The sequence below is a fragment of the Myotis yumanensis genome, unplaced genomic scaffold, assembly GCF_028538775.1.
Source record: "Myotis yumanensis isolate MYYU_CA2020_CCGP unplaced genomic scaffold, mMyoYum1.0.hap1 SCAF_12, whole genome shotgun sequence".
Classification (NCBI taxonomy): domain Eukaryota; kingdom Metazoa; phylum Chordata; class Mammalia; order Chiroptera; family Vespertilionidae; genus Myotis; species Myotis yumanensis.
In genome coordinates this window covers 10,324,804-10,396,892 of record NW_027223763.1, presented here as the reverse complement: position 1 = coordinate 10,396,892, position 72,089 = coordinate 10,324,804, and the positions used below count along the sequence as shown (strand labels likewise).

At 43.4% G+C, this 72,089-nt stretch overlaps 1 protein-coding gene across 1 annotated transcript; it reads left to right on the top strand.

Annotated features, from left to right (window-relative positions):
• The first annotated feature begins 19,856 nt into the window (after positions 1-19,856).
• On the top strand, positions 19,857-47,865 carry TNFSF8 (TNF superfamily member 8). The gene is made up of 4 exons (XM_070430778.1): positions 19,857-20,306; positions 30,898-30,940; positions 41,040-41,111; positions 44,089-47,865. The coding sequence occupies exons 1-4, from the start codon at positions 20,112-20,114 to the stop codon at positions 44,481-44,483; spliced, it is 705 nt and encodes a 234-aa protein (XP_070286879.1). The 5' UTR covers positions 19,857-20,111; the 3' UTR covers positions 44,484-47,865.
• Positions 47,866-72,089: the final 24,224 nt, after the last annotated feature.

Here is a 72,089-nt window from a genome sequence, read left to right as displayed (position 1 = left end):
AAACTCATCTCTAAGCAGCAAGGGGACTTCCCAATGTCCTTGCTGGCTTTAAAAGTGACTGCCTTATTATGTTGTAATAACTGTGTATGGTGTCAAGGGGGTACTGGACTTATCCAAGGGATTATATAAATATCTAACTACTATGCTGTATGCCTGAAAGTAATATAACAGTGAATGTCAACTGTAATTGGGAGAGAAAAGGAACCTGCCTTTCTCAAGTAAACTCTGGCTCCAACCCTGACTACGCTATCTCCTTAGCCCCACACCCTGGAATTTTGGATGCAGGATTCCCTCCGATCTCTTCTCACCTCTCCTTAACCAAATCCAAAGTCTTGATCTTCTCCATCACTTGACTGACTTACTAAATGCCCTGCTCTTCATTCTCTCATCATTCTGTTCCAGATGTCCTAAAACAGACTTGGATCTTTTATTACTATTGTTCTTTCTTTCTTGATGAAGGAAGTAATGCACTTACATTCAGATACAAGTTTCTTTTCTCATTGGTACCCAGATCAGCTACTTTGAACAGCACTGCCTAAAACAGTTCTCTTTCCCTGAATGCCTTTCTATCAAAGATCAATCTATCCTTTAAAGCCCCTCTCAAATGCTACCTCCAGGAAGTCTTCCCTATTCATCTTCACTGAAAATAATCTGTAGTCCGTACTCCCTCTCATACTACTTACATCATGTCTTGTATTAGCATTCTCTATACTCATATCCTAACTTTTCCAGTAGGCTACTTGATAAAAGGGCATGCCTTACAGGCCTCCCTCTTCCCCATACTCTGTTCAGGTCTGGGCATACAGGAAATGTCAGTTAATAACAAGAAAGTAAGTAAATAAATAAAATTTGATCATGACACTCTCCTATCTAAGCTCTTTCAATAGCTTCCATTCCATTCAGATTAAACCCAAACTTTCTAAAGCCAACTGTTCACTTCTCCAGTGTCATCTGGAGAAGCGGGCACCACCTCCCCTTTGTCCTACATATATGCCTCTCCTCTATATGCCCTTTGAGCATATAGAACTCTTTCTGGCCTTGGGGCCTTCACACATATTCTTCTCTTTCTGAAACCCACTTCCTCCCATTAATTTCCTGGTCCACAATTTGACATTTAAGGTTTCACCTTAAAAGCCACATCCTCAAAAAAAATACCCTCTTGGATATATATCAGTAAGGGCCCTGGCAGGAAACAGGTAGCACACACCAAGTGGGGTAAATGCTAAGAAAGGGCTATGGACCAAGGTGTGGACAGAGTTTACAAACACCAACAAGAAATCATGAGCCCTAGCCGGTTTGGTTCAGTGGATAGAGCGTCAGCCTGGGTTCAATTCCAATCAAGGGCACACACCTTGGTTACAAGCTCCTCCCTGGCCTGGGCCCTGACTGGGGCACCAATTGATGTGTCTCTTTCACATCGATGTTTCTCTCTCTGTCTTTCCCTCTCTCTTCCACTCTCAATGGAAAAATATCCTCGGGTGAGGATTAACGAGAGAGAGAGAGAGAGAGAGAGAGAGAGAGAAGAAGGAGGAGGAGGAGGAGGAGGAGGAGAGAAAAGAAAAGAAAAGAAAAGAAAAGAAAAGAAAAGAAAAGAAAAGGAAAGGAAAGGAAAGGAAAGGAAAGGAAAGGAAAGGAAAGGAAAGGAAAGGAAAGAAAAGAAAAGAAAGAGGGAGGGAGGGAGGGAGGGAGGGAAGGAAGGGAGGGAGGGAGGGAGGGAGGGAGGGAGGAAGGGAGGAAGGAAGGGAGGAAGGAAGGAAGGAAGTCATAAGTTCAGTGTCATAGGGCTAGCAACAGCGAGCAGACATTACCTTGCTCAGGCCTGAAGCAGGAGGGGAGGGAATGTGTACAAGAACCTGGAGAGGGTAGGTGTAAGAATAAGGCTACCTTAAAATACTGGTGGCCTTCAGTAGAAGGTCGCAGTTAAGCAGGGAAGCCTAGTAGAGAAGGGACTAGGGAAGTAAATACCCCAGCCCCATTCTCTCACTGTCCCAACCAATGACCAATCCCCAGTTGGGAGCAGAGGGGCTCTTTAAGGCAGTCCGTGCAGGCCAGCCTCCTGGGAAGGGTGGAGGTGGGAGGAAGGTTGACGGGGTGGTCAGCAGCTACCCAGCACATCACCATTCTCAAGTAAACCCTCCTGTTCTTCTGCCTCATAGCAAACCATGCTTTTTCATCTAAGTAATCAATCAAATTTTCACTTCTGACCCTTTTTTTACTTAATGTCTATAAGCACTTTCAGACGGTAAACCCCATGGCCGTGAAGACATGAGCCTGGCTTGATGTGCTGGCTCACTACAGCATTCCCAGAATCTAGTTTATAGGAGGTGCTGAATAAATCCTGCCAACGAATGGGATAACACAGGCATCAGTCAGAGACACAGCCACATGTAATAATTATACACATACATAGATCAGTTTTATTTTTTTTTAAATATTTTATTGATTTTTTACAGAGAGGAAGGGAGACAGATAGAGAGCTAGAAACATCGATGAGAGAGAAACATCGATCAGCTGCCTCCTGCACACTCCCCGCTGGAGATGTGCCCGCAACCCAGGTACATGCCCTTGACCGGAATCGAACCCGGGACCCCTCGGTTCCCAGGCCGACGCTCCATCCACTGAGCCAAACCGGTTTTGGCCATAGATCAGTTTTAAAGGGAGAAACCTCATCTACAGAATTAAGGAATGCCAGGACATTTCATATCAAAGTCAGTTCAATGAAAACAAAATGCTGCCTACCGTAGAAAATCACACACTAACTTCAAAAAGAGCTGGTCATTTTCTAGTAAAAGAAAGAGTCCTTCCTATTACCTACTATGGAAACACTGTGAGCCAGACTAGAGAAGCTATCACTGTGCTGCACAAAATTGTTATCTTCCCCAGTCCACAATGCAGACTTAAATAAGGTCGAGTGGAAGTATTCCCCTTGAACTCTGTTCTCCACAGACCTCGGAAGCTCCCAAACTCAACTTCACAGCTTCAAAACAAGGAAAGCGCTAGCAAATCCCCAATTCCCTCCTTCTGGTCTTGAGATTTTATGCATCTTCCAAAAGATTAGATTTCTCTGAGCTCTTGTGATAACAACATAATGAAGAATCCAGACACAAAGCTTTTCGATCGAATTCTCCAGAAGGTCATAAGCCTGTGTATTTTATAGACAGCTAAATTTGACAACCAACCACAAACTTCTACATTTGCAACTCTCAGTCCCTCAACACATTCACACTTGGACGGGAAGGAGGAAGTCTTTTTCCTTAGCGTTACTACAAGAAATCATTTCAAATATTTCATCATTCTCTTAGTTCTTCAAATGCATCGAGTGCTATGTTCTTTCCAACAACAGGACCATATTATAGATATTCATCCCCTTTTCCCCCAACTAGTTGTATAAAGATGGGATAAGTAATATCTACACCACAGAGTTAGTGTGAGGAATAATGGAGATAGTAAGATAATTGGAATAGTACAGGGAAGGTACATGAAAGAGCACCCGGCACACAGTGAGACCTCAGTAAGTGCTGTCATCACCATCATTAATGGCTACTTTACTTTCAAATTATCCTTCCAACCGCCAATCCTATAGAACCTGCTCCAGGAAGATTTAATGTCCCCCAAATAAGAATGGGGGCATTCATGTAATTGAGTGCCTTTCCTTCATGGCACTAATTATAATCCAAAATTATGTGCGACTCAAATCATCATAAAAGTAATGTAGATGTCCCTGACTATGAGAGGATTTGTGCAGCTAGCAAGTGTGTTATTGGTCACCATTGTATCTCCAATTTCTGGGGAAATGTTTCACACTTAGTGCTCAAAATACACGCAAACAAGAAGATGAGCACACAACCTCTCCCCCTCTGGCTATGGCACAATAATCACCACCAATTTCCATAAATGTCCTTCATGCTCACTATGTCAAGAGCTCTGAAGGTAGATATTTTAGGAAGCTAATGCATCAAGAAGTCCCATGACTACACACTCCAGTTGCCAGAGTCACAAGTGGGCCAGAATCCAAGTATCCATATTTCTAATCAGACAGTATCCTGAGTATAGGCAGAAAATGGTAGGAGGTCTGTGTTATGGACTAAATGTTTGCATCCTTCCAAAATATGTATGTTGTAACCCTAACACCCTACATGTTGATATGTGTGGGAGAGAAGGATATTGAAGCACTGAGCCCAGTTTCCAGGTAGATATGGGACAGAATCAAGGACTATCATCCATGGCGATCTTGTGTGCTCAGAGCAAAAATCAAATTGCTTAGTATGAGTAAAGGTTTAACAACATGCCTTCATCTTCTCTATGGGAAAACAACTATTGGTCCACCTTTAACACTGCTCATGCGAAAATGACCTTTGATTGATAAACAGTCTCTAGACTGAGCAGACTTGGAATGAACAATGAAAACCTGGTTGAATGGCATAGATTTAGGCTTCTCCCAGGGTGAGACCTGGAAGCTGTGAAACCGGTATTAGTTCCAATGGAGCTTAAGGCTTTTAAACCAGAGTGGCCCCCTATACCCAAGAGCGGAGTCTCACTGCAAAGTCAACACGTGTGTTTCTCAGGGGAGGACAATCACCCTTGGACTGCCATGAAGACCCTCGCTGAAGAGACACACCTGATACTGCCCTCTGGACCTGCAGTGCTTCCTCTGTGTCATTCTTCTAGGTGAAGTGGCCCACAGTGGTCATGTCGGCTTGATTATCAATCCTTGCTATTCAAAGTATGGCCTTTGGAGGGACTGCATTAATGGAACTTGCTAGAAATGTGGTCAGCCCCACCCCAGATCTACTGAATTAGAATCAACATTTTAGCAAGTTCCCCAGGCAACTACAATGCATAATGAAAGTTTCTGAGGCAGTGGTTATAGATGAACCCAGGACCAGGACTGGTAGTCACATAGTATGGGCAGAACAGTGGACACTAGCCCATTGCTGCCACTCTTAGGATGATCTGACTCATTCCCAAGACGGATCCACATTCATGTGTATTGTTTCTTGTTATTCTTAGCTTTTACTTGTATGTCTTTAATCACATCATTATCGATGCTCTCCAGAGGACTGGTTAGTGTTATTATAACTACTATTAATCAATTAGCCCTGAATCCCATGCAGCAGGCCAACAACTTCCTCGGTGTTTTAAACGCATTAACTGCTAGGCTTTATTTCTTCTCCCCCAAAATGCTTATGAAGCTCCATTCCATCAAAGGAAGAGAAAGCGGGAAGAAAGGCAAAGACATGTGGCCTCAAAGCTGGGGTTGCCCTGACCCAGGAAGTCCAGCCTGGAACCTCCCAGGGGTATCCACCAGGAAACCAAAGCCAGGACTTCCCAGGAGGAGTGCCTGCCAGGAGCACCTTGCCAAGCTGGGCCTGGGTTCCAGTCTTTTTATTACAGTATATTATTATAAGGACAGGGGAATCGTCTCCAAAGTTCTGCCAGACCTCATTCTCTCTCAGTTCCCATACAAGGTTTTCAGCCTGGCCAGTTCTTCGTCAGCTCCGTTAACATTTTCTCACATGAAGGACAGAGGGACTACCCCAGAGAGCTACATTCAGAGCAAGAAGAAAAGGACACACAGGGCTGGGTCAACCACTCCGTGGGCTAGTTTCAGAGGAAGAAATTGAATTTTATTTCTTATACATTCCACATTCCCTGAAAGAGGTAGTGAAAGGTAGTACAAGGTTTTCAGACAAAGAAGTAATAGATTTTCCCATAGCCTGTAGGAAACTACATATATTTCTAAAAGAAAATAAGAGTATAACATATATTCATTCTACTGTAATCACAAGATATTAGTTGTAAATATTATGGACCATTTCTAGTATTTCTTTATTAAAAGCGATATATGTTCATTATAAATAATATGGGACAAAAATATGTAACAAAATTAAGAGACGTATACTTGGTAAAATTGCAGGTGAGTGAGCAGAAGGGAATAAGGACCAAGAAGGAAACAAGGACAAATGAGAGAGAAAAGAGGGAAAGAGCTTAAAAGAGGGAAAGAAAAGGAGGAATGGACATTTTGGTGATTTGACTAGTAATAATGGGGAATTTCATTGCCTAGATATGTACCTAATAGTTTTATTTAGCTAAATTGGTATCTAACACTTGAAGTCAACAAAAGACTCAAGTCCTTACAACAAATGTAAAACAAGTACCCACTGTGTACCAAGAGATAAGGTGTTTTAAGCACATCATCAATCTTTTACCCATGCTAGAAGTGAAAACAAATTTGTCATATTACCACCGAAAGCAACTGAGATCTGGGTAACTAAGTTGACCCCCTCCCAAAGGTTAGAAATACCTCTCTTACTGTGAGTGCTCAGTAAATGTCTGTTCTGAGTAGAAGGAAGGGGAGAGACTGTGAAATCAGGTGTCTCCAGGTCACTCCTCTGAACACTTCTCCAAACATCCATTCCCATCTATACAACAGTTTCCCTTGAGCCACGATTTTGCTCTCCACACTTTCAATTCCCCATGATCAAATGTGGTTCAAAAATTAAATCACATTTCCCCAACCATGGACATCATGTGTTCCTGACATCCAGCCATGGACATCGTCATGACTTGATAATCCAGGATCACCCAGAGTAGATGATCCTCCTCCTGACAAGACATATGGTCAGAAGGCCAGTAGTAGCCTACTGCTACATCACAATGCCTACATCATTCACCTCACCTCATCATGCGGGCATTGTATTACCTCACATCATCACAAGAAGAGTGAGTACAGAACACTTGATATTTTGAGAGAGACCACATTCGCAGAACTTTTATTACAGTATACTATTATAATTGTTCTATTTTATTATTAGTTATGATTGTTCATCTTTTACTGTGCCTAACTGATAAACTTTATGGTAGGTATGAATGTGTAGGGGGAAAAAACAGAATTTGTAGGGTCTGGTACTATCCACAGTTTTAGGCATCCACTGGGGATCATGGAATGTATCCCTGTGAATAAGGGGTGGGGGGACTACTGTAGCTTCACTGAGGAAAAATTTCCCAGAGAGATGCTTTACTAAGCATATTTTTTTCATTTCTTAGCACCTTCTGTATTTCCCCCTTCTTGATTGTCCCCTCTGCAGACAGGTGCTCACATTTAGGCATTTTCTGTCTGCTAATCTCCCCTTTCTTTGCAAGAGAAATCTTTGATGCTAAGAAAGCAGAGTTAGGTTGGGACTTTTTCATTCTCTTTCCCAGTAAAAAATAATAACCACGCAAAATGAAGGGGTGCATTCTTGTGGTTCACATATTTCCTCCTCTACTTGTACTTTCACAACTGAAAATGTCTGGCACTGCACAGCAAAAGCACCTATTCAATTTGAAATCCTTTATTCAAGGGATAAAGTTTTACTACAAAACCAAGACCCATAGAACTTCAAATTTCACAGAAATTGTTTGGGGGGGGGGCAGAGTTAGCCCACTTTAAAGAGAAAAGAAAAGGTCACTTCCTGGTTTTGCTAAAATCAGTAAATAACATTTTAGGACATCTTTTATGTCAACATCTGCTCTCAATACAGTCAATAAATCTAACATAACCAGAGAAATGAGCCACTTGACATTCATTCATTCTCTCTCACTCTCTCTCTCTCTCTCTCTCTCTCTCATATAATATTTGCGCATCTAATTCTTTGCTCATCAATTATATTTCAGGCACCATTCTAAGAAGACACCAATTGCCTTAGTCATCTGTGGGCCACAGTTACTGTCTGCTTCTACTTCAAGATATATGTGCCCATATACTTAGAGGCAAGGACTGGAGTAGGGAGAGAAGGGAATTTGGAGGTTGGAAGGCAGCCAGAGGAAAGGGGTTGGGGAGAGGATCAGGCCTGGGATCTCTTTTCTGGGACAGGCTCATGTTTAGACCTCATTTATGAAAATGAATTTTGTTAAGTCTTTAAACAAATGGTGTTTCCCCCAATATATGTATTTCATTAGTTTTATTATGTAAGTGTACAGTTTAATCATTTATTGGGAGCCTGCTGGGTGTGGATACCTGCTAGCCATTTACTCAAGGGACACGCTGTGTGCTCAAGGTGCCTGCAGTATATAGCTGGAGAGACAGGGCCCAGATAGCCACCTAGAATGCAGGTGATATAGTTGCATAGTGGTTGCAGCAACTTGCTCTACAGACAGGCTCCATCAATGCATAATAGTAAGATCTCAGAAAAGCTATTTGGCAACTCCAAGCCTCAGTTTCCTTACCTGCCAGGTGGGAATCATAACACTCACGGGTAACTGTAAAAAGCAAGTGTAAATATGAACATAATGTGGGTGACACACAATATGAGCTCACTAAATGTAGGTGATGGTTGTGATCATAAAATAATTACTATTACGCTCATCATGATTGACTGGAGATAGAAGTATGAATGGAACCCTACAGAGAAAAAAAAAGGACATATTTCTTACTGAACATTCGGGGTGGAAGCTCAGAGAAGAGACAATATTTGAACAGCAACTTAAAAAAAAGTGTTGATTTATCAGAGCAAGAGCTGTAAGGAAGGGCATTTGATGTGGTGAGGGTGCTGTCTGCACAAAACAAAACAGAGTCAGTGAGGGGATTCGCAGGGAAGCGCACCCAAATAAACAGTGCACCTGGAGTGGAGGTGGGTGTTGAGCGGAATGAGAGGCTGAAAAAGAAGCTTAGGAGAAGACCAGGGCAGACTCACAAAGAAACGTGACTGGGTTCCACAGGCAAGGGGAGGTCCTGGAAGGTTTTAAAGTGGAAAGAAGTGAAAATACCTAGTGGTGTCCAGGGGGATTTATTTTTATTTTTTTACTAGAGGCCCGGTGCACAAAAATTTGTGCACTCAGGGGTGGGGGGGCGTCCCTCAGCCTGGCCTGTGCCCTCTCGCAGTCTGGGACCCCTCGAGAGATAATGACCTGCTGGCTTAGGCCTGCTCCCGGGTTGGCAGAGGGCAGGCCCAATCCCTAGGTGCAGCCCCTGGTCAGGCTCAGAGCAGGGCCGATTGGGGAGTTGGGGCGCCGCCCCCTGTCATGCACAGAGCAGGGCAGATCGGGAGGTTGCGATGCCACCCCTAGTCACACTCAGGGTAGGGCCGATTGGGGGGTTGGGGCACCACTCCCTGTCACACTCAAGGCAGGGTCAATAGGGAGGTTGCGGCGCCACCCCCCGTCACGCACAGAGCAGGGCCGATCAGGGGGTTGGGGAGCTCCCCCCTGTCACTCACAGAGTAGGGCCAATAGGGGAGTTGGGGCACTGTCCCCTGTCACACACAGAGCAGGACGGATCAGGGGGTTGGGGCACTGCCCTCTATCACCCACAGAGCAGGGCCGATCAGGGGGTTGGGGTGCCGCCACTGTCACACTCAGGGCAGGGCTGATGGGGAGGTTATGGCTCTACCCCTTCACACACAGAGCAGGGCCCCTGGGGGGGGGGGGGGTTGGGGCGCCGCACCCTGTCACACACAGAGCCACAGGGCGATCAGGGGGTTGGGGAGATCCCCCCATCAGGCACAGAGCAGGGCTGATCAGGGGGAGGGGGTTGGGGCACCTTCCCCTGTCACGAACAGAGCAGGGCGGATAGGAAGGTTGTGGCCCCGTCCTCTGTCACACACAGAGCTGCAGGGCGATCAGGGGGTTTGGGCGCTGTCCCCTGTCACGCTGATCCCGGTGCCAGGAGGCCTCGCGGCTCCGCTGAACCCAGTGCTGGGAGGCATATTACTCTTTTACTATATAGGATAGAGGCCTGGTGCACGGGTGGGGGCCGGCTGGTTTCCCCTGAAGGGTGTCCTGAATCAGGGTTGGGGTCCCCACTGGGGTGCCTGGCCAGCCTGGATGAGGGGATGATGGCTGTTTGCAACTGGTCACACCCCCTTCAGGGTGGGGGTCCCCACAGGGGTGCCTGGCCAGTCTGGGTGAGGGGCTGAGGGCCATTTTCAGGCTGGCGGGTGACTGAAGCTCCCAACCTGTTCTTTTTTTCTTTTTTTTAAATTCTGGGCCAGCTTTAGCTCTGAGGCTTGGCTCCAGCTCTGAGGCCTCGGCTGCTGAAAGCAGGTTTCTGGCCTTTGTTTACCTTCTGTATTTGAAACAATGTTGTGGTCTTGCTGGCTGAAGCCCGGCTGACTAAAGCAGGTTTCTGGGGTTTTGTTCAGCTTCTATATTTGTAACATAGTTGCTTAGAGTTGCAGCTGAGAGGCCAGTAAGGCAGGCGGGGAACCTGGCTTCCTCCGTCACTGGAGCAACCAAGCCTCCCTGTTCGCGTCAAGCTGCCTGGCTGCCAGCCGCCATCTTGGTTGGCAGTTAATTTGCATATCTCACTGATTAGCCAATGGTAAGGGTAGTGGAGGTACGGCTAATTACCATGTTTCTCTATTATTAGATAGCATTATCTCAAGTTTTACATATGTCTCCTTTTTCTCCAATTGACCTCCCCCACCCCGGGGGGGATTTTTACTCATTAACCTGGTATAGAGGTCAAATATTTCACCTTGAGAATGACAGATCAGCTTGAGTTTTCCCACTGTGCACATATGACGCCCTGAATTCTGTTATTGATATCATGATGTAATTACCTATTTAATTGCCCATCTCACCCAATTATAAGCTTTACAAAGGCAGGAATGTATCTGTTGCATCCATTGTTATACTGACAGTGACCAGTGCGCAGTAAGGTCTCAAATGCCCGATGGACATTGTAGCATAAAACACATCACCCTGTCTCCCCACTTAACTATATTTTTACTGATAGGAAAGGACCTCACTTTAGCTTTGCAGAAAGTAAAGACTCATCTCTCTTCTTTGAAAGTCAGTGGAGTTCTTCAAAACCATCTAATTTATGAATTTTCTAGTTCTTCAATTCTACTGGAAGCCCAGAGAAGTCAAGGAAGTGATGGTCTATTTTAGTTCTTGAATCTTTCACTTTACTAGTATTTGTTTATCATTAGTTCTGGATCACTGGAAATTATAAAACTACCTTTCTTTGGACATACTTCAGTATTTCCAATCTTTAAGGTTAGCTCTTATGCCAATTCATTTCAGGGGCATGCTTTAAATTCATCGATTACAATCATCTGCCATTTCAGAAAAGGTGTATTTCAAAGCACCTATACAGCAATCAAAGGGTCCATTTCTCCTTTTGAACTCATATGCTTCTTACGATCAAAGAGAGTTATGCAACCCAATGTGTTTTCTTCTTTGCCTTGGTTACCAGGAAGCTCAGAGGTATACATGTTGTGCTCAGCTGCTGAGACTGTCATCAACCAGGGTTTCTTAATCCATTCACTCTCTCCACTTTCTCTCTACCTTTATATCCTGGCTCCTACCTTTGTCTCTGTCTTATGGCTTCAGTTCTTATAAATTTGTGTATTTACGTAAACATTTTTTGAGTCGGCAGTAATAACATATATAAGTATGTGTATATGTATTATATAATTGATGTGTGTATATATATATATATATATATATATATATATATACATATATTCATAGATATGTATATATGTATTATGTATTATTTATAAGCACACACATATATCCAAAACTGAAAATATATCATGTCTATTTTCCAGATGGCTTCTTCCACATCTCTCTCCCAGCCCCTATGTCCTCTATTTTTGTCATGCACCAATCAGGACATCTGACTCCTCTACAACTGGTGAATTCCAAAAACGAATATTCTCCCAGGAAGGCATGAGCTAGCAATGTAAATGTAAGATTTTGTAGAGGAGTCAGGAAACACATTTCTCTTCTATTCTCCAAATCCCTTCTTTGTTATCCTGCCTTGAGTTTATTTTAATACCCTAAACCAGGGGTCAGCAAAGTTGTTCTGTAAAGGGCTAACTAGTAATATTTTAGACCTTGTGGGCCACGAGGACTCTGTTGCAGCTATTCAGCGCTGCCGTTGTAGTGCAAACTCAGCCATAGGTGATGAGTAAGTGAAGGGACAAGACTGCATTACTATACATTTTTATTTATAAAAGAGTGCCAGGCTAGATCTGGCCAGTGACCAGTTTTGTGACCTGCTCTAAACCTTCCCTCACTGTGTCTGTCCTCGCTGCATCTTCTCTGTGAGTATCACTCTGGCCAACTCCAATGTCCAATCTATTCAAGGTAACCCCAGCGAACCAGAGGGCTCTCAGCTCCTGGGACAGAACCCTCCCTCCTCAGTAATCAGTGTCATTGCATATTTTATTGCTTGAAAATACCCTGGGGAAGTTTATCCTTCTCTAACATATACCAACAGTTTTAGATATATCTTCCTACCACAGACAATGATCACCATAAGAGAACTTCCAGTGCATATTACAAATATATCTCCATCTGCATAAGCAACAGTATTTTCACAGCCATATTTGAGGTTGGAAAGAAGGTTCAATCAAGGGGCAGAGAAATGAGTCTTCATGTTAACATTCCCCAGATGCATGACCCTAGACAATAACCTCTCAATGCATCAGTTTTCTCATCTACAGGACGGAAGTAGGCATTCACCTACCCAAAGGCTACAGTTTGGACCAGAAAATCCCTTGGAAGCTCATCCTAGAATAGACTGGTCATTTCCTTAAACTAGTCATTTCTGAAGGGTTTCAGGAATCACAACTCCCTGAGGTGCTTGTTAAAATACAAATTGCTGGACCCCAGCCTGAGTTTTGATTCTTGGGTGGAGCCCAAGAATTTTCAGTGCCCCAAGTTTTTGCTACTGCTGGTTCAGGGACCACACTTTGGGAACCACTGGTCTACATGCTAGTGCTCTCATAGTCCTTCTATGGGGAAGCACTAGTGGTGGTGGTGGTGGTGATGGGGTGTTCTAGAACTCGTTCCTCTTTTTGAAAATGGGAATAAGCAATTAGTTCTTTTTGCCCACTGAATCTCAGAAGCTGCAGCCTCACCTCACCACTAATTATAGGCTAAAAAGAGGCTGGTGGTCACTCTTGAGGGGCCAGGTGAGCCATCTAGAGAAGGACAGGAAAATGGGGGACAGCTAAGAAAAGGCAAATATGCCATCATGCAATTCCTTTGTATAAGCCAACCTTCCAGAACTTTCTCTTTCCATAAACACAAAATCAACACAGCATTGACTGAGGGTGGCTCATACCTAGGCCCAGTGCCAAGTCATGCAGGATGGGATGCAAGGAATCAGAAGAACACTGAGAAAGTGCAGGCTTCCCCCAGGGATCTCATCTTATGGGGAAGGCAAAATTCATATGTGTTCACACATTTGATAGGCGTACGTCAAGGCAATTAGTAGATCATTAGATGCCATGTTAGGTGGCATGGAGACAGAGTTCTGGAGAGAGGATGTTGGTGGACTTGAGAGATCTGGACAGGCCTTCCTGGAGGAGGGGAGGCAGGCTGGCAGGGCCTGGAGGGACGGGAAGGGTGCAGGGAAAGGTGAGGAGAACATGGGGAGAAAACTGGGTGCTACTGGAACATTAGCAGGGAAGGGTTGAGAATGAGCACAGGGACTTCTAAGCTTATCTCTACCCTCCCCATGTGAACTCCCACAAGTCATTTCCACTTATTTGTCTCAGTTTTCCGATTTGAGCAATGAGTGTTTTGAGCTAAATCACAAGTTTTCAAATGCTGTTCCATCTTGGACAGACCCCAGGCCATTAGAAGGTAAAACAAGCAGCTGGGCTCAGCCCTTCCCCGTGTCCCATCCACCTCTCCAGAGAACCTCTGCTTTCCTACAGTTTCACGCCCTGCACTTTCACCTCCAGAAAGGACCTGAGAACCACACAACAAGACAGTTTGCCAAGACTCTCTCCATTGGTATGTTGGGTGGCCGAACAGAAAGAAGAAAGCAGCCTGTAAGCACATGGATGTGGCCGGGCTAGCTTCTGGAACAGCGTGGCACAGCGAGAAGTTTAACGCACATGGGCAGTGGTCAGGAAACCGCTGAAGTCTGTGAGTGGAGGAGTGCCCAGGCAGAGAAGTGAAATCAGGCCCAGCAGCTGCCAGAGAAGCAAACTGACCTGGAAATCTCAACTGCGCAGAAGGTTCTGAGTAAACACAAAGCTTGATTTTCCCCCTTGTCAGCCTTCCCTCCCAGGACATTGTACTGTATGCAAAACGGGTGACTGTGAGACAAACATTTTTTTCCACTGCCCTTCTCAGCCCCGCGGGCCTTCAGGAAGACCTGCATTTCAAGCAAAGCTTTTTTATTTTCAACACCCACAGCTTCCATTTAACAATCAGAAGTTTTCCACTTTCATCAAAGAAACTGAAGAGAGAGGCCGAGGTAGCAACTTTTCTCAGCAGCTCTGGGCAGATGACTGAGCCCCTGCTACCCACTCACTGCCCATACCCATCACAGGACACAGCCTTCTCCTCACATCGGCCAGGCATACACAGAAAAAGAACAACAGCACTAGCTTGCTTCATTCCCACCCCAGTTACCAGACCAAATGAGTGTGTGTGCCGACTTCTTCCTAAACCAAGCTCAGAAGTTAGCTGAACCTATTGTGGGAATCATTTCACCATTTTTAAAAATCATGCTATACACCTTCACAGTGATGTATGTCAATTATTTTTCAAAAAAATAGGATGGGGATAAAATCCCAACTTGGGATCGGGGGACTTCAGCTTTCTTGAGTATAAAATAGGTACACAGCCTACCATTCTATTCAGCCCAAGAAAACAAGTTATTTCTTGATGGCTCTTCCATATCCAGAATCTATGCCAGGGGTCCTCAAACTATGGCCCACAGGCCATATGCAAATATAAATATTGTATTTGTTCCCGTTTTGTTTTTTTACTTCAAAATAAGATATGTGCAGTGTGCATAAGAATTTGTTCATAGTTTTTTTTAAACTATAGTCCAGCCCTCCAATGGTCTGAGGGACAGTGAACTGGCCCCTGTTTAAAAAGTTTGAGGACCCCTGATCTATGCTGTTATAGATTCACTGGGAAGGAACAACCAGGTCAGTTCCTAGAGCAGGGTGGGCAACCCCTGGCATGTGTGCCAAACATGGCACGCCAGTAACTTTCGCTGGCACGTGAAACCCTCTCTTATAATCTTCCATTTACAATTTTTGTGAACATTTGAATGACTTAAATGTTAAATTATAAGAAACTGGCAAGACACTTGATGTTGTATTTGGTTACATAAAGGCTTTTGAAAAGAAACTGGAAGTCTTTAAGAGGGATGTGGATGGTGAGAGATTTAGATATTTCCCAAACCTCAAGAGGCACATCAAAGACCTCCCAAAAGATGACAAAACAGACTGTCAAAGCCTTCAAAAGCTGTTTTTAAAAATCATCGAGTCAACTATTGAGCAGTTCTTCTCAAGATTTGCGAAATTCAGAGAACTGAAAGAGACAGCAAAATTCATGAGGTTTCCAGACAGCATGAAACTAGAGGAACTAAACTTACAAATGTTTTCATGGTTAGACATGGCTGACTTTGAAATGCAGTTGACTGAATTTCAGAGTAGCTCAATTTGGAAGCAGAAATTTATTGACCTTAGAATTGACTTGGAAAACATTGAAAAAAAGCGATTAGAGACAGGAGTACCAGAGGGAAGTGTCAAAAATGAAAAGTCCTATTGAGGACTTGGAATGCCATTCCAGAAAATTTTTTCTGTTTAAAAAACTTTGCAACAGCGTTACTCTCCATGTTTTCATCCTCATACGCTTGTGAATCTTTGTTCTCAGTGATGAATTTTGTTAAGTCTCATAATAGGAGTAGCCTGACGGATGATAGTAGCTCGTGCATCTCTCTGAAGGTCACAAAATATAGACCTGATATAAAATCTCTGTCATCAGTGATGCAGCAGCAAAAGTCCCACAGATAATATCAAACGGAGTCATAAAGTTTTCTGTCGGACTATTAGTGTACATGTATACATTAAAAAATAAATGGGGAGAAACCAAGATGGCGGCATAGGTAAACACTGGAAATTGCTGCCTCCGACAACAACTTCAAAAATACAACGAAAAGACAAAACGGACATCATCCAGAACTACAGGAAGGCTGGCTGAGTGGAAATTCTACAACTAGAAGGAAAGAGAAAAGCACACTGAGACTCAGAGGAGCTGCGGAAGTAAAGTGCAGAGGTACGGAGGCTTGAGCGTGCACGGAAAGGGGCTGGCACCTGAGGACGCGGTTGTCTTTTTGAATCAGGAGGGAACTGCAAGCTCCCGACTGCTCTGAACTCCAGTTCTGGGAAGTCTCTGGGGACCCAGGACTCATACGGGGAGAAACTGGACTGTCTGGCAGCGGGCAGGACTCGGAACTGGAGGGAAGCTTTCCCTCAGAGGTGCTTGTAACAATTACCGGGACACTGAGACGCTAGGCCCCTTAGGGCAGGGCTGAGGATCAGCCATAGCTGCTTGCTCTGCCCTGTTGATTCCCTGAGACCCCGCCCCACCCAGGCTGCAGCAGAGGCTTTTGCATATGAATGCCCTGGCCCTTTGCAATCTGAAAATTACCTAACAAATTGCAGCTGGACCAGACAGACCCAGAACTTCCAAGAGAAGGCCCAAGGCCCCACAGCAGCTTGCATTGCTTCACAGCTGGGCCTCATCTGGGCACCTCCAAACCCCCCAAAAATGAAGGGGAATCTGCAGATCTCTTCGTAGCTCCTGCTGGGTAGCCTCAGGCAGAGGCTAAATTGGCACCTCCTTAGATCCAAGAGTCAGTGTACCAAGTGGTGAGAGTGGGGCCATCCAGATTACAACTCCTCAGATCCATAAGGAACACACTCAGTGGGCAGATTCAGTGAGCACCAAAACCCCACTGAAGCAAGTCTTGCCCCAGAAGGGTGTCTCCAGCACAGAAGTTCTCCCACTGCAGACACAGCTGATTCTCACTGCCAATTGGCCTGGAGGTCAATTCATCCCAGTGATACCTACAACAATCAAGGCTTAACTACAAGACTGTGCACAAAGCCCACAAGGGGGTGTACCAAGAGTGTCCACCTCAGGTAACTGGGGAGGCTGAGCCACTGGGCCCTATAGGACACCTAGCACACAAAGCCACTCTACCAACACAGGGAAGCATTAAAAATGTGGAGACAAAGAAACAGGTCACAAATGACAGAACCAGAGGAAAGCAGGCTACTGGATATAGAGTTCAAAACCACGGTTATAAGGTTTTTCAAGAATTTTCTGGAAACTGCCGATAAATTTAGTGAGACCCTGGAGGATATGAAAAAAGACCAACTAGAAATTAAGCATACACTGACTGAAATAAAGAATAATATACAGAGATCCAACAGCAGACAAGAGGATCCCAAGAATCAAGTCAAAGATTTGAAGTACGAAGAAGTGAAAAACACCCAACCGGAAAAGCAAAAAGAAAAAAGAATCCAAAAATATGAAGATAGTGTAAGGATACTCTGGGACAACTTCAAGCGTACCAACATCAGAATTATAGGGGTGCCAGAAGTAGAGAGAGGGCAAGATATTGAAAACCTATTTGAAGAAATAATGACAGAAAACTTCCCCTACCTGGTGAAAGAAACAGACTTACAAGTCCAGGAAGCGCAGAGAACCCCAAACAAAAGGGATCCAAAGAAGACCACACCAAGACACATCATAATTAAAATGCCAAGAGCAAAAGACAAAGAGAGAATCTTAAAAGCAGCAAGAGAAAGAAACTCAGTTACCTACAAGGGAGTACCCATACGACTGTCAGCTGATTTCTCAACAGAAACTATGCAGGCCAGAAGAGAGTGGCAAGAAATATTCAAAGTGATGAATAGCAAGAACCTACAACCAAGATTATTTTATCCAGCAAAGCTATCATTCAGAATTGAAGGTCAGATAAAGAGCTTCACAGATAAGAAAAAGCTAAAGGAGTTCATCACTACCAAACCAGCATTATATGAAATGCTGAAAGGTATTCTTTAAGAAGAGGAAGAAGAAAAAGGTAAAGATAAAAATTATGAACAGTAAATACATATCTACCAACAAGTGAATCTAAAAATCAAGTGAATAAAAAATCTGATGAACAGAGTAAACTGGTGAATATAATAGAACCTGGGGCATGGAAAGGGAGTGGACTGACAATTCTTGGCGGGGAAAGGGGTGTGGGGGTGCAGGAAGAGACTGGACAAAAATCGAACACCTATGGATGAGGACAGTGGGAGGGGTGAGGACAGTGGGAGGGGTAAGGGCAGAGGGTGGGGTGGGAACTGGGTGGAGGAGAGCTATGGGGGGAAAAAAAGAGGAACACCTGCAATAAGCTGAACAATAAAGATTTAATTTAAAAAAATAAAAAATAAATGTATTTTTTCATCATCATATACTGTGTTTTTGTCGCTCGAATGAATTTTATTATTTCTTCAAGGTTCTTCACATACGTACACCTTAAGAGATATCAAGTAGGCATAACATGTTCTCAAAAAATTAGGGTTGGTACGCAGAAGAATTTTGAGTCAGAGATTTTGCTGGTTTTGGCACGCACTCACAAAAAGGTTGTCCACCCCCGTCCTAGAGTCTGACTAACTGGGTGATGCTCAGCAGCCTGGGATCCCCACAGAGGCCACAGTGGTAATAATTCAAGCTTGGCTCGGGCCACATTTCCTTGGGCAGATCTGGGATTTCTGCTGGCGCTCGGAGACACACTGCAGCCAAACAGAGAGCAGAAAGGGGAGGGGTGCTGCAAAGAACTGGGTACTTCCAGAGGAAGTTTTCAAAGAGCTATATCCAGAGGCACGGGCTCAGCAGTGGCTCACATTTTCAATGGTGTTTTGACATGGAGAGCATTAGTAAGCAGCTCTGTCCCCCAGAGAATCTACTCACTGAACCCATCTAAATTCCAGACTGGGCCCAGGGGACCACTTCAGATGCTTAACCGGAATGGTACCACACCACAGCCAAGTCTATTCCCACTCACAAAGCACTGTTACACCACCATCCCATTTGATCTTCACAGTGGCTGTCAAAGGGAGGGCCATAAGGATCTGTACAAGGACCCAAGGCCAGTAACGAGCATGGCTGAGGCCCAACCTCAGGCTTCCAGCCTTCAAGTGCAGAGATGGTTGAATGGTTTAGCATGGGCTTGGGGGCTAGCCAGGTATGGCTATGCACCCCTTAGCTCATTGATCAACATTAGCAACTTTGCTTGAAACAGTTTTCATTCTCTCTGACTCTCAATTTTCCCATCTGGAAAAAAGAAGTATCACCTGCCTCAGACTGTGGAGGTGAGGGTGGAGTGAGGCCATGCATAAAGCTCCTAGCACTGTGCCTCAGACAATAAAAATTCAAGTGTAATAGTCACATACACACATACCACACACAGTACACAACACATACATATGCACACAACATGCACCACACTCGCATGCAGCACAGGCACATACCCCCACATTTGGCACAAGACCACTTCCTCACTCTCTCCTTCACGGCCCATCCCTTCCTCTTTTTGTGCGTTTTATGACAAGCCCAAGTTTGTCTGCAACTTCAACAGATCCCAATACACTCGGCAGAAAGTTTTATTCCAAAGATCAGTGTTTTCAGATTTCCTGCTCACAGTCCCTTTGCACCTGCCCCACATTTCATACTGCCACAAGTTTGTCTTTCTTTGGATCAATGGACTCTTCCTTCCTGGATATCCAGTAGCATCTCCAGTTTTCAGCAGGAGGGATATTGTCCAGCTGAACCCAAGGAATCCAGCCCCCCCGCCCCCCCGCCAACCCCCGGCAAGGCCCCCGAGAGAGGCATTTCTGACAGGTCTTCTGACCCGCAGGCCTCCCTGAAGAGTGTGTGCAGCTTCTCAAGCAGGAAGGCACTTTGCGGCTGAGTCTAAACGAAACAGAAGTGACTATGCGCGCAGACACACACACACACACACACACACACACACACACACACACACACACACACACACACCACCCCAGAATAGGGAAACCGTCATTTTCCTACTCGCCCTCTGACATCAGCCACCTCCTGAGTCGCTGCAGTGTGTCTGCGCTCAACCTAATCCCTGGCAATGAAAAATGAGCCTCTCCCCCACTCGTGCTGCTGCCTTGCGCCTCACGCCCCCAGAGAAGAGTTTCTTTGTGAGGCAGCTGGTGAAGGTTTTTTTCCAAGTCACATGATCCAGGATGCAGGGGAGAATCCTTCTTGGAACCGAGATGGGCCCAGAACCAGAGCAGATGAGGAGCGATAAGGTGTGATGTGGGGAAGACTATATAAGAATGGGCCCCGGGCTGCAGCGAGCACTCCACCGAGTGGCCCCTTCTCAAGACACAGCCATGCACGAGCCAGCAGGCTCCGTCGCCAGACACTGGGGGACCACGAGCCGCAGTTACTTCTGCTTCACCACGGCCACGCTGGCTGTGTGTCTCGTCTTTGCTGTGGCGACCATCATGGTGCTGGTGGTTCAGAAGTCGGTAAGTGGACTTCTCCTCTTCGCCTTTCCTTTCTGATTTACGTTCAGTTTTCCCCAGAGAGAGCCTTGGGAATGAGCTAATAAATTAGCGGCGAGGTTTAAAAATAAAAAGTGCATAGATCATGTGGAGAAAGGGAGTAGAGAAACGGGAACTTAACTCTCTGAAATATTTTGGCTTTTGGAAAGAAAGGTTTTTTGAGCTATCATCTCAAAACTTTCCAGACTCCCTGAGCCAACAGAGGGAGGAGAGCTCTCAGCTCTAAGAAATGAAGGGTTAAATCATGTAGAGCCAGGGACTCTGAGCAAGGAAGGAGGCAATAAGGAAACCAGGTAACATTATTTGCATAACTTCTTCTCACGTTTTCAAAGTCTTCAGACCAGATTCCCAGGGTCTATATTCTCAGATCAAATATTCCTGAGATTCCTGTGACCTCGTCCATTGCCAAGGGCTTTTTTTTTTTTTAACAAGAAGCTAAGTGTCCAAGGCCAAGGTCTGAAAGGGAAGGGGGCAAAAGGGAAGACCAGGGCCGCTTAGAGCTTTGAGCATTTCAGCATTAAAACCCACAAGACAAATTGAAAGTCCCTCACAAGTCAGTGCTTTGAAGAGCTCACGGTCACAAGAAACAGAGCCCAGAGATGGATCATAGAAATGTTTTTAACGCCTGTTCCCTCCGAGACTGCTCAGAATGCTAAAGCTACAAGCCATGACAGGTGCACATGGTAGAGTCACACCTCTCAGGAGGCTTTGTTTGAAGTAAAGTGTGAGTTTTGGTGCAAAAATAGAAGCGATGAAGGAAGAAGCCTTCTCATATTTTAAGAAATTGGTGTTTACAGAGAATCCACCCGTAGGTGTTATAAAGAGCAGTGTCTGGATGTGCATGTTGTTGAATTTTGGAGTAAAGGTTTTGTTAATTTTGATAGCTTAAAAACTGTACCCTCTCCCCACCCTGCCAGAGTGAGAATATTTCTGTTTGTTCCTTCATAGTTCCCACTTGTGGTGACATTACAGCCCTGCAGAATGGGCCCTGGTTTCCCTCCCACTCCCTTAGGCTGAAGGCTCTGTAACTCGTGGATTACTAAAAAGAATCGGGCTTTAAAAGGCTTTGGTATCTTTTCTCAAGTGTTATCAAGCTTTGAAATTTAAATGATGCTGTGAGTCTCATATTTCCATAAAAGTGAAAGAAAACAGAATTGCTCTATTTGATTTCGTTGGTAGAGTTTATGAAACTCATCATTTAATGGCCTTATCTACATCTACTAAAACTAATACTCTGAAAACATTCTAGGGCACTCTTTTTTTGGTAGAGGCTGCATAATTTTCTGTAGTTCTAATTTGATGTAAACCACAGGTGTATCACTTTATAGCAATGGCCAAAGAAAAGAAATTGAAGTGGCCTTTAAGGTATTTAAAGTTTGCATCTAGAACAAGAGAGGGAGAGAGAGAAAGAGAGAGAAGAGAAGAGAAGAGAAGAGAAGAGAAGAGAAGAGAAGAGAAGAGAAGAGAAGAGAAGAGAAGAGAAGAGGAAAGAAGAGAAGAGAAGATTGCAGTGGGATGGTGATGGTGACATATAAAGCCAGAGAACTCCAGAATGGTTCTTATTAAATCCCAGTTTTAGTTGAATTGATTCTTTTCATAAAGGAACTGGCATGGATCTTTCTGCCTCATTTTTGTAAACATGTAAAATGAGGAACAGAAAGGGGACAGAGCTTGAACTAAGTCATCTTGAGAAAGTGGTAGAGTCAGCTGCTTGCTTGTTTAATGAGAAAACATTCCCTTTTCCAATACAGACAGCAATAGAAGCACTAAGAAACTTTGTTCTCAGTCTTCTCTGAGGAGCTTTATTATCTTGTGCATCCATTTCTTTGACTTAGCCCTCATGTTTGGATGTGAAAAGATTCATTTCACAATCTGACTGTGTGGTTTGGTATGCTATGATTTCTTAGCCTGAGAAGTACCAGTTACTCACTTAAAAGCAGTGCTAAGTATTAAGTGTTTTACACATTATTGTTTCTAATAACTTGTTTAGATATTAACTGTTATAAGAGATGAGAAGGGTTATTTCCATGAGCTCAAGCATTCAGGGAAGGCTTCTTTAGGAAGAGAGAATTCAGGCGGACTTTAGGGTAGGTGTAACTTAGACAAATAAAGAGACTCTAACAGGACTTCTGCTTTTTAAAAAAATCAGTGAGAGATACCCAAGGAACTTAAACTCACATCCCAATTATTGAAAACGAAATAGGTTCATGGCCACATAGCACTCTGTGAGGATGGATGGGGGCAGGGGTAGAGAACCATGAGAAAGGTTTTACTGGCATAAGAAGTGACAGTTGTACATAAAAAGGCACATGTACAGACAAAATTAAAGTAAGTCATAATCTATTTTAAGTGATGGAAAGGAGGCACCTAGGGCTACCATAAGACCCCAAGTTAAGGAGACAGAACAGGAAAGTTTAACAAAAACTCCACTGGAGATTGAAGATTTGGGTTGGCTTGAGAGATGTGTATAACATCAAACAGGTGAAGAAGGGGGATCAAAAAAGAGGGCCCTCCTGGTCAATAGAACAACATGAGCAAAGGGATGGAGAAGAGAAGATGTAAGTCATGTAGGAAAATCAACAAAGATTGCCTTGAGGTTTGTCCTGAAGATCAAATAACTCCAAGGTCAAACTCCTTGGGTGAGACAAAGAAGGCACTTGGGTTTCAATCACAAATTTTTATTGAGCATCTACTGTGTGCAGACACTGTTCTGAGAAATGGGGATATATACAGCCTTGACGAAGCCAACAGAAGTCCTGCTTTCATGTTGCTTATGGAACAGTAGTCGAATAATACCTCTGTGTCTGTGTGGTTGTACTTTGTTTTATTTACATTTAAACCAGTATACTTATTATAAAATATTATATTTAAATTACTTGAGAGAAATAAACAGGAAACAAGGAAAAAGGGAGAAAAAAGTAACAGTCTCTTACACCCTTCCCACCCAACTACCAATTCCCCTTTCCTGAGATAACCACCATTAACAGATACTTCCTTGTCCTTCCCGAAATCTGTGTATCTACAAATATATAGTACACACATATAATTATAGTAAACTCATAAATTTGCATCTTAATTTATTGACTGGCAGTATAGCTTGAGGAGTCATCCATGCCAATACATGGAAATCCACGTATTGTATTGAATAACTGCATTATAATTCGTCTGTGTCTAGAATTGTGCTCGCTGTGCATGTCTACAAGTATATCTGTGGGATAAATTCCTAGCTGTGGGACTAGAATGTGTATTTCTCACTTCAGTAAATATTGTCAATCAGCTTCCAAAGAGATTGTACCAGGATACTCTTGAGGAAGTAATAGTACTACCAACAAAGAGACATCTCTTCCCCTCAAGACAAAAAAAGAAAGGTAATTTATTATTGAGTGAGCACAACATAGTACACACAGGTATGTCAGGATGAAATTCCACACAGTTTATACAGCAAAGCAAAAACAGTAAAATTTCTCTTGTCTCCTCCAGAGACAAAGGGTTAGTTAGAGAAGGAGGCAGGCTGCATGCCAGGCTGACTCTAGAAAGGACCATCTCTGTTGCAAACCTGAGGCTGGGCTTATCCAGCCCCTTGAGAGATCCATTTACATTCAACAAGGTTAGAGCAAAGCAAGAGGCTCAGGATCACTACGTTTGAAAGGAGGCCCTTTGTAGAAAGAAAAGAAAGCAGCTGCCTCCCTTCTCTTTATAAGCAAAGAAAATTCCTTTTTAAAACAGTGTATCCTTGCCAAGAGTGGAGCAGTGCCTGTTTAAGGGTAGTGAGTGGGGCGGTGGTCTGGTTTTTCTAGTTTACTTCTAAGTTTAAATAAAATAAAGAGGTGTGTTGAAACGCCCTGTGATGCTTCCCTCTACCCAAGTTACTCTCTTCTCAGGGTCAAGCCCTATGCTTGATCCAATGGGCCGTGATGGGAGGACCGAGTGGACAGGGCAGGACTTCTGTTTTCTGGGAATTCTCTAGCTTGGGACAGAATGGCACAGAATGCCATAGACCACAGGAAAAGGAGACAGTTTCTGCTTAGGAACATCTTTGCAGTGAGGGTGGGGTTTACAGAAGAGCTGGAACACAAGCTGAGTCTCCTTCAAGGTTAGAAGGATCATGTCTTATGCCCAGAGTTTTATTTTGAAAATGTTCAACCTTCAGTAAACTAGAATAGTAAAGATTCATATAACCTATATACAAAGTTGCAAACAGTGTGACCTTTTGCCTACATGGATTTCAGCCCATCTCCTACTTACTGCAAAGACATTTTCATAGCCGAGAGAGTTAATGTTAATTCAGTAATATCACCTAATAATGATATGCAGCCCATACTTTAATTTCCCCACTTGTCCAAAGACATCTTCTACAGGCACTGTGCCCTGTTTGGTTTGGAGATCCAGAATCCACTCTCAGGTTGCACACTGCATTTGGTTATTCCTATTAATCTAGAATGTTGCTATTTCAAGGGTGGTCCTGGAAGCTGATTAGAAATACAGAATCCCAGGCCCCATTCTAGACCTACTGGATTGAAATTTTCGTTTTAACAAGGTCCCCAGGGATCTTTGCACATTCAAGCCTGAGAAGCAATGATCCAACCATCTTCTCTGCCCTTTGTTCTTTGTTTCCATGACACTGACTTTTTCGGAGGGTCCAAGCTAGTTTTGTTGTAGAATAACTCACCTTTTGGATTTGTCTTAGTGTTTACTTGTCATTATATGAGAGGAAACATTTTGGCAGTTACAGTACACAGGTAATGTTTTATATACTTCTTATTGTAGTACGGCTAGAGACATATGTCAGGTTGTCCCATGAGTGGCAATGATGGTTAGTCACTTGATTAAGTTGGTCACCATTGTCTATCTCTTCTGTAAAACTCTTTCTTTCTTTCTTAGTAATGAGTAATCTATGGGGTGATGCTCTGGGGGTAGAAGGTTAATGATTGCCTGATTCTATCACTACTTCCACATTTATTAGCCGGCATTCTCCGATGGAGAAGAGCTCTCCATTGGAAAGATGGGGCAGGTGGAGTTGGGAGAGAGCATTCCAGGTGAGGGAAAGAGTGAGCAGAGGTGCATTCCAGAGGAAGGCAAGCCCAGGTGTGAGGAGAGTAATGGAGAGCCAGAACTGTGGTCAGTTAGGCTGCACAGGGGAGCAGCAGGAAGTAGACCCAGGTGGCAAGAAGCATTGATGGAGGAAAGGGAGAGGATAGGATTCCATCCCCATTGGCAGTCCAGGAAGTTGTTTTCCTCAACCCACACTCAGCCTCCTATAGCCATTCCCCATTCCTTGGAAAAGGAAGACCTCAGTTGTCCTAGCTGCCTGCTGAGTGATGGCTTTAAGCCCTGGTTCTTCAAAGTATGGTCGGTCCATGGCTTAGCAGACCGGCATCACTGAAAGCCCATTAGGAATGCATAGCTTAAAGACTCATCTCAGACCTACTGAACCAGAACCAGCATTTGAACAAGACCCCACTGGGAGAATCATTGCTTGGAGACACTCCATTCCAATTCCCACTTTCTTTCTTTCTTTTTTTTTTAATATATTTTATTGATTTTTTACAGAGAGGAAGGGAGAGGGATAGAGAATTAGAAACATTGATGAGAGAGAAACATCCATCAGCTGCCTCCTGCACACCACCTACTGGGGATGTGCCCGCAACCAAGGTACATGCCCTTGACTGGAATCGAACCTGGGACCCTTCAGTCCACAGGCCGACACTCTATCCACTAAGCCAAACCGGTTAGGGCCCAATTCCCACTTTCACTAACCATATCAAGACAAAGACTGCTAATACAAATCTTCTTTCTCCTGGGGATTTTCTATGACCTCCATCCACTTTCTCATAATGTCCCAGGAGAATTTTTTCTGCCTCAGCTTAAATCCTGCCCTACCCTAAGAAAGGCACTGTGGTATGCCATCCAACTCAACACACCTGAGTTTGAATCCTCTCCCCGCTATTTACTATCTGTGGGGCCTTCTGTAATCATTAAGTCACTTCTCTAAGTCTTGTTTAGTCACTAACTCTTGGAGTAAAGGCCAAATAAAATAAGGCATTTAACCTCAGAGGATTAAGTGCTTAGTCATGTTAACTTGAAAATAAGAGGCATTTCTGGCAAAGATCTCTATGACCCACCTTACAAGACAGCGTGAGGCCAGCAAAGAAGGGGATATGGAATCCCCTTTGGCCATTTTCAATCAAAGAGAGCATCTTCTGTCAAAAGCAAATTTGGGAGCCGATTCCCCTGCACAGCATTAGGATCAAGAGAGTAGCCAAAATAGGTACAATTTTCAAGCATTCACTAACACTTTATATATAACATTTTATCATGCCTGCAACAACTCAGTGGAGGGAAGGATAATTAGCCCTGTAATCACAGTGATTAAAGGAAATGAGGAAACAGAGTCCTCGGTAGGCAAGATGATTGGGATTGGGTCATTTCACCTGGATGAGCAGGTTAAATGTGACAGTTCCTCCCTCCATGCACAGAAATATTAGAGGCACCCATCAGACACCCAGAGTCTAAGCCGAAAGAGGTACACTGAAGGAAGTGTAGCTGGTTGGTAACCATGGAGATGAAGTTTCCTGAGCTACTCAGTGAAGCTGAGAATGACAACCTGAGGGTCCATTGGCTTGTGCCTGTGTCTAGCCTACATACTTTTCCCCTCAAAGCCAAATCACTGAGCAAGATGGTTCACATTTCCCCAGCCAGGATCCAGATCCCCAGGCAAGACATGGGAGAAAATTCTAGGATGAGAGGCACCTGCCAAAGAGAAACTAATGGACAGCCCTTAGCATAGTACCCAGGGCACATACAGTCCTCAGCAAATTTTAAAAGCCATCATCCCTTTGTACCTTGCGCTTCTATCTCCAAATGGGAGGGGAGAGGAGGGAAGAATGAGCTTTCCTATTATTGGCCTCTGAGGATAGCCACTTTTCTGGGGAAGTGGAAAGAGCACCAGAGAACTTTGGTTCAGATCTGCCACTAGCTGACTCACAAGTGCCTCAGTTTCCTCTTCTGTAAAAATAGTTTGATGGACTGAGAGATGTCTAGGCTCCCCTCTGGCTCTGATTCTCTGATCTTGCCTACCATGGGCAGCCAGGAGAAGTAGGAGACTTTGTCCCAAGAGCTCTTCAAAACAGGAATAGCCACACTCCTGTCTTGGATGCCCTGGGAATCCAAGGTTTAAGCCACAGGACTCTTTCTTGTACAAAGATGCTTTGTTTCTGACCTCTCCTGTCTGAAGTTAGGAAACCAGAAAGCCCTCAAGTGACAGACAGAGTCCTCCTCTGATCTCCTATGAATGAGGTCCTCCTCCTAAATATTGCCTCTTACAATCGTACTATCTAAAGTGTGTTCTGTGGGCCAGCAGCAGCATCACCTGGGAGCTTGTCAGAAATGGACTCCCAGGCTCTGCCCAAACCTGCCAAGTCAGAATTTGCATTTTAACAAATGCCTAGGAGGTACAGCAGTCCCCTCCCCACCCTACCCTTAACTGTGGTTTCAGCTGTCCGTGGTCAACTTTGATCTCAAAATATTAAATGGAAAATTCCAGAAATCAACACTTCTGAGTGGTGTGATAAAATCTCAACACATCCCACTCCACTCGCCTCCGTCCAGTCCAGAGGATGTGAATCATCCCTTTGTCCAGTGTCCCCATGTTGTGTGTACTCCCTACCCACTAGTCTTGCGTGGCCATCTGAGTGGTCAGGCCCACTGTTGCCCTATCATATTGCTGTGTTTGTGCTCACACCACCCTCATTTACGTCACAATGGCTCCAAAGCCATCGGTAGTAGTAGTGATGCAGGCAATTTGGATATCATTTAAGTGAAAAGCTATGTATATACAGAAAAACCACAGCATCTACAGGTTTCAGTATTTTCCATGGTTTCAGGCATCCATGGAGAGTCTTAGGGTGTATCCCCTTTGGTTAAGAGGGAACTAGTACACAATCTCGAAATATTCAGACTTTTACTTTTTGGCTTTTGCTGCAACCTGAAATTCTTATTATATGTTTATTTGTGTATTTTAAATGACTACTTTAATAGCTAAGCCATAAAACCCACAGGATGTTTTCCAGCACTAACTTAGTGCCTGGCCTACACCAGGTGCTCATTGAATATGTGCCAAATGTATGATTCTCTGGTAGTTCCCACCTGCCCGTGGCCCTGGGACAGCTCTACGTTTTTGTTTTTGTTTTTCCTGCGGTGGCATTCTCTCATGGTACCTGCATACTTTCCTGGGCAGCCAACCAGGTCAATGATCTTAGTACCGCACCCAAACATAGATGATTTTCTTTGTACATTTGAACATTACACTAATCAATGGTCATGCTCAACAGTAAATGAGGTGCTGATTAAATTTTGAAATGCTGTTTATTGTCTCACAGAGGCAACGCAGGGGGGAATTTTATGATGTCAGGATTTCCTATGAATTGCAAGTATAACTGAGAAACCACAATGAACAGCATTGTTATTTAAGTTAAGAGCTTTCAACTAAAACAATAAAATCATAGACAATTAGAGCAAAGAGGGAAGGACCTTCCAAGTCAAGTTCACTTTCTTTCCCCTGAAAAGCTGACGCCCAAAAGTTTAGACTGACTTCCACCATCTCCAGATTGGTGCTATGCTAGGGCTTTGCCTTCAGGAGACTTCTAAACTCATTACAACCCACTTGGGCTGGAGAAGAGAACCATTTACCAGGAAGGCAAAGGACAGAGCCCCTGAGGAAATCCTATATAATAAAAGCCTAATATGCAAATTGACCAAACGGCAGAACGACCGGTCGCTATGACACGCACTGATCACCAGGGAGCAGACGCTCAATGCAGGAGCTGGCCCCTGGTGATCAGTGCACTCCCACAGGGGGAGCTCTGCTCAGCCAGAAGCCGGGCTCACAGCTGATGAGCACAGCAGCAGTGGCAGGAGCCTCTCCCGCCTCTGCAGCAGCACTAAGGAGCAGCAAGCCGTGCAGTTAGGAGCAGCGAGAAGGCGGGCAGTAAAAAGCAAGGGGTCCAGAACTACGAGAGGAATGTCCACCTGCTGGCTTAGTGGGCCTAAGCCAGCAGGTGGACATCCCCCAAGGGGTCCTGGACTGCAAGAGGGCACAGGCTGGGCTGAAGGACACCCCACCCCAGCCCAAGTGCATGAATTTCATGCAGCGGGCCTCTAGTGATAGAATAAAAGGGAACTCCAGATGGTCCTAGGTCAGCCGTGGGCAAACTATGGCCCGCAGGCCAGATCTGGCCCATTTGAAATGAATAAAACTAAAAAAAAAAAAAAAAAGACTGTACCCTTTTATGTAATGATGTTTACTTTGAATTTATATTAGTTCACACAAACACTCCATCCATGCTTTTGTTCCGGCCCTCTGGTCCAGTTTAAGAACCCATCGTGGCCCTCGAGTCAAAAAGTTTGCCCACCCCTGTCCTAGGTGTTTGTACTAAACACTAGGAAAAGAAGATATGGGCAACTGCTAACTTCTTGCTCTGATAGATTGGGAAGGTGTTTTTATCTGTGCATTAAAGGTCTCTAGGTCTTTATTAATATTGTAATCCAATGAACCATAGGAGATTCCCAACCTGGACAGGTCAAAAGATGAGTAAGACATTTCATTCCTCCTTGCCAGGACACCTGAAGGGTGTCTCCATGGCTGAGGTGGGAAGTAGGGGGAGGGAGACTAGGGGAAGTTAGTCTCTGTAGAATGAGTTGGGGTGAAGAACTGTGCCCAACTGCTCTATTGCCTACTTGCTCAGTGCACCTCCAAAAGACCTCCCTTTCATCCACTGCAACCCCCCAGCCCAGGAGGTCCCTCCAGAAGACAATCTCTTTCTATCAAACTCTTATCTGTGTCAAGATTGATGTATATATTCATGTTTATTATAGAATAAAAAATATGAAATATACAGTGAATATATAAATATATAAGATACCTACATTTATTTATGTTATATGTCTATAAATATTTGGATAATCTATCCAATTTTAAGCTGGTAATAAATCCAGAGCACAGGGACTCAATTTAATTATTTCATTATCCTCATGATGTTTGGCACATAAACATTCAATTAATTCAGAATTTCCAACCACAGGAGGGATATAAATGTACCTTCCCAGGTATGTTTACAACCTATTTTTACTGTTTGATGAAACAAAGATGGAAAAAACCCATATGTATTTATATTTGATTGTTCTTATGTTGACTGAAGGGAGGGGGGAAATAACACATGTGGAGGTGAAAAAAAAAGCACTAGACTGGGGGCTGAGCTGCCATAAACTTTTCATTTTCTCTCTCTCAACCCTGGCTCCTTGCCTGTGAAATGTGGATAGTTAACTGAGTTGCTTTTCTGATAGGCATGTTGTCAAGCAAATGCATGAGCATTTGCTCATCATAACTAAGTCAGTGAATTTATCTTTTAAAATTTAAGAGTCAGATGGAAGGTGAATTCTAAATTGCACAGTACTTTGAGGACAACCAAAATGGAAAATAAAAAGATGAGTTGTTTCAATTGAATATCTTCCTCACACCATTTTCTTTTTTTCTCTTTCTTTCTTTCTTCTCTTCTAGGACTCCATTCCAACTCCCCCAGGAAAATTCCCCCTTAAAGGAGGTAAGACCTTGGGGTTAGGAGTAAATGTGTAGTGAATCATCCACATGACATCATAGTTGTTCAACAGCGAGAGACATCATGGCAGCGCCCAACAGAAAAGAGGGTGGAGGCAGAGGTGGGCTGCTTACGGCAGAGCTGCTGCAAATTGATACACCAGAGCAGGCTGTGATCCACAAGCTCATCCCCACAAGTCTCCCACCACCCCTCACCTCTCCCACTGATGAAAATTCTACCTCTGGCATAGGCTGTCGCATAGACATGGACAGGAACACAAAGCAGTGTTGTGTTAAGAGCCTGAAATCTGGAGTCAGGCAAATGTGGGTTTGAGTCTTGGCTCTACATTCCACGTAGGAGCCTCAGTTCCTTATTTATGAAATGGGAATAATACTACTACCTTATGAAGGTATTCAAGAAGCCAATCAGATCTCATCCATACATTGCTTGGCATGGTGACAAATACATAGTAATCATTAAATAACTGGTAGCAGCCAAAATGCATAATGCAGTTGAGGACTTGGGAAAACAGACCTTCTTCTCCACCCCACCCCTCCACACTTCCTATCATTGAAGTCACTAAAATGCATTTGTCTCTACTCCAGAGGGCTGGTAAGCAGAGTTAGGGTCACAACAAAGGTGAAAACATTGAGATCATCTGAATAATCTTTCCATCGCACAAAGGAGGAGAAGTGTTGTGTCCAAGGACATATGGAGCCAACCCTAGAATCCAGATGTCCTCATCTCTAATCCAGTGGTCTTATCACCCAAGAACATTAACCCATCTCAGTTCTGTAATCTTTAGAATCTAGGTAACAAGCACAGCTGGATAACCAGACAGCTCAGAGAGAAAAAAAAGGAAAAGAGAAAGGATGGGTTATCATAGGCACCCAGGTAGACACACCAGAGCATCCTTAGGACCAAAGGAGGACACAGTGTCTGGACACAGCCTCTCACACCAACAACATCACAGCACGGCCCCTGGAGAGAGCTCCCATCATAGGCTGCCAAGCACAGGGGCTTTAACTAGTGGTTCTGCCCCTATGATAGTTTTCACCAGTCCAGAGTGGAATCAGAAAAAGGAAGACAAGGTCACCCATTTTCTCAGAGCCAATTATTTGTAAGTAAGGGGCACTCCTTTGCTCTGAGAGTATATACTTTTCTAAAATGTTAAAATGGTCTTTCTTTTATAAGATGAAGCTGATTTGGATGGAAGTTAAGTTGGTTTGCTTTTTGTCCAACTTATATTTTTGTTTTAATGGTCACAATAGGCAAAATCAAAAGCTGCCCGCTCTGTATAGGTCACTGAATTTTCACTTGGGGTAATTTCATTGATCCATGAAATCCAAAATGTGGGCGCCATGGACTAGATCACAGTCAGATCTCTTCTTATCTTGGCCATCACTGTGAATTATCAGAAGAGAAACTAATCCAGTCTCAGTTTACAATTTAATGTTTCTGCAACACTAGCATAAAAATACTAATAAAAATCCCCAGTAGGGCTATGCAAGTTTTGGAAAGGGCCTTCCAGTACCTCCCTTGGGTAGATCTTACCTCCCTCCTGGAAGTGAGCAACATGAGGATTTAGTGATCCCATTTTGCAGGTGAGAAGCTGAGGCCCATGCAATCAAGGCGACTTGTCTAAGGTCGTCCAAGGAGCTGCTGGTCGTCCAGGTTCCTCTCCATTTCCCTGCATGACATGCTTCAGCCATAAGCGCCCATCACCCACTGTGTGTGGTCCCTAGCTTGCTCCTGCTTTTAATGCAAGCCTACTCTCCCCTTCACGGGGCAGACTGCAGGCCTGCTGGGAAGGAGAGGTAGAAAGTATAGTCCCGGGGAGCAAGACCTGGTCTCCAGAACCAACCTTCACTCCAGCAGCTGTTTCTCTGGGCACATCTTTCTTCCTCCCCGGGCCTCGTCTGTAACTGAATATACTCAATGAACTGGAAAGTCCTTCCAGCTTTGACACTTTATGATAATTCTGTTGTTTAATAGGTGAATATATAAGAAAAACACTAACAAAGCCCTTGAGGCAATCTGCAGCCAGGGCTCCTGCCTCCAGCAAGCCCGCCTTACACAGGCACACGCAGCATCTTGTCTCCTTTGAAAAGCCATTGCAAGATGATCCAGGCAGAGCGGAAGCAGCTCCCAGAAACTCCTGGGAGGGTGCTCCAGGGGCAGCATGTGGTTTGTCACTGGCGTGGACCAGGGCAGAAGCCAGACACTTTCTGGGAGCCCTGTGCCACCGCTGATGGAAACTGTCCCCCAGCAGCAGGAAATGGGCAGCAACCCAGAGCCTAGGAAGCAGGGCCATGCCTGTGCACTAAAGTAACAGCACAGCCTGACAACTAGCTGCAGTGAAACCATGGAAAACCAAGCCCTTTGTGTAGGGAAAGGAGTTCTCAGTCCCAAGACAAAAGCTTCCTATTCCCGCCCAAAACACTGGTCACCTGCAGCCACCTCACACTTGCTCTGTTGTGCTTAGGACTCAGTAGACTGCTCTGGGGTTCAGCCAGGACTGTGGGCCAGCAAGAACCTGGGGAGAACCTCCCATCCCACCCTCCTCTTCTCGTCCAGAAAACAGAGTTAATAAATCTCGCACAGAGCCACTGACAGGGTGACATGGGACAGCACGAACAACCGTCTCTGTCACCTGTGTCCTTTGGACACATGGTCCACTCTATTCTTTCATCACCAATAAAATGGCTTCACTCCAGCCCATATATGGCGAGGAACCCAGGGGAGCTGCTGGGAGGGTGAGGCTTGTGCTGCTTCTCCTAACCTCTTGTTCCGATCTTCCGTTTCCACCACATTTTGAACCTTGCGTGTGCTCATGTTATATGGCGTATTTGTCCAAACCACAGACTGCGGACACCTCTGCCTTCTTTCCCGAGTTCACACAGCACCCTGCCTTGTGTATAGCAACGTTTACAGCAGGCTTCGGGGTGCGGAGAAAGCGAGCGGGCGGTGTAGTTCACGCAGAGGACCATGCACATGGCGTACTGTGCCCCTGTCCCGAGAGGCTGCTGTGGTCCCAGCCACGGGGCATTGCTGCAGGGACAGCACTCCTCTTGGGTTCAGCCCTCCACCATGCGCACTGACTCCCCCTCCTTCCCGCCTGTTTCTATGTCCTCCTTCTCCCCATTTCCACCCCTCACACACACAGACATGCTTCCCCTCATAAACTCTGTAGAAAGTCCAATTCCACTGACTCTATTTTGTAGAAAAATTTTTGTCCCCTTGGTCTCACTCCCAGGCCTTCCCAACATCCCAGCAACCAAATGACAGTTCTTCCTGGCACTCAAGGAACTCTGTAGACAAGTTTTAAATCAGTTTTATTTTATCCCCTCACTTCATATGAATGAGGATCCAGCAGAGTAAAAATAATTACCATCGATGTGCCAAGCACTGGGCTGAGGGCTTTGTGATTCACTCACGCTTTCCTCACAACAAGCCGCAGGGATAAAGAGTATCTTTCTGTGTAGGTATGGGAACTGGTGCACAGAGAGGTTTACTGACTCACCTAAAATTGCACAGTTAACAAGGAGTGCAACAAGACCTCAAAATCCAGGCTGACCTGCCTTGGAGCCTTTTTGCTTAACCAGGGCTGTACCACCAGACGCTTAGTAACACCCGGCTGCTTCCTTCCAGTCCGCCCTCCCCCCTCTTGCTGCCTGCCCCAGTTCTCTGTGGCTGGACTCCTCCCATCTCCTCCTCAACTCTCAGCCCCTGCTCCAGCGTCTGTCTATTTTGTTGCCAATGAATCATGCTCTCCATTAAGTTGGAATACGTACCTACAATCCAGTCCTTGAAGCAACTCACTTTCTCTTGCAAGAACTGGAATTTCCTGCTTTCTAAAATATCAAAAGTGATGGGGGCCAGCCAGATGGCCTGACCCTGGCATGGACTTTGCTTGGAGCATAACTTCCAGAAATCAAGCAAATGTCTTGGAGCATAACTTCCAGGAATCAAGCAAATATCTTAAGATTTGTTGGCCATTTGACTGGTCCAATTTATACATTTTGCATGGCTTGCTTGGCAGACCACCCTTGTCCCCATGCCATGTCCTTGCTAAACAGAAAATGTGAGCATCAGAGAGATCAAGCAAGGTTGGCTCTCTAATTGCACCTAGTGAGCCCATGCCCAAAGAAACAATAAAGCTGACCATAGAAAGGCAATAAAGTTAAACCACTCAGGCTGGCTCCTCACCAATCCCCAGTTATCCCCAATGTCACAGGACTGCACTCCACAGGGTCACAGCCCCACCAGGACCCTGCGCTGCAGCAGAAGAGGCAGGTGGAGGAGCAGCAGCCCCCTTTCCTAGAAAGACTGCAACTAGCAAGCAGAGACCCCAATTCTACTGGCAGGACTGAGCTGGATCTAGATAGGCCAACCCACCAGATGTTGTCGCTTTTCTTCTTCTTTTTTCATAGCAAGAGGGGGTACCTCTGCTTAGGGGGAAATTTCTTTTCAGACAGTCACAGGCCTCTGAGAGCCTATTTGCTTCTCCTTTTACATTAAACACACTCACTGCAAACCCTCTCTTACACTCGCTGTCTTGTTCTTAAGGCAGAGCTAACAGGAATCGGGAATCTCTCCACAAGAAAGAAAACAGAAAATGGGCCACTCAGAATAAAGTGGGATAGGGTGCTGGAGAGGCCATCTAGAGTGCTAAGGGATCTATACCTAATCCCACCTATTGCTTCCAAGAGGAGAGAGGGGGTGCTAGGAGGGGGGGGGGGAGGGAAGGAAAATAGGAGGAAAGGGGAGGAAAAGGGGGGAGAAATATTCTGATCCCTGAGAAATATTAAAAATTATACTTGAATTTAGCACATACAAATCATAAGTCTCTAAATACAGAGGAAATCCTCATCTTTTAACTATAAGAAAAAATGAAATAAATAGAGGTGGGGAAGGGAGGGGAAATAGGCCTATTCCTCAAACTTGCTTCATCACTTATTTCACCCTAGACCTCCGGACACCACATGTGTTGGTTTATATTTCTACAAAGCCCAGCAGTGAAAGCCCCGAACCACAAGAATGGGAGCCAACCATTATTGAATATACTTTGAGTGACAGATAGAGACTCCTTGTTATGCATTATCTCATTCAATCCTCCCAGAAACCCTTCAAGGGAGTTTATGATTGTCCTCACTTATAGGAAAATTCAGAGGCTGAGTGACTAGTAAGTGGCAGAGGAAGAATTTGAACCCGAGCCAGTCTGATCCCAAGCCTAACATGCTAAGTGTGCTGTCACACTTCTGCATCTAGAATAAGCTAGGAAGTTTTTTCCAAACAGAATTTAAAAGGTTAGCCGATCGCACCACAAGACTCCAGATTTACTTTGCCTTTTAGCTTACAGACTTTAAAGGTGCTTCTTAAATGCCCCCAATAATATCCATTCAACCTGCATTTAGTAGAAGCGAATTTCAAGAAAATACCCATAGGGTCAGATAGGTTTATCTTACATACTGCAACAGGTCAGGATTGAAAAGCCCCAACATCCTAAGGAACCGTCAAGGGATTCAACTGAATCGCACCTTGATCTCAGTTTGTACTACTGATCACTTTTTATGTGTTTAACATTGAGCATGCCAGCGTGGGTAGTCCCTAAAACTGCTGTTTGTAAGTCCAAGGTCACCTGTCATAGAGTTTCTCCATCACTAGTTGGCCTGGGGGCATCAAGAAAGCGGTTAAGTTAAAGCCAGCTGAGGATGAACTTTGATTCCAACTCCTACCAATACTGGAGAGACTCTCCCCTAGATGTCACTGTTGGGACTCTCCTGGCTATGCTCCCAGGCGGATGGAATAGAAGCCAGGACAAGGTAGATGCAGAGGCATCAGAATAACTCCTCTCCTTCCTGGGAGGATTAAATATTTTCAACAGATGGAAAGAGGATTCTGCACACTTTTCCGGAAGTATCAGATGGCCTCAAACACTTATATATGTAATTGAGACACTCTGATCCACCAGGTAATGCCATGAGCTGTGTTTTAATGATCATTTCATCAGCCAGATTGCTCTGCTAAGTGGTCTTGTTAGGAAAAGAGGAATCTGGGAGGAAGGGACTACCACTTGCTGGCTGTCCCCTCTATGTCACATTCTGCATTGCCCACTGGACATCCATAATCTCATTGCATCATCACTACATCCATACATTTGGGTTGACTGTTATCCCCACTGTTACAGATGCAGTCACTGAGGGTCAGTAAGAGGAAGTGGCAGCTAAAAGCCTTGACCAGAACCCAGGGGCTTGTTTTGAGATGCACTGTGTCTGTCTCATCCCAATATCAACCTGTACGGTGCCTGGCACTCAGATACATACCATCTGGCTGCAGTGGTTAGTGTGGCTTGTTTTGCCACCCTGGGCATTGTTGTATCTTACTGTTAGCCTGACTGCCCCTGACCGATGACTTGGCAGGGTTCGGCACAAGGGCCTGGAGTCACTTTCTGGTATTCTCCCACAATGGGGAGCCCAGAGATTTGTTTTCCTAGCACCTCCAGCTGTCCTGTTTTCCATCCAGGGTTTATGGTGGCTGCAAACCCACTTCTTCTCTGCTCCATAGGAAGACCAAACAATAGGAACAGAGCCTTAGACTAGGAGTGTTCTGAGCCCAGCTCTGCTCCTGACCTATTGCGGGGTCTTGGCCACACTTTCAGCCCCTTTGGGTTCAGTCTCCCCACTCATAGGACTAGGATCATGGTTAACTTGGCATCTAATGGCCCTTTCAGGCCTAACCTTATAAGATCTCAAGGTGGGGTCCAGTCTTTAGATTATCACTATTCTGACATCTAGAACATGATCCTTTCAACTACCTTAAGCAACACCTCTCTTCTGTATGACTAGCTAGGAGGGTTTCATTGCCATATATTACTCTTAGGGCTTTCAAAAAAAGCCTAAGAAAGTTTCATGATCCTTCCAGAGGAGTCCAAAGCTTGGGAAAAGAGCTTACAAATCTTTCCAATTGGAAGGCCTTGCTCCTCAAAAGAATTCAGAGTACTTGAGTTGTTTGAAGGATGGAACGCCGCACATAAGGAGTAAGGAGCCCTGGACTCTGGTCTGCCCCTGTCACTAACTCACAGGGTGACCTAGGACAAGCATGCTGTGGGGATAACGTTGAGGAGCACATATATTATGTGGCTACCATGCCTGGCCCCAGTGACTTCTCAGGGAATTTCCATTTCTATGAACCATGCAAATCCTAAGGAATTAGACTCTTTATAACCTTCATTATCCCAGAGCTAAAATGTTCTGTTCTACCACGGTATGTGTCTGGAAATCTGAATATGTGAAGACAGTCTCTTAGCTGGGATAAAGCAACATGCCCACAAAGGCAGACAGTTGGGGCTGGGACTAACATTCCCCCATAACAGGCCTGGCAGTATACAGTGAGTCTACACAGCCTACTAGAACAGGCTAGATGTGCCTTTCTAGATCATCAAATCCACACTGCTCTTCATCTAGCTAGGGACAAGAGAGACCAGAGGGGAAACTCCCAGGCCCCCAACTCAACCATGACTTACAAGTCACTCCTCGTCTTCATAACCAAAAAAGAAAGTCAGATCATGGTGTTCCAGGGTGATGAGGAGACATGAGCCACATATAAAGTTCACCCAGCTCTTGGCAAGAGCCCTACAACTCTGAAAAGCCACCCAGTGCCTCTTTGACTGGCACCAACTGGTCAGATATTTGAGGTGGCAGTACTGCGACTTCCAGTGTGGTTTGTGTGTCCTCAGATGAGGTCCTTCCATCGCCTCGCCTGAGAACTGGGGATAAGAGCAGCGTTGGCCATTAGCTGAGTGCACTTGGAGCCTCAGTGTGTGGGCTCCACAGAGCAGTCTGCACCGTCTTCCTGCTAACAGCCTCCTTGTCAGGTGGCAAAGGCCCCTCTGGGCTCCTCTCCAGGTTCAGCCACCCCACCCATTCCATTTAAAACTCCTCCAGCATCCTGGGTCCCTTTTCCTTAGCCATGTCATGGGGGGCTGCCCATGTTTTTCTTTTCTCTTGAAACCATCTAAAAGGTTCAAGAAAAATTAAAATACACCATGCCATCTGACTTCAGGAAATGCAAATGTTTCAAAATAAGATGTGTGTTTTTCCATCCTTGGGTTTCTCAGAATTACAACTGAGGTCAACCCACCAAACATGCAAAGAGCAAAGGGGAAAGAACAAAAGCAGTTGCATGTGTGAGAGGCAAGCCCAGGCTTGTACTTCTGTAGTCATCTGCCTACAGAAGCTCACCTGAGATGGCATGCTGGGGGGGACCTCTGGCCTATGAGCAGAGCCTGTCCTTGCTGGGATATGTTGGCCTCAGTCCACGACACAAGTCTTATCCTCTCATGTAATCTAACAGAACCTGCAGGACTAATGGGAGAATGAACCCAGGTGTTATCTCAACCCCGAGGGGAAAAGCAAGCCAAGCATCCCATTCACCTCGCTCATGCCTTGAGCACTTAGCTGACTTTCACAGAGAGAAGGAAGAGAGAAGAACTGGATGATTCAATTCAACAAACATTTGTGGAGCATCTTCTGGGCTGGGCAGTGGGGAATGTATGAACAGTGGTCTCTTTACAGTCCAATGGAGGAAGATAGGCAGGCAGAGGGAAGGGTCAGACAAATATGAGCTATTATTATTACTAGCACTACTATTGCTACTATTATTATTAATTAGGACAGAAGATGAGGGACGAGAACCCAGGGAGCATGGATGCCATGTGGAGGAGCATGGCCCTGATCCTGCAGAGCCTCTTTAAGGGTTGAGGACAGACAAGGATGAACCCACCCTCTGCTCCTGCTGAAGGGGCCTCTAGCAGCAAACTTGTTCAGACAGCAGAGGGAACTCTCCACTTAACATTCAACCTTTCCAAGTCCAGTGCTGTGAAGAACCAAGAGAGATTTTTCTTGGGCCTCGGAGGAGAGGGCGGTGAGGAAGACTGTGCGTCTGAGTACTGCTCAGAGACCAGTAAGCAAATTCATGACTGAGGTGGCTTCAATTGAACTGGCTCCTGGCTGCCTGGTGTCTGATGGCTGGAATGAATAGTCATTTGTGATATCATCCAAAAGATGTCAGTGTCTGGTTATAGACCTACCAGTTTTACAGCTGGGGAAACCAGGCGCAAAGACGAAAGGGAATTTGTCCAGAGTGAGTTGAATTCATGAGGCACTGCAGGAAATGTGTAACTTGGTTCTTTGCATACAAAAGAGTTACTATAATAAGAAGCTAAGCCACCATCACCAATGTATATATTTAAAATATTTTTATATCTTAAATACCATAATGACCTAAACATTGTCTTTTTCCACCTGCCAAGGGAGCTCATGATAGCAAGCTCCCTGCTTAGAACACTTTGATCCTATATCCTCTTAAAATTGAGCACAAGGATGTGTTTATCTTGATCCTATATCCTCTTAAAATTAAGCACAAGGGTGTGTTTATTCCCACTGTCTAGCAAAACAGCCTCAAGGAGGAAGCCTAGCTTCTGGAACTGTGTAGACTTGGAGGTGAATCTCAGCATTTCCATCAACCTGCTTGACCTTGTACCACTGACCATGTGTCTAAGCGTCAGAATTAACCTTGCAGAGTTATTCTGAGAATCACATGAGCTGAAATACGTACAGACACCCCGCCCACTGTTTGGTGCCCTCTTACGGGAAGGACAGCAACAATTTCCATCATATATTGTCCTGACTGCCCCCACTGGCTGAGTGACCTGGGACAAGGTACTTCATCTGTCTGGTCCCCAGGCTTTTTCTCTCTGTCCAAGGGACTTAATGATACCTCTCTTACGGAATTACCCCAAAGATGAAGTGAGGTGAGATAAGTAATCGGACAGGAATGGCATCTGGTACACATAGAAACCCAGGTCATATATGTTTTCGTTCCCCCAACTTCCACAGTCTTTTGTAAAAGCCCAAGTGGAAGCAATCAACTTTTTGAAATCTAAGGTACCTGATGGCAAAACGAGAAACACACAGATAGATCTCCTTTGCCCCCAGATGGAAACTGAATGGTAACCGTCTCCATCAAAGGGTCACGGAAAAAGGTCTGGTGTCTCCAGGTCCCAGAGCAGAGGAAGACAGTCAACGTGTGCTCTTGTTTTTAGGAAACTGCTCAGAGGACATCTTATGTATCCTGCAGAGGGCTCCGTTCAAGAAGTCATGGGCCTACCTCCAAGGTCAGTAACCAAGCCCCTGAACCCCAACCACCGAGAGCCACTTCCTGTGGTCTTCCAGAAACTTCTAAGCCAGAGGCCATAAGTAGAGGCCCAAGGCCAAATGTGACCTGCAGATGTATTCTGCTTAGCCTGTAAGCTTTTGTTTTTTTAATCATTTGAATTAAAATTCCTTAGGGGGAAAGAGAAGAGAGTTACTCTAAAACTACAAGACTCATCTTTCCTCAGCCCCATTCCCTCCTTCCCTTTGCCTACCTGGCGCCTGAAGGCATCTGGGCCCCAACTCCACCACTTCTATTCTGCCACCTACAAGTTGCAGGCCACATGCATAGTGTTTTTCCTCATACAAGATAAGCAGGCTCTTAACCGTTTGAGTCGTATTTCTCGACATAAAATAAAACAAGCGTTATCACGCTGTTTGGGTCTTTTCGTACTCATTTAGAGAAAGCGCGGTTGCGCTGTTTGGGATTCTTCGACAGTGTTTTTTCAATACCCCCTGGGACTCAAACAAATCGTATGTTTTCTCAACATAAAATCTCAGCAGCGCAATCGCGCTGCTTGGGACTCAAACGGTTAAGCTCTGCCTCTATCAAGTTATTCCCAAGGGAACCACAAAACTGCCCTGTCCCCAGATTGACAGCTTAATGAACTTGTCTGCACAGGGCCTATTTGCATATTGCAGCAAGGTAAGAGGCCCCTTCTAAATGAAATAATGAGAGCTATTTACACTGGGAAAAATGAGATCTGGAGAAGATATCCAGGATTCTCTGAATAGCCCTTCTGCTCATTTTAGAAATTCAATTTTGCAGTTAAATTAGTTTGCACTTTTCAATTGAATTGCAATGAGGTTTAAAGGGAAGACATAGAGGCAATTAAAACGAACACACCAGCTTCCCAGCTCTGAAAGGCACCCTGACCAATCAGGGCTGATGTTCACTTGTTAGGGCTCAGAGAGCCTTGGCTTCTGACATGAACATGTTGGCTTAGAGCAGCGGTTCTCAACCTTCCTAATGCCGCAACCCTTTAATACAGTTCCTCATGTTGTGGTGACTCCCAACCATAAAATTATTTTCGTTGCTACTTCATAACTGTAATTTTGCTACTGTTATGAATTCTAATGTAAATATCTGATATGCAGGATGTATTTTCATTGTTACAAATTGAACATAATTAAAGCATAGTGATTAATCACAAAAACAATATGTAATTATATATGCATCTTCTGATGGTCTTAGGCGACCCCTGTGAAAGGGTCATTCGACCCCCAAAGGGATCGCGACCCACAGGTTGGCGACCCACAGGTTGGCGACCCACAGGTTGAGAACCACTGGCTTAGAGGATCTGCTAATGCTCTGCTTTTCTACAAACCCAGCTGGGAAGAGCCCCTTAAAGTGTCTACATGTAAAGGGTCTACACAGTCATGTTTGGCTGCCCTTTCAAAGAGAGGAAGACATTCAAAAATTTAGACAATGAATGGCTAAAGGATACATCTTAATATGAAAGCGAATAGACTAAGATTCTCCTGGACATCTTAATGCCTAAACTGGTTACTAACTGAGCACAAATAAATGTCCTATCTCTGATATTTTGTGCAATGCCCACCAAATAGTAGTCCTCCCATTGATCAAACATTTATTGATTGATTGAAAAAATGAACATGAGCCCTGGCTGGTTTGGCTCAGTGGATAGAGCGTCAGCCTATGGACTAAAGGGTCCCAGGTTTGATTCTGGTCAAGGGTGCATGCCTGGGTTGCAGGCTTGGTCCCCAGTGGGGGCAGCCAATCAATGATTCTCTCTCATCATTGATGTTTCTCTCTCTCCCTCTCCCTTCCTCTCTGAAATCAATAAAAATATATTTTTTTAAATGAATATGATAGTACAGAACTTGTGGGGAATACAGCCCAGGAGGTTATAGTCTGAAAAGGCAAAGATAATCCTATCTAATAAAGAGGGAATATGTTAACTGAACCTCATACTGTTGCAAAGATGGCACGCCCACAGCCAATAAAGAGAAAATATGCTAATAGACTGCTCCGCCCTCAAAGATGGCGGCACCCACAGCCACAGGATGGCAGGGCCCAGTCCCCTCAGCCCCACTGGGGCGACAGGTGTGTGGCAAGCACAGGCCCACCCCAAGGTGGGTGTGGCAAGGCTGGGCCCGCTCCCAGGCAGGCCCAGCCGCTCTGCGCACTTGCCTCCCGAGTCCCCCAGTCCCCTCAGCCCCCCAGCCGCCCAGGGCCAGCCTGAGGCACAGGCAAGCCTCAGATGGCAGCTGCCCAGTGCCCAGGGCCACCTGTGGCTTAGGTAACCAGGGCTGGCTAAGGCTTGCACTGTCAGCAGTGGCAGCAGCAGAGGTATGATGGGGTGTCATCTTCCCCTGATCACCGGGTCGCCTCCCGCCCCTGAGGGCTCCCGGACTGTGGAAGGGGGCAGGCTGGCTGAAGGACCCCTCCTTCAGTGCATGAATTTTCATGCACCGTGCCTCTAGTAATTATGATAACAGAATCCTATATAATAAAGAGCTAATATGCTAATTAGACTGAACAGCAGAACAACCATCCGGACAACTGTCTGGATGACCTTTTGGATGAAGCTGGGGCTGCAAGGGCTGGTCAAGGCTGCAAGGGGCTGCGAGGGCTGGCTGAAGTAGCCAGGCTGTGAGGGCTGAGCCTCTTGCACGAATTTTGTGCATTGGGCCTCTAGTAATGTAATAAGTGGAAAACAATTCTATAGGAGGTTCAGACCCTCAACTTTGGCATTGGAAAAAGGGAAGAGGGGCAGTTTTGTAGCTGTGCCTTAAATATTAAGCAACACCTAGAAAGAGTAACACAGGAGATATTCTGGATAGTTGGGACAGCAGATAATATAGAAGACAGGAAGGAGTCTTGAAGGGGGAACTTTGAATAAAGGCTTCAAATTTTCCGGTCTGCACCTGCATTCTGCCCAATAATTGTGATTTTGTTTTTCCTTCTCTTTCCAGTGTCAAAGCACATAAACAAAACCAAGTTGTCTTGGAACCAAGATGGCATTGTCCATGGACTCAGATATCAGGATGGCAACCTGGTGATCCAGTTCCCAGGTTGGTACTTCATTATTTGCCAACTGCAGTTTCTGGTGGAATGCCCAGAACATTCTGTCGACCTAAAATTGGAACTTCTCATCAACCAAGATGTCAAAAGGCAGACTTTGGTGACAGTGTGTGAGTCTGGAGTACAAACCAAAAACATATACCAGAACCTCTCTCAGTTCCTGCTGGAGCACCTCCAGGTCAATACCACCATCTCAGTCAAGGTGGATAAGTTCCAGTATGTGGATACAAACACCTTTCCTCTTGAGAATGTACTATCCATCTTCTTATACAGTAGTTCAGACTGAACCCTTTCTCCTGGCCTCTACCATACAGCACCTCATCCATCCAAACACTTGGGCAAAAAGGAAACTAGACCAAGACTGAAACCACAAAGGGTATTACATAGTATGCTTCTCCTTCTGTCTCTTGGAAAGATACAGCTCCATGGTTAAAAAGAGAGTTTTGAGTGAAGTGTCTTTCAGAGAGAAGGCAAGGAAGCAATGCCGTGTGGTGGACAGAGCTCCCAAAGGGAATGAGAAGGGATGGATGTAGGTCCCAACCACAAACTCACTGTATGACCTGGACCAATTCCTTTCCCTTCCTTGGAACTCAGGATCCACGTCTGAAAAATGAAGGGGCTGGGTTCGAATCTCTCCAAAGTCTCCTCCATCTCAGAAGACCAGCCTCTCTCATCACCGACCTGGGAACTAAGATTCCAGACAGCGTTCTGGAAGCCCCCAACCAAAGGGAAGGCCCCCCACCAGGGTGAAACCAATGGTACTGGCTGCACACCACCTCAGCAGAGTCAGAATTTGGAGACAAAGTGCAGGGCACCTGCCAAATGGTGTGAATTGTAGGACCTAAAATGCATAAGAAAGGACTGCCAAACTGACCACCCAAAACTGAAGAGACCTTGTGGATATTTGGGAAACCATCTGACCAGGCTTGACTCCATTCCAGTTAAGATGGACAAGAACTCAACAACAGAGAGTTTCTGTTTCCTGTCAGAAAAGTGCTATGCCTTCAGCACACTCTCAAATCATCATGCAATGGGCAGGAGATGCAATCATTTGGTCAGGGCATAGGTGCTGCCATCTCCCACATGATCTCATCCTGCTCCCTGCTTCAAACACCTCTCAGAAAATCATTTCTGTGGGAGCTTTTAAGGCCCCACAAAGTTGTTGACAGACAATGACAACCTTGGAAATGGCGTAAAGAACTTCTCTGCACAATGACAACCTCGTCTCCTGATTTGGATAACCAGGAGATTCTCTAGCTCCATCAACCCTTACATCTGTCCATCATATCTGAAGCAGCATCTTATTGTTTGAAAGTTCCACTGCTGAGATTATTCCTCAGAAAGAAAAGGGGCTCTTAACTGCTACACGAAAGAATGAAACAAAATTTGCATGTTTCTCAAGAAGGAAGAGAGAAAAGAAAGGTGTCAAAATTCAGGAAAGTTTGTCAAAATTTAGAAAAGATCTAAAAGAAGGGAAAAAACTCAGCAGGGGTGGTATGGATGAGAAGGACTTGGGAGAACAGAAAAGACTAAAGGGAAATTTTAAGTCCTTTGCTGAACAGCATGCTCTGTTGCCTCCTCCTAGGTCAGTGAAATACTCAGTAAAAGTCTACATTTCTCTTAAATGCTTCTGTGAGTAGATTCTTGGGGAGCAGGGTGCACTGGAAGAGGTGTTGCACTCAGCAAGACAAGAGATACGTGATAATAACACAGACAGGTTTTGAGGGCCAAAAGCTAGAGAATACGGTGGCCTGTGGGCATTTGAGTTCTACCCTAACTCTGTAAGACAAATGAATCTTGCTTTAAACCAAGTCATTCATGCATTCCTGGAAAGGTATCTGCAACCTAAGCAAATGTCAACGAAGCAATTTTTTACTGTTTCATATTCCAACTTGAGAAAGGTTTCATTTGCACTTTTCAACAACCATACTCTGAGCACAGGTGCCTGACTTTGACATTGTGAGTGATTCTCAATATTAGTCTCTATCAAGCAATACTCTGAAAGCCAACAGCTGAAGACATAGGGAGCACAGCTTACAAAGAATCTTGTAACAAGACAAAATAATAAGAGAATAATCTTTAGTAGTTCACCTGATATGTAGGGGATGGACAACCTAAGAAGTTCAAAACTAAATTCTGTTACTCTCTGAGGGTTAACCAGCCCCCTGGGAATATTATGATCAAATGACACAATCTATGCAAATAAAATAAATGATTTTTGTAACTGGGAATTCAGGCTACCTGAAACATATATCTCTTTGGTAAAAACTCAACTGCTCTTTCCTCCACTCCCCAATACAGACATACATACATACACACACATACACACACACACACACACACACACACACACACACACTATACTTGTAAAACTTGTAGAGGAGGATGAGTTGATAAAAAAGTAACAAATCAATGAAGACTAACTGTATTCCTGCCCTTGGGAAAACTCATACCACTGATTATTCTGACACAAGGCCAGAGCCTTTCAGTCAAGAAGATACAGTAGTCATTTGTATCATCTCTGGAAAGATCCTGAGAGATCAGCAGAGCCAACGTTTGAAAGGAAGTCCAGTGAAAGGCAGGGGCTTGTCAAGTCCTTACACATGATTAGTAGCAGAGCCAGGAATGGAGTCCAGCCTCCTGTCTCCACTATTTTCCATTGGGCTTTATTGGTCCCCTCCACAGCCTTTCTTTTTAAAAAAAAAATTATATATATCTCAGAGAGGAAGGGAGAGGGAGGAAGAGATAGAAACATCAATGATGAGAGAGAATCATTGATCAGCTGCCTCCTGCATGCCCCCTACTGGGGATGGAGCCGCAACCCTGGCATATGCCCTGACTGGGAATTGAACCGGTGACCTCCTGGTTCCTGGATCTATGCTCAAACACTGAGCCACACCCAGCTGGGCAGCCTTTCTGTAATTCCTCAGGTCACAGCTTTGGAGCCCTGCATTGGAGCAGCCAGTGTTCAGGGCTGTCCCCTGTTCTGCCTCTGCCACTCCAGTCACTGATGGATGATCATGCTAATGTGAGACATAGATGGTCTCCAGATTCAATAAGTGGCCAAATCCAGAAAAAGGTTAGAGTCCCATGATATAAAGTTCTTTCTCAGAAACTGAAGAAATATGTAGGCCAATAAAAAAAAGTTTAAAATTGAAGTTATACATATGTGTATATGTGTATATGCATATGTGTGTACACACATGTGTATACATGTGTGCACATGTGTGTGTTATACATTTATATGTATTATATATACATGTAGTGTGTGTGTGTGTGTGCGTACTTCTCCCTAATTGCTTTAAAGGTCATCTGCTTAATCAGAGGTCAGGGGAAGAAGCCTGATTCTTGCTCTGGGCATTATAAAATGTATATTCATTTGTAAATATTTTTTAATTATAGAAAGAACAGAAAATAGTATTTTTCCCATGCCTCACCAGCTAATTTAATAACTATTAATATGTTACTATATGTCTCTGCTTCTGTTTAAAAAGAAAATAATCCATATAGAGCTAAAATCTCAACCCTCCATCCACGTTCCTACATGCTCCCCAGAGAACAGCCCTTGCCTGGAAGTTTGTGTGTCTCCTCCGCTTACACAAATTTATACTTGTTCTCCCATTAGACTATATAAGAGAGTTTTGTGAGGATTTTAACATTTCAATAAACAATATCATACTTTATATAACATTTTGTGCTTGAGTTTTTTTTCACATAACCTTAGGTTTTTGAGATTCATGCAGATTGATACATGTAGATCGAGCTCATTCATTTAATTGCCACCTACTGGTATTTCCTTGTTTAACTATACACAGTTTGCCCATTTTTCTATGGATGCACATTCAGTTTGTCTCCTGAGTTAGCAGCAATAAAGTCCACCATCCTGAACAGCTCCCACCCCTTATTGCCAATTTTCTATGCAACAAAATACTCTTTAAAAATGATAGAGTGGTTCCTCCTTTATCCACAAGAAATACGTTTCAAGACCCCCAGTAAATGCCTGAAACCATGGCATACCAAACCCTATAGGTACTGTGTTTTGTTTTGTTTTTTCGTATACATACTTAACTTTTCATTCTTTTTCTTTAAAAAAAAAAAAAAAAAAAAAGCACTTTCTGGCTTCTCTTTGGAATATCTCAATTGCCAGCATCACTGTTCTTGTGCTTAGGGGCCACTGTGAAGTGAAATAAGGGTGACTTGAGCACAAGCACTGTGATACTGCAACAGTCGATCTGATCACCAAGACAGCTACCGAGTGACTAACGGCAGGGAGCATGTAGAGTGTGGCTGCGGGGGACAAAGGGATGAGTCATGTCCCGGTTGGGATGGAGCTGGACAGTGTGAGATTTCATCATACTCCTCAGAACAGCCTGCTCTTTAACATTTATGAATTGCTCATTTCTGGAACTTCCCATTTAGTATTTCAGACCACGGTGGACTGTGGGTAAGTGAAAGCAGGAAACCTTGGATCACAGACCAGGAGGCTGCTGCAGTAGCCCAGAGCTACTGAGTCAACCTTGGCTGGTGAGATTAGCCCCCTCTGGACCAGCTCCTGAATGTTGGAATCTGAGGAACTCTTTCCAGCTTTCCTGAGAACTTCTCTGCTCTGCGCATCCATTCCATACATGTCACGGTGCCAGTATGGTGCCTGGACCCATGCCAGGTGCTGGTTTATGATCCAGTGTGGTGTGTACCACGGCTGTGCCAGGCAGCAGCCAAATCAGCCCTAGTTCACGTGTGTTTTGAACACACCTTTCCAGCGCTCTGAGGCTTCCCCGGATCCAGCTCTCTTTCCGGAGAACATGTGAAAACTGCCACAGTGCAAGCAGGACCAGCACACCCCTGGAGAAAATTCCTGCCCCGAGATGAAATGCTTGCGCTCCCTGGGGTCTGTTCCAGACCTCCTTCCCTTAACACTGCACACCATCTCCCTGGGTCGCTTAACTCACAGGGCTTCTTGCCAGTGACGATATACTCTAGATACCCAGCTTTGATTTTCTCTTAAAACCCAACCCTACATATTCAGTAGACTCTGGGGTCTGCCCATTAGTTCTCTCTGAGACCCCGCAAGTCCAGTGCAGTGACTTTTGAGGGTTTGGTTTTTTATCATGATCCAGAGGGAAGAATGTTCCACTTTGCAAATAAGGATACACACACACACACCTCAGACAGAAGTTTCATTACATTAAGTAATAGTTGCCTTTACTACTCATAACTAAGAAAAAAAGTCTTGTGACCTCCTGAATTGATCTGACGATGCTTTCGTGAGTCACAACTCACAATTTACAAAACACCGGTTCTAGTGTGACCTTCTCTGCTCTAGTAGTTGGAAAACTAATTTCTGGGACAGTGGTTGCCAATGGTGGTCCACGGACCATTGGTGGTCCATGAGATCCAAAAGGTTGGCGACCGCTGCTCTAGAATAGCTTCATTTGAGGTGGACCGGATTGTGCTATGCTCGTCCCCTGCACCGCAAGCCCAGCTCTGGAGGCGCTTGGCTTCTCTGCAGCTGCTTTTGCCGAGGTCCCCGCATTCAGATACTGGCTTAGCAGGTGGGGCGCATCTGGGTGGAGAGGGAGGAGCATCCATTCTGCTGATATGGTCTGTTACAGATTCCCAGTGGTTCTAGAACTGGCAGCAGTAGCAGCTTCCTGATTGTCATGGTTTCCTGTTCAAAACAGCAGTGTGGTGGCTCCCGAAGGGGGCAGCTTCCTGATTGCAAGATTATCCATTAGATAGCAGCTACCCCAGCAGCGCAGTTCCTAGGAGAGGGGGGTAGAGGTTGCTCCTGCAAGCTCAAGCTGGACTGTTTTCTCAGCCCTCCAGAAAATTCTGTAAGCCTGTAATACCCTCTAATAAATGCCTTCCCACTAAGCTTCCTATATTCCACAACCGGTACCTGATAGATACAATCTCAGCATGCACAACATTGACCTCACGACACCCCGAACTTCTTACTATCTCTGCATTCTCAATCTCAAAGTCACTCAAAGTGAGTTCCACATGACCCTTCTTTCCTATTTCCCATCCAATCCGCATCTGTCCACTCACCCAATTGTCTAGTCCCAGCCACAATCATCTCGCTTGCACTACTCTCATTACCTCCTAACTCACATCTTTGCCTCTTGTCTTTTTCCTCACAAATCCCAGCTCCTAACAGCAATAACAACTCTCCATTGTCCTTGGGCTCGATAGTAATAATCGTTTGCCCAGCTTTTCATGTACTCACTCATTTAATTCTCAAAACAACCTACTATGAGGTAGACATTATTATCCCCCCTCAGCAATGACATTAACACTCAGAGACACTGAGTAGCATGGCCAACATCACACAGTCAGTGGGTGGCAGAGCTGGGATTCAAGTTCTGGTGTGTGAACATCCAACTTCCAACATTCCTTGCTCCAATCACTACAAATGCAACCTTCTTGAAATCTAAGGTATCTGAACCAGCTCCCTCTCCATCTAGACCCCGCCTTTCTCGCTAGCTTCATGCTCCCTCTCCCTTCCTGGTGCTCTCTGCTCAGATCACATGGAACTTCTCCCAATTCCTCAAGCCTTCTGTTCTCAGTCTTGCCACCAGATGTTGGCAGATACTCTTTGTCCTTGTTTTCCTTTTTTGCCTGGTAAACTCTTATCATTGCTCTGATCTCAGAGAGGTCTTCTTGCCTCTTCTGGCCTCTCCAAATTCCTTTCTGCCTTCCTCCATACGTGTTCCATCCTTATGTGCGTAACAGGGCTGTCCAGCCCTGGTTCTCGCTGTAGTGTCCCTCCAACATCCAAACTCCTCAAAGGCAGGAACTCTATCTTATTCAGCACTGAGTCCTCATAACCCAGCAATCTCCTGGGGCAAAACAGATCACCCTTCAATGACTATTTCTTAAATGAATAATCAAAGAAAATCTCTTTCAACAGGGGCTTCATTTTAGGGAAAAATAGCAAATAAGCACCCCACCCGTGAAAAAGGAATAAAAACTCTTTACAACAATATGAAAATGTGAATGGAGAGCCGTCTTTTTCCTTCAAAAGGGCTGTTGAGCACTCAGGAGAGTAAGAATGCCAATTAAAGAAAGGGGGCATTTTCAGGAGACAAAGCCCACTGCTGCCACCTGGGATTTTGAAAGAAAAAACGCAAACTTTGGTTTAGTTTACTGAACCTCTTATGAGCCAGGTACAGTATAGCCTCCATATAACTCATCTATATTCCTACCACTATGAGATAGCTAGATGCCATTCTATTCATTTTGTAGGTGGAAATACTCACCATAGAGAATTAAAATTAAATTTTATCTCAGGCCAATTAAGTTAGAATCTCTGGGGTTAGAAGCCAGGCATCGGGTTTACTCCCAGACTTTAGGCTACTTTTGAGAGTCAGTGGTTTAAATCCTTGCTGTCCAAATTGTGTCCTGGACCAGTAGCCCAGAATCTCACCCACCACCCAGACCTATTAAAACAGAACTTCTATTTTCATAAGATCTGCAAGAGACTCACTGACACCTACATTCTGTTTCCTCGGCGCTCTGGGCAATTCCTTAAGCCATGGGTTTTTAGGAACGCCAGTTTCAATGACTTTCCCTGAATCCATTATGCTTCCCAAGCTGACTTGGGAGATGGGTTCCCCCTCCTCTTCAGCTGCTTATGCAAATGTGAGAGTCCAGACACCCCTGAGAACATCCTCAAGACACCATGACAGTATTCATTTGTAATATGCTCTTGGTCCAGCTCCCTCCGGAATCTTAGGCAAGTTCTGGAACAAGGTTCTGGCCAATATGTTGGAAGCTTAGGGTACAGTCAGGAGTGGGCTATGTACTTTCCCTATGGCCAAGGAAAGAGAGGAGACAAGTCTGGGGGCGGCAATTGGGAAGACTGTCTGGAAACTTGAGTTTGAATCCTAGCTCAGGCAATTGCTCACACTGGGATCTTGCTGAGCCACAAACACCCTCTAAACTTACATTTCCACCGCTGCAAAATGAGAAGCATAATCCATCCCAAAGCTGTGGGGAAAACAAACACTCAAGAAGCTTGAAAAGCGAGTACGTGTGTGGTGTTTTATGATACTCAGTATCGTCAGCGGATAGTCTGGCTCTGGGGGAAGGTGCAGGTTTGAGAGGAATGAAGCTTCTTCAAACTCACTGAATCCAACTCCCACCTGCATCCGGGAAAAAAACCAGCCACTGGACCAACAAAGGTGTACATGAAGCCAACGCCCAGGGGACGCTTTCATTCTTTAGGGAAAACTGGCCTGGTTAAATCAACTGATATAGAGAGATGGGGGTCCCTTCCCTGTCTCCTTGGTGTTTTCATGTCTTTTTTCCACTTAGAATGGAGCACCTAGGAGGGGAGAATCTGAACTCCAGCACCCAGATCAGTGTCCAGCACTAAGTCAACACTCAGGAAATCTGTAGATTTCACTCACAGCAAGACAGGTAAGAATAGCAGCACAACTAGTTAAGAACACGCTGGGCTGAAGTCCCCTCCACCTCCCTCACCAGAAGGCTCTGAGTGAAAACTAGCTGAGGAATGTCATCATCTTACTCCCTGTGCTGGCAGTACGGATGACATAACTGTCGTGACCTCTGAGTTGCCTGCCGCTCTCATGAGGAGTTTCAACAGCTGGTCTGATGCACTCAGCATCAGGTGCAGGAGGAGTCAAAGGAAGAAAGGCCACAACCTGTCATGGGATTGACACATTGAGATGAGGACAGCACAAGAAAATGCATAAGGAGGCTGACTTCCTTGTCAGAGCAACATGCATATACTCAGACAGCCCTGCATTGCACCTGACCTTTACATGTTCCTCCATCAACCATGGTGTGTTTATTTAAATCGCTTTATAGTATATAAATCTATAAAAACTGCTAACATTTACTGAATGCTTGCTTGCCGGTTTCAGGCATCATAATGAAGCCTTCAAATAGTGCCCTGTTCCCACAACCCCTCATGCGAAAGATTGCCATGCCCATGTTACAGATGAGAAAACCCAGCCCTGAAGAGATGCATAAGCATGTCCAACTTTAAGCAGCTTGGAGCCAGGATGTAAATCAGTGGTTCCCAAACTTATTTGGCCTACTGCCTCCTTTCCAGAAAAAATATTACTCAGCCCCTGGAAATTAATTTTTTTTAAATTTTAATAGCAGTTACTCATCGCCCCCAAATGCACCTGTGGCCATCACCGCCCCCCTGGATCGCTGCAGCGCCCACCGGGGGGCGGTAGCGCCCACTTTGGGAATCACTGCTGTAAATGCTTCAAGTCTGACTCCACAGCCACCTCCCTAAGGACCCTGCACTGCTCTGCTGTGAAGCCACCTGATCGCCCATGGCTGTTTCCTTTGTCTACAAGGACCTTGCCCTCCCATGTCAGCTTGGTTCACTGACCTCACTCATAAAATCTCAACTCAGAGATTTTATTGTTTTTCAAGAACCATTCCCAGGCTGTTAGGCATCCAACCCAGGCCTGGTGTCCTCACCTCTAAACACTCATCACCCTGCACTAGAATTGTATGGTTGTGTGTTTATCTCCATTGCCAGACTATGCACTTCACGGTAAGAACGATGTTTACACATAGTACACTTCTCCACCACTGTCTAAAACATGAAGTGATTCTTTCTTCCAAATGATTTGGGCATGGTCTACCATCATTCACAACTCCTTTGGACTCTGGAAGGAACACTGCTACCCGAGACCACAACTCTACAACCCTGAGCCTTCATGCTGGCCATTCCCGAAATGCTGGCTGCTTCCCCATCTTGGTCACTGTCACAACTTAGTTGAAAATCACAAACGTAATGATCCTAATCATTCTAGGCTGAACTCCACATAGCCAGGAAGCCTCTCAGTCCCCACAACCAGAATGACCGAGGCCTTTCTGTAACTTAGAATCCTGGTCCGATGCTCCGTGGCCCCAGAGAGAGAAAGAAGCGTGACCACCCCCAACCCAAAGTGCCAACTCATTTCCTGCCCAGAATTAACCACTTCCCAAAATGAGTGACCGTGTGAACATGAATTCCTTTCATCAGGGAAAAACCCCACCTCCACCCACCGGGCTATCATCTTACCCTATGACCCCAACTTGACAATTGCCCAACAGTCCAATATCAGGACCCTTCCCAATGTTGATGTGACTCATCCTTATTTATTACCACTTTGTTATTCTAGGACAGTTCTTAACACACATTGCTCACTGGACAAGCATTTGTTGAATAAATGATAGATTAAATGAATACCACCTTGCATGTCTACATAGTACTTTTTAAAATTTTATTTTTCAAAAACAGTTTATATTCAATATTAGTTTGCATTAGTTTCAGATGTAAGCATAGTGGTTCGATAATCATATACTTTACAAAGTGTCCCCCCATATTTCCAGCACCCACCTGCCACCCACCACACATAGTCATTACAATATTATTGACTATATTCCCTATGTGTGTTATTTTGTAACTGCCAATTTGTGCTTCTTAATCCCTCCACCTTTTTCACTCAGTCCCCAACCCCCATCCCCTCTGTCAATCATCAGTCTGTTCTCTGTGTGCAGAGCACTTTAGAGCTTATAAAACTATTCTTTCAAGTGACAGATGAGGGGAGTAAGCTGCTCAGAGCTTGTAGCCCCTGGTATTCTTATCTCTTGTCCAGACTACACTATATTCTGGGATCAGCAAACCACAGCTTCTAGGGCTTCTACATGTTTTAGTAAATAAAGTTTTATTAGAACCCAGCTCAATCCACTCATTTATGTACAGTCTGTGGCTGCTTTTGTGCCACAATGACTACAAGTTGAGTAGTTGTCTCAAAATGTGAGAGACTCTGTGGCCTGCAAAGCCTAAAACAGTTGCTATGTGTCCCTTTATAGAAAATGTTTGCCAATCCTGCTATATGTGTTAAGATATGTATGCTTACAGACCACACACATATGCTAAATTCACCTACAAAGAGAATGATTTGGCTACTGCCTCTATCTGAACTTCTCAACATTGCCAGCTATAAGAGGGGAGTGTCAAGTGTGTTAGAATTGAGCATAGGACATGCCTGTCAGCATTTAGATGGTTGCCAGATGGGCAAGGATTAGGGAGATGGGTGAGAAAGGGGGAGGGGTGAAGATGTACAAATTACCAGTTATAAAAACAGTCACAGGGACATAAAGTCCAGCATAGGATATATATAGTCAATAAAGTTGTCATACCTATGTACAGTGTCAGATGGGTAGACTTATCAGAGGGATCACTTCCTGAGCTATATGTAAATGTCTAATCACTATGCTGCACAGCTGAAACTAAGGTAATACTGCAGGTCAACTGTAATTAAAAACCAAAAACAAGTCTCAAAAAGGACATGTCTGTGAGTGCTGAGTAAGAGGTTCTATGAGGGAATGTGTGGGCTTTGATCATGGTAGTGACTATCTCCCAACAAAAGAAGAAACGGCTTGAGAGGCAAGTCCAACAAAAGCAGTGAGAAGGAATAGCTTGCAGTAAGAGGTGACAGAAAAGCCATGAAAAGACATAAAAATTTTAAATCACAACTTTGCTCAGGGGTGAAAGACCTACACATACTTATAATGACACAGTTTAGTTCAGTCATAATATCGTGGCTGACATTGAAGCACATTTCTTGTATTTTTTATTATTATTATTATTATTATTATTATTATATTTGATCTTGATGACTTAAGTTAGAGAAAAAGCTGCCAGGAGCTTTCTAACTTCAGAAGTATGAATTACCCTTTGAGAACAAAGAGTTTTTTGTTTTTAAAAAATACATCAATGGACCTTTTTGTTCTACAAAACAAAGGGAAGATTGGGTTCTAAATAAAAGATTTTTGAGATGTGAGGATTTGAGCTTCTTTATAATAATGAAAAGGTTTTAAGTGGAAATATCTCTCTCTAAAATATGGGTCTGGAATGTCCTGCTCCAGGAAAATTACTTGTTTGCTCTTAGATGTGTATGTTTTGTTTGTATTTTTTTTTTTTCAATCAGTTACCCAACGGAATTTGAAAAAAGTGGTAGATGGTGCCTGAAGAGATATGAAAATGCATCTTTCATTTACACTAGTAAAAGAGAATTACATGAATTCTATATGAATTATGGAACCCCACATATGGCTATTTTCCAGAATAAATTATCAAGACTTCCAGAACTATACTATCAGAAACGGGGTTCCATTCAAACATGGGGTAAAACCCAACACAGTGGGTGGTGGAATATTGTAGGTGTCCAATAAAGATGGGTATCATTATTCCTCTTTGAATCACATCGTAGGTCCTTATGAAATATTTACTGATTTGAACAGAAGCTGAAATTGTAACTGCACAGAAACTTCCTTCCTTTAATATGACCTTTTATCTTTTCTTTCCGTTTGATTCAAACTGGCCTCACCCAGCACCATGAGTCACTTTCCTCCCTCCTTTTCTTGGTCCACTCCCTTAATCATTAAGCTCTCAGGAAAACGAGGTTCTGGTCAGCACCAAGTAATCTTAGGAACAGAGCCTCGGGTCTACTGACCACAGAGGCAGTTTCAGTCAAACTAGAGAGAAGTGACCCCACTGCCCACACATCTTTACAAAACCAGACAGAACACCACTAAGGCTGACATCAGGACCAGAAGCACTGATAAAACACCCCCCCAGACCCCCCCACCCTCCTACCTCAGCGCCAACCAATCAGTAGAGATGACAACCCTAACCACAACCCTAACTCACTTAGTCCTCTGTATAACCCAACCCTAGAAGCCATCAGGGAGCCAGGTCTTGGAGCAATAGCTCACTTGTGACTGAGTTTGGCACTGGTTCCTTAAATAAACCTTTACTTTCTTTGCTGCAAACTCCTGTTGGCATTTAATTGGGCTCTGAGGTGCACAGGAGAACAAACCTCTATAGTTCAGTAACAAAAACACCTTTAAAAAAAACTTCCTATGTTAGTTCATTCTCTTTTCCAACTGAAAATGTGCTAATCAAATACTCACTAAATGAGCTGTATACTAGTATACTTATATTTTTAAAATAATTAACCCAAGGCTCCTTTTATATAAAGGATTAGCAAGAACAATATTGTATTTGAGAAAACATGTGGTACAAGGAAAAATTGTGAAACACTGAAATTTAGTGAGAGTATTGACTTCAATTGTTATTTTAAGTTTTTGTTGTCTCTGAGATTTTTTACAATCCTGACAGGAAAACGATATAAAAAAATTCTTGTTCATCAAAATGCAAATTGTGCCCCATGAAATGCAACTGATTAGTATTGTGTGGATATTGACCAGTTTTGCAAGTTTTCCATCTATTTGTAACTACCTCCCCCATCCAGGAGCCTCTATTAGCATCTCCAGAGAACCTTCTCTGGAAAACATTGGTCTGTCTATCCCCTTTTCTGCAATTGTTAACAATACCTACTATCTATCTATCTATCTATCTATCTATCTATCTATCTACCTACCTACCTACCTACCTAGATAGATATGCATATATACATGTACATATATATATGTATATCTCATACACGCACACACACACACACACACACACACGTGACTGCACTACAGATTTATAGTATTCTGGTGGCCCAGGTATTCTTAAGACATATTTTTGTTGAAAAAATATTATTATGATATTTTAATCTGAATAATGAAATACAGAAGAAAGCTAAAGGCTACTTTAAAAAGGCATTATTGTCCTCATTATTCATTGACATAGAGAAGCTGAGAATCAGAGATGAAAATCATGGAGCTAGTAAATAAATAGAAAAAACAAGACTTCAACCCAGATTTTTCTGCAACCACATTAGTTTTCATTTGATTTCCACATCTCTTTCTCTGAATACTTGAAGAATTTAAATCTCCACACAAAAAACACACATCCATTATCCCTAAAATAACATCACTTCAAAAAGGATCAGGCTGATGGTATTTCAAAAATACAGGTAAAAAAAATACTGGAATATCAAAATCATCATTTTGCTATTTTCTTGCAGATAGTGATTGAACTAGCACAAAGGAAATGAAAGAAAGTGTAAGACTCATATGTGCTTTTATAGAACTTGAAAACTAATTTGGAAAATAAGTTATATATACCCCAAAACGTCCCAGTAAAAGTATAAAATGATATATTAGAAAGCTCAACAAGTGCAATAATATCAGCTAATAATAACAACAGCTAACATATAATAAAAGCATGCTAAGTGCCACACATTAGTCTAAGTGCTTTTACATCCAAATCCTCTTTCCATCTTCATAGGTATACTATAAGTTTGGTCCTGTTGATATCTCCAATTATAAAATATATGGCCATGAGAGGTTAATTTCTGTCAGGTCTGTCATGAGAATGTCTAATTAAAGGTAGAAGTATTGTGATAACTGTGGAATTTGACTTTGGAGGACCTCGCTCTTGATCCTGCAGGGAAGAAGGGGATCCATAGGAGAAATTAGTTGCACAGACACCATGATACTGAGGAGAAGCCCAGGCATCCAAGGAGGAAAGGGTATGAAGCATGGCTAAGGCACAACAGGAAGGTACAGGGGAATAAAAGGTAACTGGAAGAAGGCCAAGGGTGTGATAAGCAGAATAAGGAAGGATGCTTAAATGGCTTATGAAAAATCACACCTTAAAAATATCTTGCCTTAACAGACTTTTAAAGATTCTTTGTGAAAAAGATTTATTTTATTTAAATATACTAAAAAACAATGCATCAAAAAAGTTATAGTATCCTGAACACAACTGTTAAAATTTGGGGGAGGGAGAGAAGACAATAAATAGTAAGTCCTTCCATTCTACATCCAAGCTCTGAAACAAGCCAAAAATTAAAACAAAGATTAAGACAGGTGGGAAATTAAAAATATCAATTTGTGATTGTTCAAGGTCAAGTTGGAGGATGTTGCTTAGTTTGAGAGCCAAATTGGCCAGCCTTGAGAGCCAAATCCCAGATCTAGACAACTTGCCTGTCATAGCATCATTGAATCCTAAACAAGAACAGGGGTCCCCCACGAAAAAGATAAAGCTGTTGAGAGGGACATATCCATTGCATTCTTCCCAGACAAGTCACTCCGCCATCCCTGTGGCAGAATAAACAAAAGAGCACACACAGAGAGACATGAAGCTATCCTAATTGAGGTTCCTTCATGTGAAAAAACATCCGGAAAAGAGAAGTGTTCCTCATTAACATCCATTATTCTTTTAAATATTCACACTACAAAACAAAAGAAATATATTTTCCAGAAGCCTACTATTACAAATCATACTCAGTGGTGAAATATTGAGTGTTTGCCCCTTGACTGGTCACAAGACCAGGATGTCCACTGTCACCACTTCCACACAACACTGAAGTGTTGGTCCTAGCTAGTGCTATAAGAGAAGAAAAAAGAAATACATTGTACAACAATCAGAAAAGAAGTGAAAGTGCCCTTATTAATAGATGATATGAATATTATATTTTAAAAATTATAAAGAGTCTACAAATTTACAAGGCTGCAGATACAAAGTCAATATATACAAATCAATTATATTTCTGTATACTATCAATATACAATTAGAAGACAAATATTAAGAAAAGTATAACATCTACAGTAGAACCCCAAAATATTGAATACCTAGGAAAAACTCTAAAGGAGGATGTAAAAGAACTCTAAACTAAAAATTATAAAATATTGCTAAGAGAAATGAAAGTCCTAAACAAAGAGATATTTCAGTTGCATGAATTATAAGACTCAATATAGTATGACATAAATTCTCCCCAAATTGATTTATAGAATGAAAGCTATTTTAATTAAAATCCTTGTAGATATTTTTGTGTGAAAATTGGCAAACTGATTATAAAATTTATTTGAATATGCAAAGAACCTACAAGTTAAGGTAATCAAAGCAGTGTGGTCTAACAATAGACCCACATACATATGATTATTTGAATAGCAATTCAAAAAACTCAGTGGTGAAACAATGCTCTTTTTAATAAATAATGCTGGAACAATTGTATGAAAAATAAACTTTTACCCCTACTTTGTAGCATACATAAAAATTTGAGATGGAGTGCTGACCTAAATATAAATAATAAAACAATATATAACTACTGCAATAAAATATAGGAGAATATTTTCATGATCTTGAAATAGACAAAAAATGTCATAAAATGATAAAGTAGTATTCACTTAAATTAAGAACTTCTGTTCATCAAAAGACACCATTATGAAAGTTAATAGAAAAGCCACATATATACAGATGTTTACTACAAATATATGATAAAGGATTCACAATATGAATAAAACACCTATATATGTAACACTTTCAACATAGATATTAAATAAATAAATAAATAAATATTACTACTAACTCGCTTAAAAAACCTATAAATCAATTAATCATTAAGTGGGCAAAATAATTTTTAAATGGGCAAAAGAATTGAACAAGACTTCAAAAAAGAGAATACCTAGATGGCCAATAAGTATTTGAGAAGATGTTTGGCATTATTGGTAGTCAGGGAAATGGAAATCAAAACCACAGTGAGATACCACATGCACCAGAGTTGCTAAAATTAAAATGACTGACAATATAAAATGTCAGTGAGGATGTGAAGCAACTAGAAATCTTATAAACTGCTTGGGGAAGTGAAAATGGTACAATCACTTTGGAAAACTGTTTGGCAATATCTACTAAAGCTAAAGATATGCTTGCCTTATGACTCAATCGTACTACTCCTAGGCATATTCGTAAGAGAACTGAGGTTACATAACCACAAAAAGACAGGTAGAAGAATGTAGTAGCTTTATTCATAATAGCCCTAAAGTGAAAATAACTCAAATGTCCTCAACAAAAGAATGGATAGATAAATAGTGGTATATTCATACAATGATATCCTGAGCAGCAACAAAGGGGGAAAAGCCACACACAATAGTATGAATGAATCTTAAAGAGATTTTGTTAAGCAAAAAAAGGCAGACACAAAAGAATATGTTCCACTTGACTGCTTTTGCTGAATGGAATATACTCATGTGTAATTGCATTTATATAATGTTCAGAATGGGTGAAACTAATCTGCATTGATACATGTCAAAGTAGAGGAGACTTGGGGTGGTGAACACACAATCAATGTTCGGATGATGTATTGTACATTGTATTGATGATGATGAATTATACACCTATATCATTTTATTAATCAATGTTGCAGCTTTTTGCTATTTTAACATTATTGCAATCAACATCCTTGACATCTTTATGCACCTAAAATATAATTTAAAATTTTTTTTGTAAATTAGATTTCTGGAAGCGAAATTTGATGTCAATAGATATGGGCATTTAAGATTTTAACAGATATCATAAACCCACATCCACGAATTTTGAGCCAATTCATTATCCATCCGATTGTGTTTAGTGGTGCCGCACTTTCACTAGCCAGGGGTACTACCAATCTTCATTATTTTTGCTAATATGAGGGGGATTAGAAGACATTTTATTTGACATTTTTTAAATAACCTAATTACATATATATGCTGGAAACTGCCAACACTAAAATAAATGAGACCCTAGAAATGGTATAGAGAAGACTTTTGTTTTGAAAAGGGGTTTTATATGTAGTTCCCACCTTATCCATGGGGGATACATTCCATGACCCCCAGTGGATGCCTGACACTGAGGGTGGTATCAAACCCTGGTCAACTTCAACTCTGCTGGATATGTGGCCACAGCTTCTTCAGCGACAGGTGCAGCCTCCCCAGTCACATTTATATCTTTCAGTCCAAGCCTATTCCTGGGTCTGTGAAGCCATCCCTCGCTGGCAGTAAACAGCGTGGTGTCACTCTTTCTGGGGATCCCTTGCGAAGTCTCCATACAGGCTTAATGCTGTCTGGCACAACACATTGCCATCAATCACAGCATGTGTTTTGTTCATTTGTCTTCCACCCACAAATTTAATGCCTTTTCCACCTTAACTAAGCACTTACTACCCACCGTGGCCGTAACTTTTGCAGTTTGAGGTGTGACAGCAAAACTAGCACACGTTTGTTTCCTTCTTAACAATTTCAGGAGTAGAAGATTCATTCTTACTGTAGATCTTAGCAATCTCAGCATATTTTTTTCTGTCCTTATTAAGTCAAGAACTTTCACCTTTTCACTTCAAGGAAGCACGTCACGGCTCCTCTTTGGCATATTTGAATTGCCAGCATCACTACTCTTGTGGTGTGGGGCCATTGTGAAGTAAAATAAGGGGGACTTGAACACAAGCAGCGTGGTACTGTGAAAGTCACTCTGACAATCAGATGGCTACTTTGTAACTAACGGGTAGAGAACATCTCCAATGTGGAGATGCTGAACAAAGAGGTGATTCACATCCCCAAGGAGATGGAGCAGGATGCGTAGAATTTTATCATGTTACTCAGAACCACCCACAATTTAAAACTTTTGAATTGTTACTGATGAATAAAGTAGATCCAGAGACAGAGAAGTATGGAACAGACTGATGAATTTCAGAGGGAAGGTGGGGAGTAGGGAGGTGGGGAGCGGGGGGCGGGGGGGGGGAGTGATTAGCCAGGGAACTCATATGCATACTAGTATATGCATAACCCATGGACACAGACAATAGAGTGATGAAGGCCTGGGAGGAGCAGGCATGGGGTGAGGGGGTCAATGGGGAACAAAAAAACACACAACCAAACAAAGGGGACATCTGTATTACTTGCAACAATAAAGATAAATTTAAAACTTTTGAACTGTTTACTTCTGGAAGTTTCCATTTAATATTTTTGGACCATGATTGACTGCAGGTAACTAAAATTGTGGCAAATAAGCCACAGATAACCTGAGAATCGTGTACAGGAATCCGTTCTCTAAGAGTGCCTGCCCTGCCTTCAGCCTTTGCTGAGGGAAATAGGTCCAGGTAGCTTCTTAAACATAGGAAGCCCACTCCATACCCAAATCATCACCATTTGACTTTATGAGATCTGGCCAACAATAGGTCATACCCGACGAAGCATATAGAATGGTTAGTTACCTATGAATTAGTCTGGCTCGGCAGGGACAACAGAGAGTAAGAGGGGCGGGAAGGGGAGCACATCTCCATGCTGCTTTGTATATCTTCTAATCTAACACAATTCCTCCCAACAAACTCTTACAGTGTAACCCTCTGGAAATCCTAATCTGGGGTCAGCAAACATCCATAAATCATCAACTATTCTTGGTAAGTTCTTTTTAGCTTTTTGCATTAGTTGGTTCCAGCTGTTCTCTGAGACACCATTTTTTCTGTGGCTCTCAATGGAGAGGGTGCTTTGTTATCTCATATCTCACACCATCAGAGTCTTGAGATGGGGTTCCAGTCCTTGTTCCCATTTCTTCTTCCACACCCTTCCTCCCCTTTACGCTTATAAAACACTCAGGCTCTCCTTCTCCTTGTTGTGATTATCTACTGACCACCTGACCACTCCCTTATCTTTAAAGACCTGAGCTCCTGGCTCAGTTTTCCTCTTTATCCCAACTCCTGTTACTACTCTCACAGGTCTCAACATCCACACAGTGGACCATCCAGCACCATGATATCTCAGCTCCTTCACTTTTTCTCCACTGTACCTCATCTACCCACTCCCGTGGTCACATCCTGAATCTCTCTAACAACAGAAACTATATCATCTATGAAACATTATCTTAAACACTCCACACCCTGACCACTACCTCCCATCATTTCAAATGACATTCTCCAGAACAGCCCCTACCACTCCCACCACCATAACTCTCTGACCTTATTCTTCAATCCCTACCATTTCCTCACCATCCCTTAGTCTCACTTGACTTCACCTCCCTTCTTGCTAATCCTAGATTTCGTGAGCAAACACTGTAATTACCGTCTAGCAAAACCCCTCATATTCTTTGTCCACAGTCTCCTTTATCATTCCTGCCTGCCCATGCCAGCCATTTCCCCTCTTTGAGGCTGCCCCAAGCAGCTGTTATGTTGCTGGAGAAAACAATGCACAACTGAGCTAATGGAGTTCACATGAATGGAACAGTTCCAAGTATCAATGGGCTCTCACATCTGCCCAGAGAGTGGACCCTCTTTCCCTCACAGGCTCACTTGTCACTCACCGAGGTGAATAGCTTCTCTCTCCCCAAGCCTCCCACACCTTCTCCTCCATCCAGTTTCAGCTGATGACCTTGCCTCATGCTTTGTTGAGAAAAATACAAGTCACCAGAAGCAAACTCCCTCAACTTCTCACCACCCATGCCCAAGCCTACGGTATCTATTCTCATTTTTTATTGTAACCTGCCATGATGAAGGAAGCATCCTCAGGCCTAATAAAAGCCAACCCTCCTCTTGACCTCAAATCCCACCCCATGAAGTCATCCTTCGGAAGGACCTCACTTCCTTCATTATGCTATTTCCTGGAATATGATTAGTCTCTCCCTCTCTCCACTAAATAATTCCCATCAGTAAGCAAGCATGCTTTAGTGTCTGCTCTTACCAAAATGTCATCTTGACCCCTGCAGTGTCCACAGCATTCCTCTAACTGTATTCATCACCAAATTTGTCAGGAGTTACCTATACACAATATTTCCAAGTTTTTCCCCTTATTGCTCTTTTTCACTTAATGTATTTTTCTAGAAATTTTATAAATACAGGGAAAGAGTTGGATATTTACCTGTATATGTATTTTTATATGAATTGAAAGGGTACACATGAAATCCCTAACAGAGGTTGCTCCTATAATGGGAATATCAGAATAAAACTGAAAGTATGGGATAAAGCGGACTTTACCCTTTACTCTCAATATTCTCTACGTTGGCTTCCACCCCCACCACTCAACAGACACTGCTCATGTTAAGATCATCAATCAATAACCTCCATGTTTTTAAATCCAGTAGACATCTCTTTGTCCTCATCTTATTCAAAATTTCAGCATTCTTCACAGTTGACTACTCCCTTCCTGGCAAATGTTTCTGTTTCAGCTTCCATAATGCCACAATCATCTGGTGCTTTCTCCCACCTCTATGAGACATCTTTCTCCCTGATATTTCAAATGTAAAATGTCCAAATTTCTGTACTATAACACTTTCAATTCCCTGCCTGCCTCCCATTCTCTAGACTTCCTCAGTGTTATCTCATCAACTCAATTGCTCAAACCAGAAATCACCCTTTCAGTAATAACCAACATCCAAGCACCAATAAGTTCTCACATTTTTCCTCTTTATTTCTCCTCTCAGCACTGTAATCCAAATCATCATGGGTTCTGAACTAGACTCCTGTTTTCACCTCCTTGCTGCCTTCTCCATACCCCTGATCCCTGATGCATTCTCCATCCATGAACAATAATCTTTACTCTCTCATTAAATCAGGAATCCCCAGAACTGATCTCATAGCAGGAGGATCATAAATACTGGTTAAACGCATCTGTGAGGTGGAACAATCAGGTGTAAATTACCTCATGTACTTCGAAGACAAAGAAACGCAATGGAAAGAAGATGGTTCAAGCCAACATACAGATTGGGGGTACAGGGTAATTCCTGGAGAGTTGTACCTTTCATCTTTTATGTTAAGTATACAGATTTGACCTTTTAAATATTTTAAAAAAACACGTTTACTGACTTCACTGTATACTGGAAAGTATATTACGCAGTTGGATAACAAAGTTGAATAAGATATAATCTCTGCTCTGTAGCACTCACAGTATACTTTAGGGATTCTCAAATTTGGCTTTTCATCGAAATTAACTAGGAAAAAAACGTTTAACTTATAGATTCCCTCCAGACACGCTCAACAATCACAGGGCTAGAACCCAGAAATCTGTCTGTTTTAAAGCTCGATGGTCCCAGATAGAGTTGAGAACACTGGACATTCAAGTAAATTAATAAACTACTGGCACACTTAGCAATTCTTGCAACATTTTTGCTTCTACCATCTCATTTAAATCTCACAGCAAAGCAGTGAGGCAATTGGTTATATTCACTTTACACTAGTAAATGTGAACATTTAGAAGAATTTGGTTTCAGAAATTCACAGCCAGTGAATGACAAAGGTGAGCCTGAACTGATATTCATTTCTCTAAGTTCTATACGCTTTACTTCACTCACAGCTGATGAAATCAAAGGAAAGAATGATAGTACATAAATGAAGAGCACAAGAGGAAAGAGGAAAATTCCTATTCTTATTACTAAGAGGTTGGCCAAGAGCCTAGCACGGTGTCTGTCTGGATTACAATAGAAGCTTAATAAATATTTTTCAATTGAATTGACACTCCTATGCCTACTACCAATGAGAAAAGGCCAGACTGGATTAATGGTGCAATGCCCCATGCCCAGAATCCAAGCCCTAGAATAATTATAATTATCACCCAACCAACCAACCAGTGCTCACCAAATGCTAGGTCCTGTTAATGTGTCACATTAAATATTACGTATCTGTGTGTGTTTTAATATTATACACATACACCTACACACACTCACACACACACACACACACACACCAATTTTTTTGTTTATTTTAATCCTCACCCGAGGATATTTTTTCATTGATCTTTTACAGAGAGTGGAAAAGAGAAACATCAATGTGAATGAGAGAAACACATCAATTGGTTGCCTCCTGCATGCACCCTGACCAGGGCCCTACCCTGGGAGGAGCCTGCAACCAAGGTACATGCCCCCGACCAGAATCGAACCCAGAACCCTTTGGTCTGCAGGCCAACACTCTATCCACTGAGCCAAACCAGCTAGGGCCAAAATTTAATTCTCACAACAAATTTAAAAGGTTTGAACCATTATTAATCCCATTTTCTTGGCGAGAAAACTGAGGAACAGAGAATTTACCAAGGGTCACAAAACTAACACATATTGGAAGCAGGATTAGAAGGCAGCCAGTCCTGGCCCAGAGACCATGTTTTTAACCTTTTCACCATACAGCAGCTCTGTATAATCCTGGACTTCTAGACTTCAGCCATTTTCATGGTTAGAATTCAATAAGGACAGTTTGGGGGGTCTATAATTTTATTTCCAGTTGTACCATATTCTCCACAGCCCCAGAATCATTACTCAGCTAGAAAAATCACATTTGGCCTCATCCCCTTAGCCTTGGCCTGATTTCAGCACATGTGAGTCTATTTCATGCACATGGCCAGGGTTCGACCTATGCATGTCATCAGGCCTCTCTGCTTTTCTGTCTCAGGATTTTCTCCAAAACCATGGAGGCCTGCTCAGTCCTAATTCACGTGAAACCTGGTGGTTAGAGGTCATCATGTTCCCGGAGGTAACCCAGAGGGGGACTAGAGCTGATGGACAGATGCTCTATGCTCAGCATCTATAAGAGGGACAATTCTGAGGCAGGTTTCTCAGCGTTAGTGCCATTGATATTTGGGACCAGATAATTCTTTATTGTTGGGAGCTGTCCTGTGTGTCCCTGGATGCCACTAGCACCTCCCAGTGTGACAGCCAAACATGTCTCCACACATTACCAAATGCCACACAGAGAGAGAGAGAGAAAATCACTTTTGGTTGAAAACCACTGGACTCCATGGGCTGGCAGAGGGACCTCAAAGGGGTTAAGCTCCAACTTCCCACTGTAGTGGCCAGTTCAATGGTCACTATTTATTGGCTTTTCTCCCTTCCCTCCTTTCTATTTCCTAGAGTCACCTCCTCAACAACCTTCTCACCTAAATCCTTGCCTTAGGCTTTGTTTTCAGGGGAACCCAAACCCAGGTATTAGATTGTTAGCAAGTATCCCTCAATTCTATAAAAAAAATACCAACCTAGGGGAACTTATTTCACTAACTCCCTAAACGTAAAGAAAGGACTCACAGTTGATTCTGTCGGAGACCCTCAGACAGAGCCTCATGGCTCACTGGAGACCTGAAGGCCACAATTTCAGAACAACGGTCCGATGACAATCCTGGGCAAGAGGAAACTTGCTTGAAATCCCTCACATTTCAGTAAGTGGGTGAGTCACGCCACATATCACGAATCCCGGACCTCTAGAGGTCTTGGGTCAGGAGCAGTGACTCACAAAAACAACACATCTTTGACTTTTCTAAATCAGCATCTCTGAGAGTGAGGTCTGAGCATGTGTATTTTTAATAATATGCCCTTTGGTCCTCCTGATGCATGGAGCTGTGCATTCATTCCAGCCTGCCCACTCACAAGCACAGAACCTGTGGAGGCAGATGGGACAAGAGACCCACTCAAGGTCCCATGGAGAACAGAGGCTGAAGAACCAGGACTAAATCCCAAGACTGGATTCCCAGGCCTGGCCCATGGCAGCTGTGCTGCAGCTGTGGACGGTCGTTATCATCGCTCCATTCCAAGGGACTGGGGCTGGGAAGACGAGATATGGCGGAGAGGAAAGGAAAGCCTTGATGGCTGCTCTGCTCCAGGAAGCTGCCTGAGAGAGAACCCAAATGTCCTTTGAATCATGCCAATGGTTTACACAGAAAGTTCTTGCTCAAGAAATGGAGGTCATACAGCACAGCTCTGGGGAACAGTTCCTCATCCAGAGACCTGCTCTCCTTCCCAAATTGTGGACTCTCTTTCTGCCTCTGTTTGACAGCATGAAAAAGTGGTACTTTTTCAGCTTTGAATCTTATCATCCAGGTGTACTATTTGTCCTTTTGTTCTTTAAAACTTGACTCCATAAAAAAAAATTTTCTTTCTTTCAGATGAACCAGGCCAGAATAACTATAAAATAGAAAGAGAATAAAGATGCATTAATAAAACTAAGCTCGAAGAATACCATGGGATACACCAAGGAAAGGAGAAAATAGCCACTGGGACCAAAATTACAAGGGAAAAATAATATAGCCAATTTTATTGAAACCCTAAGTACATTATTTTATCCACTAGTCAGAATAACTTCAGGAGATAGGTATTAATATTATTGTTGTTGTTATCCCTATTTTATGAATGATGAATCCCATAGAGAATAATTTCTAACCTGAAGACCATACAACCCAGCATGAGTTGAATTAGGAAGGTCAAGCTTCTGACCCTTCCTTTCTTCAGAACATCAGACATGCTTTCTTGAGTGCTAAGATTGCTTTCCGAGTCCCAAACTGCACAAATCCTGTTCAGTTTGACCATAGAACAAGTATAGTTCTTCCTAGATGCAGTTCAACCTTTCACTTCTATATAGTAGGTGTCCTTTGTCTAAGAAGGTGCCAGAACAGTCTATAATAATAAAAGCGTAATATGCTAATTAGATCAGATGACCTTCCGGAAAGAAGCCGGGGCTGCCAGGGAAGCCCAGGTCCTGGGTGCCAGAAGGAAGCTGGTGCCAGCAGCCAGGGGAAGGAAGGCCTACTCTTGCACAAATTTTGTGCACTGGGCCTCTAGTATCATAATAATGCCTTATGTTTTTGCAAAGTTTCAGCTGGAAGGACTTCACCTTTCTTTGAACAGATAGAAAAGCTGACGCCCAGAGAGAGCAAGGAGCTTGCCCACGGTCACACAGGCAAGCCAGTGTCAGAGGCAGCTCAAGGTTCAAGTCTCCTGATACCCTGTCTAGGTTACATGAAGACGAGCAGAGAGAGAGAGGAAAAAAGCAGTAGAGTTAAGTGGCCTCTCAAACGTTTTCTTAGCTCTGTGATCTCCCAAAACTTGGAGTCCATGATATCATAAATGGAAAAATACAAACAATTTCCCCAGTAAAAACAAAATTTATTTTCCTGTGAGGCTATCAGCACATACTTCACGTTTACTCAGAAAGTTCTCTGGAACAATGAAAGCCCTGGTTTGATTTTGTTCTCTGCCTACTCCCAATTTTCAGTTAAGCTGAATCAGGGGGATTATTTCCTGGCTTCAATGGGCTGCTCTTAATATTTGCTGTGGCCTAAACAAAAATTGATAGCCCAAAATAACCGTAAATGTTTTTTTTTTTCTCCGAAGCAAGTTATGTCACTCTCCTGCCTCCAGCACCACCAGTAATCACACCCCTAGCTCAAACTGCTGTATTCTTGGCACCTGGGAACTAAATAAACACTGTTAACGGGGTTGGATATGATTTCCTAGCTGATTCTGGAGCTATGGAGAATACGGTATAACTGGAGGAATAACTGTGGGCCAAAAAACTTCCTAATTTAATTCTAATTACTGTCAGTGTACCTTGAGTTTTATCCTTTTCTTGTTATTAAATTAGGTCCCTGCAAGTAGGGCCTGAGCAGTGGTAATTTTTTTTAAGTTTCCCACTGAGGCTTCGGGGTTGGAACCATTGGTAATGGGTTAGGTTATATTGCCCAAATTTGTCTATAATTTTTTTAAAAAGGCAAGAAAATCATCTGGCATGCCTAATGGAGTCAGATGTGATTTTCCTAACTGAGATAGCACCCGAGCCCCTCTCCTGGTCAGTGTGTCTTATAGGGATCCCTGGAATCTGTGTCCTTAACAAGTACTTCTAGATCATTCTTGTTATTTGGGAAAGTTTAGGACCCAGCAAGTTTGGGAAACACTGAATGAAGGCATAGTCTTTTAATCACACCCAAGAGAGACATCTGATGACCAGTAAGTTTCCATCAGCTACAGAAGAAAACCCAGTCTTAGACCAAGAGTTCCCCTCCAGAAGACTGTTTCTCTTTTCCAGCAGGTCCCTGCCTTTCCCTACATCCCTATAATGATCTCAAGGGTCCCTACATCCCCACAATGATCTCAGATTTCCACAAGCCTACTCATCTCTTCCCCACCCAGCCTGGCTCCTTTCACTCAACTCTGCTCTCTTAACCCTGCCTGCCCTTCTGGGTTTAAGTCCAGATTCAGAATCCCTTATCATACCTGTCCACACTGATGTCTCCCTGGATTATAAACTCCTTAGGGGCTGTGCTAAATTAGAGTAGACCCTGAGGATAGCTGCTAAAGGGAAAGCTGAGTAAAGGAAGGCTAAGATGGAGCTCTGAGACAGCAGGCTGTCTTGTTCCTCATTGTTGCCCCAATGCTTCCCCAGCACCTGGCACACAGCTAGTGTTCAATAAATATCCATTGACTTTAGTAATAAATAAATGAATACATGTCAAGCTATACATATTCCAGCACATGCGCAGAGTTAAATTGTGATCTTAGAAGCAAACTTAGATACCACCTATGACTTAGATCCTTTTTTAGCATCTCTACATCAGAGGTTCTCAAACTTTTTGGTCTCAGAATCCCTTGTCACTCCCCAAAATTACTGAGGATCTTAAAGAGCTTTTGTTTATGTGGGTTATATCTACTGATTTAAAACTGATATTTAAGAATATTTATGTTAAAATAACAGTAATAAACCCAGTATATGTTCATGGGTTAGCATAAATATTTTTATTATGTACTAGTAGCCCGGTGCACAAAATTCATGCACATTAAAAGGGAATTAGCAGAGATATTTTAATATTGCTATTTGCCCTTTCTCTATAATAGAAGTGTGAGAGATGAAAGGAAATTAGTAAAATGTATATGAAAATAATATATAAATTTATTAATAAATAAACAGTAACAAAAGGATATAACAACAGAGGCATGATATAAAAACAACACATGATATGAAAACAACAGTGATGCAAACAATGACTGATAAAGTGATTCAACTTATTCTAATATCTCCCTGTATACCACATTAAGAGTGAAAACACTTTCAGAGAGCTTGACTAATTTCCCTTGTGATGAAGTATTTAGAACTTTAACTGTAACGTCACATGCTCTTCAAACTCGAGAGAAAGCAACATATAACTGACCATGTGCAAAAACGGGTTCAGGTAGGAATATGCCTACTCTGTCTAGAGTTTGTCCTTGTGATTTATTAATAGTCATCACAAATACTGGCATCACGGGAAACCGTCATCAAATCAATTTAAATGGGAGGCCAGTGTCAGATGGGGACAAATTAATGCTTGGAATCAGAACAACCTCTCCCTCTGCAGATCCTGTTAATACTTCAGCTTTGATAATGTTAGGTCGTAATCTTTTGATAATAAATCTGGTACCATTACAAAGACC

Bases quoted from the DNA above. Each gene is read 5' to 3' on its own strand.
- TNFSF8 (XM_070430778.1), top strand. From the start codon at position 20,112: ATGGGCCCCGGGCTGCAGCGAGCACTCCACCGAGTGGCCCCTTCTCAA. The intron at 20,307-30,897 runs GTAAGTGGACTT...CTTCTCTTCTAG, and splicing joins TGCTGGTGGTTCAGAAGTCG to GACTCCATTCCAACTCCCCC. The intron at 30,941-41,039 runs GTAAGACCTTGG...TCTTGTTTTTAG, and splicing joins AAAATTCCCCCTTAAAGGAG to GAAACTGCTCAGAGGACATC.